The sequence below is a fragment of the Scardinius erythrophthalmus genome (assembly GCF_964197995.2).
Source record: "Scardinius erythrophthalmus genome assembly, chromosome: 1".
Lineage (NCBI taxonomy): Eukaryota > Metazoa > Chordata > Actinopteri > Cypriniformes > Leuciscidae > Scardinius > Scardinius erythrophthalmus.
The window spans coordinates 19,509,777-19,581,865 of record NC_138221.1 but is presented as its reverse complement, the minus strand read 5'-3'; the positions used below and the strand labels follow the sequence as shown (position 1 = coordinate 19,581,865).

The 72,089-nt window shown below is 40.4% G+C and overlaps 1 protein-coding gene across 1 annotated transcript; it reads right to left on the bottom strand.

Annotated features, from left to right (window-relative positions):
- Window positions 1–44,127: 44,127 nt before the first annotated feature.
- On the bottom strand, window positions 44,128–71,217 carry LOC308690107 (galactose-specific lectin nattectin-like). Its single transcript, XM_081364389.1, has 6 exons — window positions 71,046–71,217; window positions 69,341–69,376; window positions 45,399–45,478; window positions 44,994–45,128; window positions 44,398–44,527; window positions 44,128–44,287 (listed from the first exon to the last, which is right to left on the bottom strand). The coding sequence occupies exons 1-6, from the start codon at window positions 71,101–71,103 to the stop codon at window positions 44,229–44,231; spliced, it is 498 nt and encodes a 165-aa protein (XP_081220515.1). The 5' UTR covers window positions 71,104–71,217; the 3' UTR covers window positions 44,128–44,228.
- Window positions 71,218–72,089: the final 872 nt, after the last annotated feature.

Genomic DNA, 72,089 nt, shown 5'->3' with positions numbered 1-72,089 from the left:
ACCATGCTCTGTCTTCCTAAAGCCACCGAGTGTTGATGGCACGGGTGCGAGGGCCCTTTCATCGCTGCTTGCAGCTTTAATTATTATTATTATTCTTCTTCTCCGCATTTAATTGCATTTTTGAGGGCCTAAACATGCTCGAAAACTCACGAAACTTTGCACACGCGTCAGAACTGGCGAAAATTTACATCTGATATAGGTTTCAGAATTGGACGGGGCAAAATGGCTCGATAGCGCCACCTATAAAAGTTCAACGGAGTGCGCCTCCCGCAACGTTCCACGTACGTGCACGAAATTCGGTACATACATGTAATGACCTAATACCTACAAAAAAGTCTCTTGGAGCATAGCCCTAAACACAACAGGAAGTCAGCCATTTTGAACTTCCTCTCAGATTTTTGTGCAGTTTTTGCCATTTTCAGGCCTCGTACTTTAACGAACTCCTCCTACAGTTTTAATCTGATCATCTTCAAATTTGGTGAGTGTAATCTTAAGGCCTTTGCGACGTTAAATTGCGAAGATCTTGAGTTTTCGTCAAAGGGCGGGTCCTCGGCGGCCTGACAAATTTCGATGTTTCGCCATGAAACAGGAAGTTGCTGTAACTCAGGCATGGAATGTCCAATCTGCCCCAAACTTCACACTTTTGATAAGCGTTCTGTCCTGAACACATGACCATGCTCATATTCAGTTACAGTCATAGCGCCACCTGCTGGCAACAGGAAGTGACATGTTTAACACTGATATGGACTCCTAATAACATATAAAAAAGTGCCAGCAAGTGCTAAACATGCTAACAACATAATAGAAGCATGCTAAAACATGCTAGCAAACTCTTAGCTAAGTGCTAAAGCATGCTATTATTGCAATTAAATAGGAATTTGCTGTAACTCAGGCATGGAATGTCCAATCTGCCCCAAACTTCACACTTTTGATAAGCGTTCTGTCCTGAACACATCTACATGAGAAAATTCAGTTATAGTAATAGCGCCACCTACTGGTAACAGGAAGTGACATGTTTAACACTCTTGTGGTCTCCTAATAACATATAAAAAAGAGCCAACAAGTGCTAAACAGGTTAGCAACATACTAGAAACATGCTAGCAAACACTTAGCTAAGTGCTAAAGCATGCTATTACTGCAATTAAATAGGAATTTGCTGTAACTCAGGCATGTAATGTCCAATCTGCCCCAAACTTCACACATTTGATAAGAATCATGGCCTGAACACATGTCTATGCTCAAATTCAGTTATAGTAATAGCACCACCTACTGGCAACAGGAAGTGACATGTTTAACACTTTGATGCCGTTCTAGCAACATGTTAAAAATGCCATTGAGTTCTATACATGCTAGAAACATGTTAAAACATGCTAGCAGTACTTAGCTAAGTGCTAAACCATGCTAATTCAATGAAACAGGACTTTGTTGTTACTCAAGAAGGCAATGTACAATCTACCCCAAACTTCACACGTTTGATAAGAGTTATCTCTTGAACACATGTCCATGCTCATATTTAGTTATAGTCATAGCGCCACCTGCTGGCAACAGGAAGTGACGTTTAACACTGTTCTTGACTCCTAATAACATATAAAAAAATGCAAGTAGGTGCTAAACATCCTACCAACATACTAGAGACTTGCTAAAACATACTAGCAAACACTTAGCTAAGTGCTAAAGAATGATATTACTGCAATTAAATATGAATTTGCTGTAACTCAGGCAAGGAATGTCCAATCTGCCCCAAACTTCACACTTTTGATAAGCGTTCTGTCCTGAACACATGATCATGCTTACAGTCATAGCGCCACCTGCTGGCAGCAGGAAGTGACATGTTTAACACTGTTATGGACTCCTAATAACATATAAAAAAGTGCCAGCAAGTGCTAAACATGCTAACAACATACTAGAAACATGCTAAAACATGCTAGCAAACTCTTAGCTAAGTGCTAAAGCATACTATTATTGCAATTAAATAGGAATTTGCTGTAATTCAGGCATGGAATGTCCAATCTGCCCCAAACTTCACACATTTGATAAGAATCATGGCCTGAACACATGTCTATGCTCAAATTCAGTTATAGTAATAGCGCCACCTACTGGCAACAGGAAGTGACATGTTTAACACTTTTATGCCGTTCTAGCAACATGTTAAAAATGCCATTGAGTTCTAAACATGCTAGAAACATGTTAAAACATGCTAACAATGCTTAGCTAAGTGCTAAAGAATGTTAATTCAATGAAACATGACTTTGTTGTTACTCAAGAAGGCAATGTCCAATTTGCACCAAACTTCACACGTTTGATAAGAGTTCTGTCCTGAACACACATCCATGCTCATATTCAGCTATAGTCATAACGCCACCTACTGGCAACAGAAACTGACATGGTTAACACAGTAATGCAGTACTAACCACATAATTATTGTGTACTAAGCATGCTAGAAACAGACTAAACATGCTAGCAACACTTAGCTGAGTCATGAAGCATGCTATTATCACCATTATACAAAACATTTTGTTACTAACTTTGACATACTCTTACTATATATACCTCCTTAAATGTACATTTCCCAACCATGCTCTGTCTTCCTAAAGCCACCGAGTGTTGATGGCACGGGTGCGAGGGCCCTTTCATCGCTGCTTGCAGCTTTAATTAGGGCCCGAGCACCGATGGTGTGAGGACCCTCTTGGAATTGCTCTGTTTATTATTATTATTATTATTCTTCTCCGCATTGAATTGCATTTTTGAGGGCCTAAACATGCTCGAAAACTCACGAAACTTTGCACACGCGTCAGAACTGGCGAAAATTTACATCTGATATAGGTTTCAGAATTGGGCGGGGCAAAATGGCTCGATAGCGCCACCTATAAAAGTTCAACGGAGTGCGCCTCCCGCAACGTTCCACGTACGTGCACGAAATTCGGTACATACATGTAATGACCTAATACCTACAAAAAAGTCTCTTGGAGCATAGCCCTAAACACAACAGGAAGTCAGCCATTTTGAACTTCCTCTCAGATTTTTGTGCAGTTTTTGCCATTTTCAGGCCTCGTACTTTAACGAACTCCTCCTACAGTTTTAATCTGATCATCTTCAAATTTGGTGAGTGTAATCTTAAGGCCTTTGTGACGTTAAATTGCGAAGATCTTGAGTTTTCGTCAAAGGGCGGGTCCTCGGCGGCCTGACAAATTTCGATGTTTCGCCATGAAACAGGAAGTTGCTGTAACTCAGGCATGGAATGTCCAATCTGCCCCAAACTTCACACGTTTGATAAGAGTTCTGTCCTGAACACATGACCATGCTCATATTCAGTTACAGTCATAGCGCCACCTGCTGGCAACAGGAAGTGACGTTTAACACTGTTCTTGACTCCTAATAACATATAAAAAAATGCCAGTAGGTGCTAAACATCCTACCAACATACTAGAGACATGCTAAAACATGCTAGCAAACTCTAAGCTAAGTGCTAAAGCATGCTATTATTGCAATTAAATAGGAATTTGCTGTAACCCAGGCATGGAATGTCCAATCTGCCCCAAACTTCACACTTTTGATAAGAGTCATGGCCTGAATACATCTACATGAGAATGTTCATTTATAGTAATAGCGCCACCTACTGGCAACAGGAAGTGACATGTTTAACACGTTGATGCCGTTTTAGCAACATGTTAAAAATGCCATTGAGTTCTAAACATGCTAGAAACATGTTAAAACATGCTAACAATGCTTAGCTAAGTGCTAAAGAATGCTAATTCACTGAAACAGGATGTTGTTGTTACTCAAGAAGGCAATGTCCAATCTGCGCCAAACTTCACACTTTTGATAAGCGTTCTGTCCTGAACACATGACCATGCTCATATTCAGTTACAGTCATAGTGCCACCTGCTGGCAACAGGAAGTGACATGTTAAAAACTGTTGTGGACATATAAAAACATATAAAAAAAGTGCCAGCAAGTGCTAAACATGCTAACAACATACTAGAAACATGTTAAAACATGCTAGCAAACACTTAGCTAAGTGCTAAAGCATGCTATTGCTGCAATTAAATTGGAATTTGCTGTAACACAGGCATGGAATGTCCAATCTGCCCCAAACTTCACACGTTTGATAAGAGTCATGGCCTGAACACATCTACATGAGAATATTCAGTTATAGTAATAGCGCCACCTGCTGGCAACAGGAAGTGACATGTTTAACACGTTGATGCCGTTCTAGACGTTCAATGGTTAAAAATGCCATTGAGTTCTAAACATGCTAGAAACATGTTAAAACATGCTAACAATGCTTAGCTAAGTGCTAAAGAATGCTAATTCAATGAAACATGACTTTGTTGTTACTCAAGAAGGCAATTTCCAATTTGCACCAAACTTCACACGTTTGATAAGAGTTCTGTCCTGAACACACATCCATGCTCATATTCAGTTATAGTCATAACGCCACCTACTGGCAACAGAAACTGACATGGTTAACACAGTAATGAAGTACTAACCACATAATTATTGTGTACTAAGCATGCTAGAAACAGACTAAACATGCTAGCAACACTTAGCTGAGTCATGAAGCATGCTATTATCACCATTATACAAAACATTTTGTAACTGACTTTGACATACTCTTACTATATATACCTCCTTAAATGTACATTTCCCAACCATGCTCTGTCTTCCTAAAGCCACCGAGTGTTGATGGCACGGGTGCGAGGGCCCTTTCATCGCTGCTTGCAGCTTTAATTAGGGCCCGAGCACCGATGGTGTGAGGACCCTCTTGGAATTGCTCTGTTTATTAGGGCCCGAGCACCGATGGTGTGAGGACCCTCTTGGAATTGCTCTGTTTATTATTATTATTATTATTCTTCTTCTTCTTCTTCTTCTCCGCATTTAATTGCATTTTTGAGGGCCTAAACATGCTCGAAAACTCACGAAACTTTGCACACGCGTCAGAACTGGCGAAAATTTACATCTGATATAGGTTTCAGAATTGGACGGGGCAAAATGGCTCGATAGCGCCACCTATAAAAGTTCAACGGAGTGCGCCTCCCGCAACGTTCCACGTACGTGCACGAAATTCGGTACATAGATGTAATGACCTAATACCTACAAAAAAGTCTCTTGGAGCATAGCCCTAAACACAACAGGAAGTCAGCCATTTTGAACTTCCTCTCAGATTTTTGTGCAGTTTTTGCCATTTTCAGGCCTCGTACTTTAACGAACTCCTCCTACAGTTTTAATCTGATCATCTTCAAATTTGGTGAGTGTAATCTTAAGGCCTTTGCGACGTTAAATTGCGAAGATCTTGAGTTTTCGTCAAAGGGCGGGTCCTCGGCGGCCTGACAAATTTCGATGTTTCGCCATGAAACAGGAAGTTGCTGTAACTCAGGCATGGAATGTCCAATCTGCCCCAAACTTCACACTTTTGATAAGCGTTCTGTCCTGAACACATGACCATGCTCATATTCAGTTACAGTCATAGCGCCACCTGCTGGCAACAGGAAGTGACATGTTTAACACTGATATGGACTCCTAATAACATATAAAAAAGTGCCAGCAAGTGCTAAACATGCTAACAACATAATAGAAGCATGCTAAAACATGCTAGCAAACTCTTAGCTAAGTGCTAAAGCATGCTATTATTGCAATTAAATAGGAATTTGCTGTAACTCAGGCATGGAATGTCAAATCTGCCCCAAACTTCACACTTTTGATAAGCGTTCTGTCCTGAACACATTTACATGAGAAAATTCAGTTATAGTAATAGCGCCACCTACTGGTAACAGGAAGTGACATGTTTAACACTCTTGTGGTCTCCTAATAACATATAAAAAAGAGCCAGCAAGTGCTAAACAGGTAAGCAACATACTAGAAACATGTTAGCAAACACTTAGCTAAGTGCTAAAGCATGCTATTACTGCAATTAAATAGGAATTTGCTGTAACTCAGGCATGTAATGTCCAATCTGCCCCAAACTTCACACATTTGATAAGAATCATGGCCTGAACACATGTCTATGCTCAAATTCAGTTATAGTAATAGCGCCACCTACTGGCAACAGGAATTGACATGTTTAACACTTTGATGCCGTTCTAGCAACATGTTAAAAATGCCATTGAGTTCTATACATGCTAGAAACATGTTAAAACATGCTAGCAGTACTTAGCTAAGTGCTAAACCATGCTAATTCAATGAAACAGGACTTTGTTGTTACTCAAGAAGGCAATGTACAATCTACCCCAAACTTCACACGTTTGATAAGAGTTATCTCTTGAACACATGTCCATGCTCATATTTAGTTATAGTCATAGCGCCACCTGCTGGCAACAGGAAGTGACGTTTAACACTGTTCTTGACTCCTAATAACATATAAAAAAATGCCAGTAGGTGCTAAACATCCTACCAACATACTAGAGACTTGCTAAAACATACTAGCAAACACTTAGCTAAGTGCTAAAGAATGATATTACTGCAATTAAATATGAATTTGCTGTAACTCAGGCAAGGAATGTCCAATCTGCCCCAAACTTCACACTTTTGATAAGCGTTCTGTCCTGAACACATGATCATGCTTACAGTCATAGCGCCACCTGCTGGCAGCAGGAAGTGACATGTTTAACACTGTTATGGACTCCTAATAACATATAAAAAAGTGCCAGCAAGTGCTAAACATGCTAACAACATACTAGAAACATGCTAAAACATGCTAGCAAACTCTTAGCTAAGTGCTAAAGCATGCTATTATTGCAATTAAATAGGAATTTGCTGTAATTCAGGCATGGAATGTCCAATCTGCCCCAAACTTCACACATTTGATAAGAATCATGGCCTGAACACATGTCTATGCTCAAATTCAGTTATAGTAATAGCGCCACCTACTGGCAAAAGGAAGTGACATGTTTAACACTTTGATGCCGTTCTAGCAACATGTTAAAAATGCCATTGAGTTCTAAACATGCTAGAAACATGTTAAAACATGCTAACAATGCTTAGCTAAGTGCTAAAGAATGTTAATTCAATGAAACATGACTTTGTTGTTACTCAAGAAGGCAATGTCCAATTTGCACCAAACTTCACACGTTTGATAAGAGTTCTGTCCTGAACACACATCCATGCTCATATTCAGTTATAGCCATAACGCCACCTACTGGCAACAGAAACTGACATGGTTAACACCGTAATGCAGTACTAACCACATAATTATTGTGTACTAAGCATGCTAGAAACAGACTAAACATGCTAGCAACACTTAGCTGAGTCATGAAGCATGCTATTATCACCATTATACAAAACATTTTGTAACTGACTTTGACATACTCTTACTATATATACCTCCTTAAATGTACATTTCCCAACCATGCTCTGTCTTCCTAAAGCCACCGAGTGTTGATGGCACGGGTGCGAGGGCCCTTTCATCGCTGCTTGCAGCTTTAATTAGGGCCCGAGCACCGATGGTGTGAGGACCCTCTTGGAATTGCTCTGTTTATTATTATTATTATTATTATTATTCTTCTTCTTCTCCGCATTGAATTGCATTTTTGAGGGCCTAAACATGCGCGAAAACTCACGAAACTTTGCACACGCGTCAGAACTGGCGAAAATTTACATCTGATATAGGTTTCAGAATTGGACGGGGCAAAACGGCTCGATAGCGCCACCTATAAAAGTTCAACGGAGTGCGCCTCCCGCAACGTTCCACGTACGTGCACGAAATTCGGTACATACATGTAATGACCTAATACCTACAAAAAAGTCTCTTGGAGCATAGCCCTAAACCCAACAGGAAGTCAGCCATTTTGAACTTCCTCCCAGATTTTTGTGCAGTTTTTGACATTTTCAGGCCTCATACTTTAACGAACTCCTCCTACAGTTTTAATCTGATCATCTTCAAATTTGGTGAGTGTAATCTTAAGGCCTTTGCGACGTTAAATTGCGAAGATCTTGAGTTTTCGTCGAAGGGCGGGTCCTCGGCGGCCTGACAAATTTCGATGTTTCGCCATGAACCGGGAAGTTGCTGTAACTCAGGCATGGAATGTCCAATCTGCCCCAAACTTCACACGTTTGATAAGAGTTCTGTCCTGAACACATGACCATGCTCATATTCAGTTATAGTCATAGCGCCACCTGCTGGCAACAGGAAGTGACATGTTTAACACTGTTATGGACTCCTAATAACATATAAAAAAGTGCCAGCAAGTGCTAAACATGCTAACAACATACTAGAAGCATGCTAAAACATGCTAGCAAACTCTTAGCTAAGTGCTAAAGCATGCTATTATTGCAATTAAATAGGAATTTGCTGTAACTCAGGCATGGAATGTCCAATCTGCCCCAAACTTCACACTTTTGATAAGCGTTCTGTCCTGAACACATCTACATGAGAATATTCAGTTATAGAAATAGCGCCACCTACTGGTAACAGGAAGTGTCATGTTTAACACGTTGATGCCATTCTAGCAACATGTTAAAAATGCCATTGACTTCTAAACATGCTAGAAACATGTTAAAACATGCTAGCAATACTTAGCTAAGTGCTAAAGCATGCTAATTCAATGAAACAGGATGTTGTTGTTACGCAAGAAGGCAATGTCCATTCTGCACCAAACTTCACACTTTTAATAAACGTTCTGTCCTGAACACATGACCATGCTCATATTCAGTTACAGTCATAGTGCCACCTGCTGGCAACAGGAAGTGACATGTTAAACACTGTTGTGGACATATAAAAACATATAAAAAAAGTGCCATCAAGTGTTAAACATGCTAACAACATACTAGAACCATGCTAAAACATGCTAGCAAACACTTAGCTAAGTGCTAAAGCATGCTATTGCTGCAATTAAATAGGAATTTGCTGTAACACAGGCATGGAATGTCCAATCTGCCCCAAACTTCACACGTTTGATAAGAGTCATGGCCTGAACACATCTACATGAGAATATTCAGTTATAGTAATAGCGCCACCTGCTGTCAACAGGAAGTGACATGTTTAACACTGTTGTGGTCTCCTAATAACATATAAAAAAGAGCCAGCAAGTGCTAAACAGGTTAGCAACATACTAGAAACATGCTAGCAAACACTCAGCTAAGTGCTAAAGCATGCTATTACTGCAATTAAATATGAATTTGCTGTAACTCAGGCATGGAATGTCCAATCTGCCCCAAACTTCACACGTTTGATAAGAATCATGGCCTGAACACACGTCTATGCTCAAATTCAGTTATAGTAATAGCGCCACCTACTGGCAACAGGAAGTGACATGTTTAACACGTTGATGCCGTTCTAGCAACATGTTAAAAATGCCATTGAGTTCTAAACATGCTAGAAACATATTAAAACATGCTAGCAATACTTAGCTAAGTGTTAAAGCATGCTAATTCAATGAAACAGGACTTTGTTGTTACTCAAGAAGGCAATGTACAATCTACCCCAAACTTCACACGTTTGATAAGAGTTATCTCTTGAACACATGTCCATGCTCATATTTAGTTATAGTCATAGCGCCACCTGCTGGCAACAGGAAGTGACGTTTAACACTGTTCTTGACTCCTAATAACATATAAAAAAATGCCAGTAGGTGCTAAACATCCTACCAACATACTAGAGACATGTTAAAACATACTAGCAAACACTTAGCTAAGTGCTAAAGAATGATGTTACTGCAATTAAATATGAATTTGCTGTAACTCAGGCATGGAATGTCCAATCTGCGTCAAACTTCACACTTTTGATAAGCGTTCTGTCCTGAACACATGACCATGCTTATATTCAGTTACAGTCATAGCGCCACCTGCTGGCAACAGGAAGTGACATGTTAACACTGTTATGGACTCCTAATAACATATAAAAAAGTGCCAGCAAGTGTTAAACATGCTAACAACACACTAGAAACATGCTAAAACATGCTAGCAAACTCTTAGCTAAGTGCTAAAGCATGCTATTATTGCAATTAAATAGGAATTTGCTGTAACTCAGGCATGGAATGTCCAATCTGCCCCAAACTTCACACTTTTGATAAGAGTCATGGCCTGAACACATCTGCATGAGAATGTTCAGTTCTAGTAATAGCGCCACCTACTGGCAACAGGAAGTGACATGTTTAACACGTTGATGCCGTTCTAGCAACATGTTAAAAATGCCATTGAGTTCTAAACATGCTAGAAACATGTTAAAACATGCTAACAATGCTTAGCTAAGTGCTAAAGAATGCTAATTCAATGAAACATGACTTTGTTGTTACTCAAGAAGGCAATGTCCAATTTGCACCAAACTTCACACGTTTGATAAGAGTTCTGTCCTGAACACACATCCATGCTCATATTCAGTTATAGTCATAACGCCACCTACTGGCAACAGAAACTGACATGGTTAACACAGTAATGCAGTACTAACCACATAATTATTGTGTACTGAGCATGCTAGAAACAGACTAAACATGCTAGCAACACTTAGCTGAGTCATGAAGCATGCTATTATCACCATTATACAAAACATTTTGTAACTGACTTTGACATACTCTTACTATATATACCTCCTTAAATGTACATTTCCCAACCATGCTCTGTCTTCCTAAAACCACCGAGTGTTGATGGCACGAGTGCGAGGGCCCTTTCATCGCTGCTTGCAGCTTTAATTAGGGCCCGAGCACCGATGGTGTGAGGACCCTCTTGGAATTGCTCTGTTTATTATTATTATTATTAGGGCCCGAGCACCGATGGTGTGAGGACCCTCTTGGAATTGCTCTGTTTATTATTATTATTATTAGGGCCCGAGCACCGATGGTGTGAGGACCCTCTTGGAATTGCTCTGTTTATTATTATTATTATTATTATTCTTCTTCTTCTTCTTCTCCGCATTGAATTGCATTTTTGAGGGCCTAAACATGCTCGAAAACTCACGAAACTTTGCACACGCGTCAGAACTGGCGAAAATTTACATCTGATATAGGTTTCAGAATTGGACGGGGCAAAACGGCTCGATAGCGCCACCTATAAAAGTTCAACGGAGTGCGCCTCCCGCAACGTTCCACGTACGTGCACGAAATTCGGTACATACATGTAATGACCTAATACCTACAAAAAAGTCTCTTGGAGCATAGCCCTAAACACAACAGGAAGTCAGCCATTTTGAACTTCCTCTCAGATTTTTGTGCAGTTTTTGCCATTTTCAGGCCTCGTACTTTAACGAACTCCTCCTACAGTTTTAATCTGATCATCTTCAAATTTGGTGAGTGTAATCTTAAGGCCTTTGCGACGTTAAATTGCGAAGATCTTGAGTTTTCGTCAAAGGGCGGGTCCTCGGCGGCCTGACAAATTTCGATGTTTCGCCATGAAACAGGAAGTTGCTGTAACTCAGGCATGGAATGTCCAATCTGCCCCAAACTTCACACTTTTGATAAGCGTTCTGTCCTGAACACATGACCATGCTCATATTCAGTTACAGTCATAGCGCCACCTGCTGGCAACAGGAAGTGACATGTTTAACACTGATATGGACTCCTAATAACATATAAAAAAGTGCCAGCAAGTGCTAAACATGCTAACAACATAATAGAAGCATGCTAAAACATGCTAGCAAACTCTTAGCTAAGTGCTAAAGCATGCTATTATTGCAATTAAATAGGAATTTGCTGTAACTCAGGCATGGAATGTCCAATCTGCCCCAAACTTCACACTTTTGATAAGCGTTCTGTCCTGAACACATCTACATGAGAAAATTCAGTTATAGTAATAGCGCCACCTACTGGTAACAGGAAGTGACATGTTTAACACTCTTGTGGTCTCCTAATAACATATAAAAAAGAGCCAGCAAGTGCTAAACAGGTTAGCAACATACTAGAAACATGCTAGCAAACACTTAGCTAAGTGCTAAAGCATGCTATTACTGCAATTAAATAGGAATTTGCTGTAACTCAGGCATGTAATGTCCAATCTGCCCCAAACTTCACACATTTGATAAGAATCATGGCCTGAACACATGTCTATGCTCAAATTCAGTTATAGTAATAGCGCCACCTACTGGCAACAGGAAGTGACATGTTTAATACTTTGATGCCGTTCTAGCAACATGTTAAAAATGCCATTGAGTTCTATACATGCTAGAAACATGTTAAAACATGCTAGCAGTACTTAGCTAAGTGCTAAACCATGCTAATTCAATGAAACATGACTTTGTTGTTACTCAAGAAGGCAATGTACAATCTACCCCAAACTTCACACGTTTGATAAGAGTTATCTCTTGAACACATGTCCATGCTCATATTTAGTTATAGTCATAGCGCCACCTGCTGGCAACAGGAAGTGACGTTTAACACTGTTCTTGACTCCTAATAACATATAAAAAAATGCCAGTAGGTGCTAAACATCCTACCAACATACTAGAGACTTGCTAAAACATACTAGCAAACACTTAGCTAAGTGCTAAAGAATGATATTACTGCAATTAAATATGAATTTGCTGTAACTCAGGCAAGGAATGTCCAATCTGCCCCAAACTTCACACTTTTGATAAGCGTTCTGTCCTGAACACATGATCATGCTTACAGTCATAGCGCCACCTGCTGGCAGCAGGAAGTGACATGTTTAACACTGTTATGGACTCCTAATAACATATAAAAAAGTGCCAGCAAGTGCTAAACATGCTAACAACATACTAGAAACATGCTAAAACATGCTAGCAAACTCTTAGCTAAGTGCTAAAGCATGCTATTATTGCAATTAAATAGGAATTTGCTGTAATTCAGGCATGGAATGTCCAATCTGCCCCAAACTTCACACATTTGATAAGAATCATGGCCTGAACACATGTCTATGCTCAAATTCAGTTATAGTAATAGCGCCACCTACTGGCAACAGGAAGTGACATGTTTAACACGTTGATGCCGTTCTAGCAACATGTTAAAAATACCATTGAGTTCTAAACATGCTAGAAACATGTTAAAACATGCTAACAATGCTTAGCTAAGTGCTAAAGAATGCTAATTCAATGAAACATGACTTTTTTGTTACTCAAGAAGGCAATTTCCAATTTGCACCAAACTTCACACGTTTGATAAGAGTTCTGTCCTGAACACACATCCATGCTCATATTCAGCTATAGTCATAACGCCACCTACTGGCAACAGAAACTGACATGGTTAACACAGTAATGCAGTACTAACCACATAATTATTGTGTACCAAGCATGCTAGAAACAGACTAAACATGCTAGCAACACTTAGCTGAGTCATGAAGCATGCTATTATCACCATTATACAAAACATTTTGTAACTGACTTTGACATACTCTTACTATATATACCTCCTTAAATGTACATTTCCCAACCATGCTCTGTCTTCCTAAAGCCACCGAGTGTTGATGGCACGGGTGCGAGGGCCCTTTCATCGCTGCTTGCAGCTTTAATTATTATTATTATTCTTCTTCTCCGCATTGAATTGCATTTTTGAGGGCCTAAACATGCGCGAAAACTCACGAAACTTTGCACATGCGTCAGAACTGGCGAAAATTTACATCTGATATAGGTTTCAGAATTGGACGGGGCAAAACGGCTCGATAGCGCCACCTATAAAAGTTCAACGGAGTGCGCCTCCCGCAACGTTCCACGTACGTGCACGAAATTCGGTACATACGTGTAATGACCTAATACCTACAAAAAAGTCTCTTGGAGCATAGCCCTAAACCCAACAGGAAGTCAGCCATTTTGAACTTCCTCTCAGATTTTTGTGCAGTTTTTGCCATTTTCAGGCCTCGTACTTTAACGAACTCCTCCTACAGTTTTAATCTGATCATCTTCAAATTTGGTGAGTGTAATCTTAAGGCCTTTGCGACGTTAAATTGCGAAGATCTTGAGTTTTCGTCAAAGGGCGGGTCCTCGGCGGCCTGACAAATTTCGATGTTTCGCCATGAAACAGGAAGTTGCTGTAACTCAGGCATGGAATGTCCAATCTGCCCCAAACTTCACACTTTTGATAAGCATTCTGTCCTGAACACATGACCATGCTCATATTCAGTTACAGTCATAGCGCCACCTGCTGGCAACAGGAAGTGACATGTTTAACACTGTTATGGACTCCTAATAACATATAAAAAAGTGCCAGCAAGTGCTAAACATGCTAACAACATACTAGAAGCATGCTAAAACATGCTAGCAAACTCTTAGCTAAGTGCTAAAGCATGCTATTATTGCAATTAAATAGGAATTTGCTGTAACCCAGGCATGGAATGTCCAATCTGCCCCAAACTTCACACGTTTGATAAGAATCATGGCCTGAACACATGTCTATGCTCAAATTCAGTTATAGTAATAGCGCCACCTACTGGTAACAGGAAGTGTCATGTTTAACACGTTGATGCCATTCTAGCAACATGTTAAAAATGCCATTGAGTTCTAAACATGTTAGAAACATATTAAAACATGCTAGCAATACTTAGCTAAGTGCTAAAGCATGCTAATTCAATGAAACAGGACTTTGTTGTTACTCAAGAAGGCAATGTACAATCTACCCCAAACTTCACACGTTTGATAAGAGTTATCTCTTGAACACATGTCCATGCTCATATTTAGTTATAGTCATAGCGCCACCTGCTGGCAACAGGAAGGGATGTTTAACACTGTTCTTGACTCCTAATAACATATAAAAAAATGCCAGTAGGTGCTAAACATCCTACCAACATACTAGAGACATGCTAAAACATACTAGCAAACACTTAGCTAAGTGCTAAAGAATGATATTACTGCAATTAAATATGAATTTGCTGTAACTCAGGCATGGAATGTCCAATCTTCCCCAAACTTCACACTTTTGATAAGCGTTCTGTCCTGAACACATGACCATGCTTATATTCAGTTACAGACATAGCGCCACCTGCTGGCAACAGGAAGTGACATGTTTAACACTGTTATGGACTCCTAATAACATATAAAAAAGTGCCAGCAAGTTTTAAACATGCTAACAACATATTATAAACATGCTAAAACATGCTAGCAAACTCTTAGCTAAGTGCTAAAGCATGCTATTATTGCAATTAAATAGGAATTTGCTGTAACTCAGGCATGGAATGTCCAATCTGCCCCAAACTTCACACTTTTGATAAGAGTCATGGCCTGAATACATCTACATGAGAATGTTCATTTATAGTAATAGCGCCACCTACTGGCAACAGGAAGTGACATGTTTAACACGTTGATGCCGTTCTAGCAACATGTTAAAAATGCCATTGAGTTCTAAACATGCTAGAAACATGTTAAAACATGCTAACAATGCTTAGCTAAGTGCTAAAGAATGCTAATTCAATGAAACATGACTTTTTTGTTACTCAAGAAGGCAATTTCCAATTTGCACCAAACTTCACACGTTTGATAAGAGTTCTGTCCTGAACACACATCCATGCTCATATTCAGCAATAGTCATAACGCCACCTACTGGCAACAGAAACTGACATGGTTAACACAGTAATGAAGTACTAACCACATAATTATTGTGTACTAAGCATGCTAGAAACAGACTAAACATGCTAGCAACACTTAGCTGAGTCATGAAGCATGCTATTATCACCATTATACAAAACATTTTGTTACTAACTTTGACATACTCTTACTATATATACCTCCTTAAATGTACATTTCCCAACCATGCTCTGTCTTCCTAAAGCCACCGAGTGTTGATGGCACGGGTGCGAGGGCCCTTTCATCGCTGCTTGCAGCTTTAATTATTATTATTATTCTTCTTCTCCGCATTGAATTGCATTTTTGAGGGCCTAAACATGCGCGAAAACTCACAAAACTTTGCACACGCGTCAGAACTGGCGAAAATTTACATCTGATATAGGTTTCAGAATTGGACGGGGCAAAACGGCTCGATAGCGCCACCTATAAAAGTTCAACGGAGTGCGCCTCCCGCAACGTTCCACGTACGTGCACGAAATTCGGTACATACATGTAATGACCTAATACCTACAAAAAAGTCTCTTGGAGCATAGCCCTAAACCCAACAGGAAGTCAGCCATTTTGAACTTCCTCCCAGATTTTTGTGCAGTTTTTGACATTTTCAGGCCTCATACTTTAACGAACTCCTCCTACAGTTTTAATCTGATCATCTTCAAATTTGGTGAGTGTAATCTTAAGGCCTTTGCGACGTTAAATTGTGAAGATCTTGAGTTTTCGTCGAAGGGCGGGTCCTCGGCGGCCTGACAAATTTTGATGTTTCGCCATGAAACAGGAAGTTGCTGTAACTCAGGCATGGAATGTCCAATCTGCCCCAAACTTCATACGTTTGATAAGAGTTCTGTCCTGAACACATGACCATGCTCATATTCAGTTATAGTCATAGCGCCACCTGCTGGCAACAGGAAGTGACATGTTTAACACTGTTATGGACTCCTAATAACATATAAAAAAGTGCCAGCAAGTGCTAAACATGCTAACAACATACTAGAAGCATGCTAAAACATGCTAGCAAACTCTTAGCTAAGTGCTAAAGCATGCTATTATTGCAATTAAATAGGAATTTGCTGTAACTCAGGCATGGAATGTCCAATCTGCCCCAAACTTCACACTTTTGATAAGCGTTCTGTCCTGAACATATCTACATGAGAATATTCAGTTATAGTAATAGCGCCACCTACTGGTAACAGGAAGTGTCATGTTTAACACGTTGATGCCATTCTAGCAACATGTTAAAAATGCCATTGACTTCTAAACATGCTAGAAACATGTTAAAACATACTAGCAATACTTAGCTAAGTGCTAAAGCATGCTAATTCAATGAAACAGGATGTTGTTGTTACTCAAGAAGGCAATGTCCAATCTGCGCCAAACTTCACACTTTTAATAAACGTTCTGTCCTGAACACATGACCATGCTCATATTCAGTTATAGTCATAGCGCCACCTGCTGGCAACAGGAAGTGACATGTTTAACACTGTTATGGACTCCTAATAACATATAAAAAAGTGCCAGCAAATGCTAAACATGCTAACAACATACTAGAAGCATGCTAAAACATGCTAGCAAACTCTTAGCTAAGTGCTAAAGCATGCTATTATTGCAATTAAATAGGAATTTGCTGTAACTCAGGCATGGAATGTCCAATCTGCCCCAAACTTCACACTTTTGATAAGCGTTCTGTCCTGAACATATCTACATGAGAATATTCAGTTATAGTAATAGCGCCACCTACTGGTAACAGGAAGTGTCATGTTTAACACGTTGATGCCATTCTAGCAACATGTTAAAAATGCCATTGACTTCTAAACATGCTAGAAACATGTTAAAACATACTAGCAATACTTAGCTAAGTGCTAAAGCATGCTAATTCAATGAAACAGGACTTTGTTGTTACTCAAGAAGGCAATGTACAATCTACCCCAAACGTCACACGTTTGATAAGAGTTATCTCTTGAACACATGTCCATGCTCATATTTAGTTATAGTCATAGCGCCACCTGCTGGCAACAGGAAGTGACGTTTAACAATGTTCTTGACTCCTAATAACATATAAAAAAATGCCAGTAGGTGCTAAACATCCTACCAACATACTATAGACATGCTAAAACATACTAGCAAACACTTAGCTAAGTGCTAAAGAATGATATTTGTAACGGGGTTTAGATGTTATGGGAAGAAGGAGGCGGGAACCGGCGAACATTTAAAGATTTTAATAAATAAATAATCAAATACAAAAATGAAAGTAAAAGCCAGCAGCCCCTCACGGACGACTGCTGGCAACACAAACAGAAACAAAACATGAACTAAAACACAGGCCTGTCCTCTCTCGCTCTTCACTGTTGTCGCTCCTCCTTTATGCCTCCGCTCCTCCGTGAGAGATGCGAGACCGGTGCGTCTCACAGGTGTAGCTCATCACAATTACGCCACCGATCTCGCGCCGTCCTCCCACGGCCCTCGACCTCGTCCTGCTCGCCACATACCCCCATCGCCCCTCGCAGGCCGGGGGGTACCACCGAGGCTGCGCCTACTCCCCCTCCCCCCCTCCCCGGGGGGACCGATCACGGCGGCTGCGGTACCTGGGGGTATGGACAGACGAGGCGAGAGTACAGGAGACGGAAGCATGAGGAGCGACAGAGACGAGAGAGGGGAGAGAGGAAAAAAAAAAAAAAAATTCTTGATCCGGTTCCCGGACACACTGCCGCTCGGTCCTCAACCAGCTGAGAGTCACTCGCGGTGCCATGCGATGGTACTGGACATCCGTTGGGGGACGGCTCGACGCTCCTCCGCCTCCTGGCGGACGGCGATGGCTCCTCCGGTCGAGGGCAGCCGGCAGCGAGCCTCCCGTTCCCTGCTCCGCCCCCATCATGGCCGACGGCAACAGGCTCCGGCCCACGGCGAACGGGAGCGACTCCTCCGCTCCCTCTCGGACGGCAGCCACCCCTCCTCGACCCAGGAGCACGGCAGCGAGCTCTCCGTCCCACCTGATCTTCTTTCGATCCAGCACCATCGCCTCGGGCAGCAATCGGCGGCCGACGCTCCCTCGTGCTGCCCGACCTCCTCAGCACCGCGATTCCTCCCAGCAGCGAGGGCTCTCCGACAGCGTGTCCCTCCCTCTTCCCGGGTTTCGGCACCAATGTAACGGGGTTTAGATGTTATGGGAAGAAGGAGGCGGGAACCGGCGAACATTTAAAGATTTTAATAAATAAATAATCAAATACAAAAATGAAAGTAAAAGCCAGCAGCCCCTCACGGACGACTGCTGGCAACACAAACAGAAACAAAACATGAACTAAAACACAGGCCTGTCCTCTCTCGCTCTTCACTGTCGTCGCTCCTCCTTTATGCCTCCGCTCCTCCGTGAGAGATGCGAGACCGGTGCGTCTCACAGGTGTAGCTCATCACAATTACGCCACCGATCTCGCGCCGTCCTCCCACGGCCCTCGACCTCGTCCTGCTCGCCACAATATTACTGCAATTAAATATGAATTTGCTGTAACTCAGGCATGGAATGTCCAATCTGCCCCAAACTTCACACTTTTGATAAGCGTTCTGTCCTGAACACATGACCATGCTTATATTCAGTTACAGTCATAGCGCCACCTGCTGGCAACAGGAAGTGACATGTTTAACACTGTTATGGACTCCTAATAACATATAAAAAAGTGCCAGCAAGTGTTAAACATGCTAACAACATACTAGAAACATGCTAAAACATGCTAGCAAACTCTTAGCCAAGTGCTAAAGCATGCTATTATTGCAATTAAATAGGAATTTGCTGTAACTCAGGCATGGAATGTCCAATCTGCCCCAAACTTCACACTTTTGATAAGAGTCATGGCCTGAACACATCTACATGAGAATGTTCAATTATAGTAATAGCGCCACCAACTGGCAACAGGAAGTGACATGTTTAACACGTTGATGCCGTTCTAGCAACATGTTAAAAATGCCATTGAGTTCTAAACATGCTAGAAACATGTTAAAACATGCTAACAATGCTTAGCTAAGTGCTAAAGCATGCTAATTCAATGAAACATGACTTTGTTGTTACTCAAGAAGGCAATGTCCAATTTGCACCAAACTTCACACGTTTGATAAGAGTTCTGTCCTGAACACACATCCAAGCTCATATTCAGTTATAGTCATAACGCCACCTACTGGCAACAGAAACTGACATGGTTAACACAGTAATGCAGTACTAACCACATAATTATTGTGTACTAAGCATGCTAGAAACACACTAAACATGCTAGCAACACTTAGCTGAGTCATGAAGCATGCTATTATCACCATTATACAAAACATTTTGTAACTGACTTTGACATACTCTTACTATATATACCTCCTTAAATGTACATTTCCCAACCATGCTCTGTCTTCCTAAAGCCACCGAGTGTTGATGGCACGGGTGCGAGGGCCCTTTCATCGCTGCTTGCAGCTTTAATTATTATTATTATTATTCTTCTCCGCATTGAATTGCATTTTTGAGGGCCTAAACATGCGCGAAAACTCACGAAACTTTGCACACGCGTCAGAACTGGCGAAAATTTACATCTGATATAGGTTTCAGAATTGGACGGGGCAAAATGGCTCGATAGCGCCACCTATAAAAGTTCAACGGAGTGCGCCTCCCGCAACGTTCAACGTACGTGCACGAAATTCGGTACATACGTGTAATGACCTAATACCTACAAAAAAGTCTCTTGGAGCATAGCCCTAAACACAACAGGAAGTCAGCCATTTTGAACTTCCTCTCAGATTTTTGTGCAGTTTTTGCCATTTTCAGGCCTCGTACTTTAACGAACTCCTCCTACAGTTTTAATCTGATCATCTTCAAATTTGGTGAGTGTAATCTTAAGGCCTTTGCGACGTTAAATTGCGAAGATCTTGAGTTTTCGTCGAAGGGCGGGTCCTCGGCGGCCTTACAAATTTCGATGTTTCGCCATGAAACAGGAAGTTGCTGTAACTCAGGCATGGAATGTCCAATCTGCCCCAAACTTCACACGTTTGATAAGAGTTCTGTCCTGAACACATGGCCATGCTCATATTCAGTTATAGTCATAGCGCCACCTGCTGGCAACAGGAAGTGACATGTTTAACACTGTTATGGACTCCTAATAACATATAAAAAAGTGCCAGCAAGTGCTAAACATGCTAACAACATACTAGAAGCATGCTAAAACATGCTAGCAAACTCTTAGCTAAGTGCTAAAGCATGCTATTATTGCAATTAAATAGGAATTTGCTGTAACTCAGGCATGGAATGTCCAATCTGCCCCAAACTTCACACTTTTGATAAGCGTTCTGTCCTGAACACATCTACATGAGAATATTCAGTTATAGTAATAGCGCCACCTACTGGCAACAGGAAGTGTCATGTTTAACACGTTGATGCCATTCTAGCAACATGTTAAAAATGCCATTGAGGTCTAAACATGCTAGAAACATGTTAAAACATGCTAGCTAATGTTAAAACATGCTAGCAATACTTAGCTAAGTGGTAAAGCATGCTAATTCAATGAAACAGGATGTTGTTGTTACGCAAGAAGGCAATGTCCAATATGCGCCAAACTTCACACTTTTAATAAACGTTCTGTCCTGAACACATGACCATGCTCATATTCAGTTACAGTCATAGTGCCACCTGCTGGCAACAGGAAGTGACATGTTAAACACTGTTGTGGACATATAAAAACATATAAAAAAGTGCCAGCAAGTGCTAAACATGCTAACAACATAGTAGAAACATGCTAAAACATGCTAGCAAACACTTAGCTAAGTGCTAAAGCATGCTATTGCTGCAATTAAATAGGAATTTGCTGTAACACAGGCATGGAATGTCCAATCTGCCCCAAACTTCACACGTTTGATAAGAGTCATGGCCTGAACACATCTACATGAGAATATTCAGTTATAGTAATAGCGCCACCTGCTGTCAACAGGAAGTGACATGTTTAACACTGTTGTGGTCTCCTAATAACATATATAAAAGAGCCAGCAAGTGCTAAACAGGTTAGCAACATACTAGAAACATGCTAGCAAACACTTAGCTAAGTGATAAAGCATGCTATTACTGCAATTAAATAGGAATTTGCTGTAACTCAGGCATGGAACGTCCAATCTGCCCCAAACTTCACATGTTTGATAAGAATCATGGCCTGAACGCATGCCTATGCTCAAATTCAGTTATAGTAATAGCGCCACCTACTGGCAACAGGAAGTGACATGTTTAACACGTTGATGCCGTTCTAGCAACATGTTAAAAATGCCATTGAGTTCTAAACATGCTAGAAACATATTAAAACATGCTAGCAATACTTAGCTAAGTGCTAAAGCATGCTAATTCAATGAAACAGGACTTTGTTGTTACTCAAGAAGGCAATGTACAATCTACCCCAAACGTCACACGTTTGATAAGAGTTATCTCTTGAACACATGTCCATGCTCATATTTAGTTATAGTCATAGCGCCACCTGCTGGCAACAGGAAGTGACGTTTAACACTGTTCTTGACTCCTAATAACATATAAAAAAATGCCAGTAGGTGCTAAACATCCTACCAACATACTAGAGACATGCTAAAACATAATAGCAAACACTTAGCTAAGTGCTAAAGAATGATATTACTGCAATTAAATATGAATTTGCTGTAACTCAGGCATGGAATGTCCAATCTGCCCCAAACTTCACACTTTTGATAAGCGTTCTGTCCTGAACACATGACCATGCTTATATTCAGTTATAGTCATAGCGCCACCTGCTGGCAACAGGAAGTGACATGTTTAACACTGTTGTGGACTCCTAATAACATATAAAAAAGTGCCAGCAAGTGTTAAACATGCTAACAACATACTAGAAACATGCTAAAACATGCTAGCAAACTCTTAGCCAAGTGCTAAAGCATGCTATTATTGCAATTAAATAGGAATTTGCTGTAACTCAGGCATGGAATGTCCAATCTGCCCCAAATTTCACACTTTTGATAAGAGTCATGGCCTGAACACATCTACATGAGAATGTTCAGTTATAGTAATAGCGCCACCAACTGGCAACAGGAAGTGACATGTTTAACACGTTGATGCCGTTCTAGCAACATGTTAAAACATGCTAACAATGCTTAGCTAAGTTCTAAAGAATGCTAATTCAATGAAACATGACTTTGTTGTTACTCAAGAAGGCAATGTCCAATTTGCACCAAACTTCACATGTTTGATAAGAGTTCTGTCCTGAACACACATCCATGCTCATATTCAGTTATAGTCATAACGCCACCTACTGGCAACAGAAACTGACATGGTTAAAACCGTGCAGTACTAACCACATAATTATTGTGTACTAAGCATGCTAGAAACAGACTGAACATGCTAGCAACACTTAGCTGAGTCATGAAGCATGCTATTATCACCATTATACAAAACATTTTGTAACTGACTTTGACATACTCTTACTATATATACCTCCTTAAATGTACATTTCCCAACCATGCTCTGCCTTCCTAAAGCCACCGAGTGTTGATGGCACGGGTGCGAGGGCCCTTTCATCGCTGCTTGCAGCTTTAATTATTATTCTTCTCCGAATTTAATCGCATTTTTGAGGGACTAAACATGCTCGAAAATTCACGAAACTTTGCACACGCATCAGAACTGGCGAAAATTTACATCTGATATAGGTTTCAGAATTGGGCGGGGCAAAATGGCTCAATAGCGCCACCTATAAAAGTTCAACGGAGTGCGCCTCCCGCTATGTTCCACGTACGTGTACGAAATTCGGTACATACATGTAAGGACCTAATACCTACAAAAAAGTCTCTTGGAGCGTAGCCCTAAACACAACAGGAAGTCAGCCATTTTCAACTTCCTCTCAGATTTTTGTGCAGTTTTTGCCATTTTCATGCCTCGTACTTTAACGAACTCCTCCTACAGTTTTAATCTGATCATCTTCAAATTTGGTGAGTGTAATCTTAAGGCCTTTGCGATGTTAAATTGCGAAGATCTTGAGTTTTCGTCGAAGGGCGGGTCCTCGGCGGCCTGACAAATTTTGATGTTTCGCCATGAAACAGGAAGTTGCTGTAACTCAGGCATGGAATGTCCAATCTGCCCCAAACTTCACACTTTTGATAAGCGTTCTGTCCTGAACACATGACCATGCTCATATTCAGTTACAGTCATAGCGCCACCTGCTGGCAACAGGAAGTGACATGTTAAACACTGTTGTGAACTCCTGATAACATATAAAAAAGTGCCAGCAAGTGCTAAACATGCTAACAACATACTAGAAACATGTTAGCAAACACTTAGCTAAGTGCTAAAGCATGCTATTGCTGCAAATAAATAGGAAGTTGCTGTAACTAAGGCATGGAATGTCCAATCTGCCCCAAACTTCACACTTTTGATAAGCGTTCTGTCCTGAACACATGACTATGCTCATATTCAGTTATAGTCATAGCGCCACCTGCTGACAACAGGAAGTGACATGTTTAACACTCTTGTGGACTCCTGATAACATATAAAAAAGTGCCAGCAAGTGCTAAACATGCTAACAACATACTAGAAACATGCTAAAACATGCTAGCAAACACTTAGCTAAGTGCTAAAGCATGCTATTACTGCAATTAAATAGAAATTTGTTGTAACTCAGGCACAGAATGTCCAATCTGCCCCAGACTTCACACGTTTGATAAGAGTCATGGCCTGAACACATCTACATGAGAATATTCAGTTATAGTAATAGCGCCACCTACTGGTAGCAGGAAGTGTCATGTTTAACACGTTGATGCCTTTCTAGCAACATGTTAAAAATGCCATTGACTTCTAAAAATGCTAGAAACATGTTAAAACATGCTAGCAATACTTAGCTAATTCAATGAAACAGGATGTTGTTGTTACTCAAGAAGGCAATGTCCAATCTGCGCCAAACTTCACACTTTTGATAAGCGTTCTGTCCTGAACACATGACCATGCTCATTCAGTTACAGTCATAGCACCGCCTGCTGGCAACAGGAAGTGATATGTTAAACACTGTTGTGGACTCCTGATAACATATAAAAAAGTGCCAGCAAGTGCTAAACATGCTAACAACATACTAGAAACATATTAGCAAACACTTAGCTAAGTGCTAAAGCATGCTATTGCTGCAATTAAATATGAATTTGCTGTAACACAGGCATGGAATGTCCAATCTGCCCCAAACTTAATATGTCACATGCAAGAAACATGCTAGCAACACATAGCTAAGTTCTAAAGCATGCTAGAAATGCTAAAGGAAGTTGTTGTAACTTAGGCATACAATGTCCAATCTACCCCAAACTTCACACGTTTGATAATAGTTATCTCCTGAACACAAGTCCATGCTCATATTCAGATATAGTCATAGCGCCGCCTGCTGGCAACAGGAAGTGACGTTTAACACTATTCTGGACTCCTAATAACATATAAAAAAGTGTCACCAACTGTTAAACATGTTAGCAACATACTAGAAACATGCAATCAAATACTTAGCTAAGTGTTAAAGCATCCTATTACTGCAATTAAATATGAATTTGCTGTAACTCAGGCATTCAATGTCCAATCTACCCCAAAATTAATATGTAATATGCTAGAAACATCATAAAACATGCTAGAAATGCTAAAGGAAGTTGTTGTAACTCAAGCATACAATGTCCAATCTGCCCCAAACTCCACATGTTTGATAAAAGTCCTGCACTGAACACATCTACATAGCGATATTCAGATATAGACATAGCCCCACCTACTGGCAACAGAAACTGACATGGTTAACACAGTAATGCAGTACTAACCACATAACTATTGTGTTCTAAGCATGCTAAAAACATACTAAACATGCTAGCAACTACTATATATACCTCCTTAAATGCACATTGTCCAACCATGCTCTGTCTTCCTAAAGCCACCGGGTGGCGGCGGCACGGGTGCGAGGGCCCTTTCATCGCTGCTTGCAGCTTTAATTATTATTATTATTATTATTCTTCTCCGCATTGAATTGCATTTTTGAGGGCCTAAACATGCGCGAAAACTCACGAAACTTTGCACACGCGTCAGAACTGGCGAAAATTTACATCTGATATAGGTTTCAGAATTGGACGGGGCAAAACGGCTCGATAGCGCCACCTATAAAAGTTCAACGGAGTGCGCCTCCCGCAACGTTCCACGTACGTGCACGAAATTCGGTACATACATGTAATGACCTAATACCTACAAAAAAGTCTCTTGGAGCATAGCCCTAAACCCAACAGGAAGTCAGCCATTTTGAACTTCCTCCCAGATTTTTGTGCAGTTTTTGACATTTTCAGGCCTCATACTTTAACGAACTCCTCCTACAGTTTTAATCTGATCATCTTTCATTTTTCGTTTCGAGTTTTCGTCGAAGGGCGGGTCCTCGGCGGCCTGACAAATTTTGATGTTTCGCCATGAAACAGGAAGTTGCTGTAACTCAGGCATGGAATGTCCAATCTGCCCCAAACTTCATACGTTTGATAAGAGTTCTGTCCTGAACACATGACCATGCTCATATTCAGTTATAGTCATAGCGCCACCTGCTGGCAACAGGAAGTGACATGTTTAACACTGTTATGGACTCCTAATAACATATAAAAAAGTGCCAGCAAGTGCTAAACATGCTAACAACATACTAGAAGCATGCTAAAACATGCTAGCAAACTCTTAGCTAAGTGCTAAAGCATGCTATTATTGCAATTAAATAGGAATTTGCTGTAACTCAGGCATGGAATGTCCAATCTGCCCCAAACTTCACACTTTTGATAAGCGTTCTGTCCTGAACATATCTACATGAGAATATTCAGTTATAGTAATAGCGCCACCTACTGGTAACAGGAAGTGTCATGTTTAACACGTTGATGCCATTCTAGCAACATGTTAAAAATGCCATTGACTTCTAAACATGCTAGAAACATGTTAAAACATACTAGCAATACTTAGCTAAGTGCTAAAGCATGCTAGTTCAATGAAACAGGATGTTGTTGTTACTCAAGAAGGCAATGTCCAATCTGCGCCAAACTTCACACTTTTAATAAACGTTCTGTCCTGAACACATGACCATGCTCATATTCAGTTATAGTCATAGCGCCACCTGCTGGCAACAGGAAGTGACATGTTTAACACTGTTATGGACTCCTAATAACATATAAAAAAGTGCCAGCAAGTGCTACACATGCTAACAACATACTAGAAGCATGCTAAAACATGCTAGCAAACTCTTAGCTAAGTGCTAAAGCATGCTATTATTGCAATTAAATAGGAATTTGCTGTAACTCAGGCATGGAATGTCCAATCTGCCCCAAACTTCACACTTTTGATAAGCGTTCTGTCCTGAACATATCTACATGAGAATATTCAGTTATAGTAATAGCGCCACCTACTGGTAACAGGAAGTGTCATGTTTAACACGTTGATGCCATTCTAGCAACATGTTAAAAATGCCATTGACTTCTAAACATGCTAGAAACATGTTAAAACATACTAGCAATACTTAGCTAAGTGCTAAAGCATGCTAATTCAATGAAACAGGACTTTGTTGTTACTCAAGAAGGCAATGTACAATCTACCCCAAACGTCACACGTTTGATAAGAGTTATCTCTTGAACACATGTCCATGCTCATATTTAGTTATAGTCATAGCGCCACCTGCTGGCAACAGGAAGTGACGTTTAACACTGTTCTTGACTCCTAATAACATATAAAAAAATGCAAGTAGGTGCTAAACATCCTACCAACATACTAGAGACTTGCTAAAACATACTAGCAAACACTTAGCTAAGTGCTAAAGAATGATATTACTGCAATTAAATATGAATTTGCTGTAACTCAGGCAAGGAATGTCCAATCTGCCCCAAACTTCACACTTTTGATAAGCGTTCTGTCCTGAACACATGATCATGCTTACAGTCATAGCGCCACCTGCTGGCAGCAGGAAGTGACATGTTTAACACTGTTATGGACTCCTAATAACATATAAAAAAGTGCCAGCAAGTGCTAAACATGCTAACAACATACTAGAAACATGCTAAAACATGCTAGCAAACTCTTAGCTAAGTGCTAAAGCATGCTATTATTGCAATTAAATAGGAATTTGCTGTAATTCAGGCATGGAATGTCCAATCTGCCCCAAACTTCACACATTTGATAAGAATCATGGCCTGAACACATGTCTATGCTCAAATTCAGTTATAGTAATAGCGCCACCTACTGGCAACAGGAAGTGACATGTTTAACACTTTTATGCCGTTCTAGCAACATGTTAAAAATGCCATTGAGTTCTAAACATGCTAGAAACATGTTAAAACATGCTAACAATGCTTAGCTAAGTGCTAAAGAATGTTAATTCAATGAAACATGACTTTGTTGTTACTCAAGAAGGCAATGTCCAATTTGCACCAAACTTCACACGTTTGATAAGAGTTCTGTCCTGAACACACATCCATGCTCATATTCAGTTATAGCCATAACGCCACCTACTGGCAACAGAAACTGACATGGTTAACACCGTAATGCAGTACTAACCACATAATTATTGTGTACTAAGCATGCTAGAAACAGACTAAACATGCTAGCAACACTTAGCTGAGTCATGAAGCATGCTATTATCACCATTATACAAAACATTTTGTAACTGACTTTGACATACTCTTACTATATATACCTCCTTAAATGTACATTTCCCAACCATGCTCTGTCTTCCTAAAGCCACCGAGTGTTGATGGCACGGGTGCGAGGGCCCTTTCATCGCTGCTTGCAGCTTTAATTATTATTATTATTCTTCTCCGCATTGAATTGCATTTTTGAGGGCCTAAACATGCGCGAAAACTCACGAAACTTTGCACACGCGTCAGAACTGGCGAAAATTTACATCTGATATAGGTTTCAGAATTGGACGGGGCAAAACGGCTCGATAGCGCCACCTATAAAAGTTCAACGGAGTGTGCCTCCCGCAACGTTCCACGTACGTGCACGAAATTCGGTACATACATGTAATGACCTAATACCTACAAAAAAGTCTCTTGGAGCGTAGCCCTAAACCCAACAGGAAGTCAGCCATTTTGAACTTCCTCCCAGATTTTTGTGCAGTTTTTGACATTTTCAGGCCTCATACTTTAACGAACTCCTCGTACAGTTTTAATCTGATCATCTTCAAATTTGGTGAGTGTAATCTTAAGGCCTTTGCGACGTTAAATTGCGAAGATCTTGAGTTTTCGTCGAAGGGCGGGTCCTCGGCGGCCTGACAAATTTTGATGTTTCGCCATGAAACAGGAAGTTGCTGTAACTCAGGCATGGAATGTCCAATCTGCCCCAAACTTCATACGTTTGATAAGAGTTCTGTCCTGAACACATGACCATGCTCATATTCAGTTATAGTCATAGCGCCACCTGCTGGCAACAGGAAGTGACATGTTTAACACTGTTATGGACTCCTAATAACATATAAAAAAGTGCCAGCAAGTGCTAAACATGCTAACAACATACTAGAAGCATGCTAAAACATGCTAGCAAACTCTTAGCTAAGTGCTAAAGCATGCTATTATTGCAATTAAATAGGAATTTGCTGTAACTCAGGCATGGAATGTCCAATCTGCCCCAAACTTCACACTTTTGATAAGCATTCTGTCCTGAACATATCTACATGAGAATATTCAGTTATAGTAATAGCGCCACCTACTGGTAACAGGAAGTGTCATGTTTAACACGTTGATGCCATTCTAGCAACATGTTAAAAATGCCATTGACTTCTAAACATGCTAGAAACATGTTAAAACATACTAGCAATACTTAGCTAAGTGCTAAAGCATGCTAATTCAATTAAACAGGATGTTGTTGTTACTCAAGAAGGCAATGTCCAATCTGCGCCAAACTTCACACTTTTAATAAACGTTCTGTCCTGAACACATGACCATGCTCATATTCAGTTATAGTCATAGCGCCACCTGCTGGCAACAGGAAGTGACATGTTTAACACTGTTATGGACTCCTAATAACATATAAAAAAGTGCCAGCAAGTGCTAAACATGCTAACAACATACTAGAAGCATGCTAAAACATGCTAGCAAACTCTTAGCTAAGTGCTAAAGCATGCTATTATTGCAATTAAATAGGAATTTGCTGTAACTCAGGCATGGAATGTCCAATCTGCCCCAAACTTCACACTTTTGATAAGCGTTCTGTCCTGAACATATCTACATGAGAATATTCAGTTATAGTAATAGCGCCACCTACTGGTAACAGGAAGTGTCATGTTTAACACGTTGATGCCATTCTAGCAACATGTTAAAAATGCCATTGACTTCTAAACATGCTAGAAACATGTTAAAACATACTAGCAATACTTAGCTAAGTGCTAAAGCATGCTAATTCAATGAAACAGGACTTTGTTGTTACTCAAGAAGGCAATGTACAATCTACCCCAAACGTCACACGTTTGATAAGAGTTATCTCTTGAACACATGTCCATGCTCATATTTAGTTATAGTCATAGCGCCACCTGCTGGCAACAGGAAGTGACGTTTAACACTGTTCTTGACTCCTAATAACATATAAAAAAATGCCAGTAGGTGCTAAACATCCTACCAACATACTATAGACATGCTAAAACATACTAGCAAACACTTAGCTAAGTGCTAAAGAATGATATTACTGCAATTAAATATGAATTTGCTGTAACTCAGGCATGGAATGTCCAATCTGCCCCAAACTTCACACTTTTGATAAGCGTTCTGTCCGGAACACATGACCATGCTTATATTCAGTTACAGTCATAGCGCCACCTGCTGGCAACAGGAAGTGACATGTTTAACACTGTTATGGACTCCTAATAACATATAAAAAAGTGCCAGCAAGTGTTAAACATGCTAACAACATACTAGAAACATGCTAAAACATGCTAGCAAACTCTTAGCCAAGTGCTAAAGCATGCTATTATTGCAATTAAATAGGAATTTGCTGTAACTCAGGCATGGAATGTCCAATCTGCCCCAAACTTCACACATTTGATAAGAGTCATGGCCTGAACACATCTACATGAGAATGTTCAATTATAGTAATAGCGCCACCAACTGGCAACAGGAAGTGACATGTTTAACACGTTGATGCCGTTCTAGCAACATGTTAAAAATGCCATTGAGTTCTAAACATGCTAGAAACATGTTAAAACATGCTAACAATGCTTAGCTAAGTGCTAAAGCATGCTAATTCAATGAAACATGACTTTGTTGTTACTCAAGAAGGCAATGTCCAATTTGCACCAAACTTCACACGTTTGATAAGAGTTCTGTCCTGAACACACATCCAAGCTCATATTCAGTTATAGTCATAACGCCACCTACTGGCAACAGAAACTGACATGGTTAACACAGTAATGCAGTACTACCCACATAATTATTGTGTACTAAGCATGCTAGAAACACACTAAACATGCTAGCAACACTTAGCTGAGTCATGAAGCATGCTATTATCACCATTATACAAAACATTTTGTAACTGACTTTGACATACTCTTACTATATATACCTCCTTAAATGTACATTTCCCAACCATGCTCTGTCTTCCTAAAGCCACCGAGTGTTGATGGCACGGGTGCGAGGGCCCTTTCATCGCTGCTTGCAGCTTTAATTATTATTATTCTTCTTCTTCTCCGCATTTAATTGCATTTTTGAGGGCCTAAACATGCTCGAAAACTCACGAAACTTTGCGCACGCGTCAGAACTGGCGAAAATTTACATCTGATATAGGTTTCAGAATTGGACGGGGCAAAACGGCTCGATAGCGCCACCTATAAAAGTTCAACGGAGTGCGCCTCCCGCAACGTTCCACGTACGTGCACGAAATTCGGTACATACATGTAATGACCTAATACCTACAAAAAAGTCTCTTGGAGCATAGCCCTAAACACAACAGGAAGTCAGCCATTTTGAACTTCCTCTCAGATTTTTGTGCAGTTTTTGCCATTTTCAGGCCTCGTACTTTAACGAACTCCTCCTACAGTTTTAATCTGATCATCTTCAAATTTGGTGAGTGTAATCTTAAGGCCTTTGCGACGTTAAATTGCGAAGATCTTGAGTTTTCGTCAAAGGGCGGGTCCTCGGCGGCCTGACAAATTTCGATGTTTCGCCATGAAACAGGAAGTTGCTGTAACTCAGGCATGGAATGTCCAATCTGCCCCAAACTTAACACTTTTGATAAGCGTTCTGTCCTGAACACATGACCATGCTCATATTCAGTTACAGTCATAGCGCCACCTGCTGGCAACAGGAAGTGACATGTTTAACCTGTTAACCTTTGCCAGTGCGCCCGCGCACTGAAGCGTTTTTTTTTATTTAGTTCAAATTTACTATCAGATTTAATGTTATGCCTTGACAAACTATACATCATTAAAAAGATATAATACTCAAGTTTCAGTATTTGACCACTATTGTATTCTGAGAAACTTATAGCGACAGTTATTTCTAAATTTCTGTCAGGAGTTATGAAATGAAAAAATTAGTCGATACCTTTAATATGAATTATGCGCGTCAGCCGCTTTCATTCATAAAAAACTCCCGTGCTGTCGTCATGACAGCGATACACAAAACAACGTCCCTCAGGGCTTTTAGCTCAAAAATGTGCAGATTTGGAGAAATATTGATAGATTCTCATAGGTTTACATCAGATTTCTATTGACAGGAATAATATTTATTGAATTTATACCCAAATGCGTCGATGTAATCTTTATGAGCGTTTGGCACTCTCATTTACTGGGTTTTCAATTCATACCAGAAGCCTGAGGGCGCTATAAGCACAATAATAACCCATATATGGGACATGAAGAAGAGCCATAATCATGTGACATTCCAGGACGTCACTGATACCAGAGATACACACAAAGCTAACAAGAGATAGCGCTGTATCATGCAGATACAGATATTTTGAAGACAATAAACATGATTGCAATGATATTCGAGTTACCTGTGTTTTTCAAGCCACGCCAGGTATTTTAATAATAATAGATTATATGTATAATGTAATGCTAATCTATAGACCATCATTGTGCAGAATATGATCAAATAGTATATTTTCTGTCAGATTTTTTTTATCTGATGTCAAATTAGATCACAGAAGATTATTTAAAACACTTCACTTGCGTTTTAAAGTAAGTTTGAAGCACAAACATGGTTTTAATCTCATAAATTGTCATGTATTGATGGTGTGCTAAGCTAACATGCTAGCTAGCTCTAGGTGCTTCTATCTTGAAAAAAATGAACTAAATACAGAGTTTTAGACTTATCATCTTCAGATTTTAAACATAAAATGTTTAGACATGTGGCTTTAGCTGTAGTGCATTTCTAGATTGCTACAGGGTCGACTTCAATTTTATTTTCATGAAGATGTTTCATAAAAATAAATTTCTAATAACTTTACAAAACTTTAAAGCTATTTATAAAAAAAAAATTCATTATGACAATAATTAATTCTACATTTACAATAAACTGCCAGGTGTCAGCTTTCAAATGAGATCATACTTGTGCTTTTAGTGCAAAGGGTTCATGAACTGTATCTGTTTCAGTGTGGGTATGTCATTTCTGGGGATTTTTCAAAAGTGGGCTTGCAGCTTAACAGGTTAACACTGTTATGGACTCCTAATAACATATAAAAAAGTGCCAGCAAGTGCTAAACATGCCAACAACATACTAGAAGCATGCTAAAACATGCTAGCAAACTCTTAGCTAAGTGCTAAAGCATGCTATTATTGCAATTAAATAGGAATTTGCTGTAACTCAGGCATGGAATGTCCAATCTGCCCCAAACTTCACACTTTTGATAAGCGTTCTGTCCTGAACACATCTACATGAGAACATTCAGTTATAGTAATAGCGCCACCTACTGGTAACAGGAAGTGACATGTTTAACACTCTTGTGGTCTCCTAATAACATATAAAAAAAGAGCCAGCAAGTGCTAAACAGGTTAGCAACATACTAGAAACATGCTAGCAAACACTTAGCTAAGTGCTAAAGCATGCTATTACTGCAATTAAATAGGAATTTGCTGTAACTCAGGCATGTAATGTCCAATCTGCCCCAAACTTCACACATTTGATAAAAATCATGGCCTGAACACATGTCTATGCTCAAATTCAGTTATAGTAATAGCGCCACCTACTGGCAACAGGAAGTGACATGTTTAACACTTTGATGCCGTTCTAGCAACATGTTAAAAATGCCATTGAGTTCTATACATGCTAGAAACATGTTAAAACATGCTAGCAGTACGTAGCTAAGTGCTAAACCATGCTAATTCAATGAAACAGGACTTTGTTGTTACTCAAGAAGGCAATGTACAATCTACCCCAAACTTCACACGTTTGATAAGAGTTATCTCTTGAACACATATCCATGCTCATATTTAGTTATAGTCATAGCGCCACCTGCTGGCAACAGGAAGTGACGTTTAACACTGTTCTTGACTCCTAATAACATATAAAAAAATGCCAGTAGGTGCTAAACATCCTACCAACATACTAGAGACTTGCTAAAACATACTAGCAAACACTTAGCTAAGTGCTAAAGAATGATATTACTGCAATTAAATATGAATTTGCTGTAACTCAGGCAAGGAATGTCCAATCTGCCCCAAACTTCACACTTTTGATAAGCGTTCTGTCCTGAACACATGATCATGCTTACAGTCATAGCGCCACCTGCTGGCAACAGGAAGTGACATGTTTAACACTGTTATGGACTCCTAATAACATATAAAAAAGTGCCAGCAAGTGTTAAACATGCTAACAACATATTATAAACATGCTAAAACATGCTAGCAAACTCTTAGCTAAGTGCTAAAGCATGCTATTATTGCAATTAAATAGGAATTTGCTGTAATTCAGGCATGGAATGTCCAATCTGCCCCAAACTTCACACATTTGATAAGAATCATGGCCTGAACACATGTCTATGCTCAAATTCAGTTATAGTAATAGCGCCACCTACTGGCAACAGGAAGTGACATGTTTAACACTTTGATGCCGTTCTAGCAACATGTTAAAAATGCCATTGAGTTATAAACATGCTAGAAACATGTTAAAACATGCTAACAATGCTTAGCTAAGTGCTAAAGAATGCTAATTCAATGAAACATGACTTTTTTGTTACTCAAGAAGGCAATTTCCAATTTGCACCAAACTTCACACGTTTGATAAGAGTTCTGTCCTGAACACACATCCATGCTCATATTCAGCAATAGTCATAACGCCACCTACTGGCAACAGAAACTGACATGGTTAACACAGTAATGCAGTACTAACCACATAATTATTGTGTACTAAGCATGCTAGAAACAGACTAAACATGCTAGCAACACTTAGCTGAGTCATGAAGCATGCTATTATCACCATTATACAAAACATTTTGTTACTAACTTTGACATACTCTTACTATATATACCTCCTTAAATGTACATTTCCCAACCATGCTCTGTCTTCCTAAAGCCACCGAGTGTTGATGGCACGGGTGCGAGGGCCCTTTCATCGCTGCTTGCAGCTTTAATTATTATTATTATTCTTCTCCGCATTGAATTGCATTTTTGAGGGCCTAAACATGCTCGAAAACTCACGAAACTTTGCACACGCGTCAGAACTGGCGAAAATTTACATCTGATATAGGTTTCAGAATTGGACGGGGCAAAATGGCTCGATAGCGCCACCTATAAAAGTTCAACGGAGTGCGCCTCCCGCAACGTTCAACGTACGTGCACGAAATTCGGTACATACGTGTAATGACCTAATACCTACAAAAAAGTCTCTTGGAGCATAGCCCTAAACACAACAGGAAGTCAGCCATTTTGAACTTCCTCTCATATTTTTGTGCAGTTTTTGCCATTTTCAGGCCTCGTACTTTAACGAACTCCTCCTACAGTTTTAATCTGATCATCTTCAAATTTGGTGAGTGTAATCTTAAGGCCTTTGCGACGTTAAATTGCGAAGATCTTGAGTTTTCGTCGAAGGGCGGGTCCTCGGCGGCCTTACAAATTTCGATGTTTCGCCATGAAACAGGAAGTTGCTGTAACTCAGGCATGGAATGTCCAATCTGCCCCAAACTTCACACGTTTGATAAGAGTTCTGTCCTGAACACATGGCCATGCTCATATTCAGTTATAGTCATAGCGCCACCTGCTGGCAACAGGAAGTGACATGTTTAACACTGTTATGGACTCCTAATAACATATAAAAAAGTGCCAGCAAGTGCTAAACATGCTAACAACATACTAGAAGCATGCTAAAACATGCTAGCAAACTCTTAGCTAAGTGCTAAAGCATGCTATTATTGCAATTAAATAGGAATTTGCTGTAACTCAGGCATGGAATGTCCAATCTGCCCCAAACTTCACACTTTTGATAAGCGTTCTGTCCTGAACACATCTACATGAGAATATTCAGTTATAGTAATAGCGCCACCTACTGGCAACAGGAAGTGTCATGTTTAACACGTTGATGCCATTCTAGCAACATGTTAAAAATGCCATTGAGGTCTAAACATGCTAGAAACATGTTAAAACATGCTAGCTAATGTTAAAACATGCCAGCAATACTTAGCTAAGTGGTAAAGCATGCTAATTCAATGAAACAGGATGTTGTTGTTACTCAAGAAGGCAATGTCCAATATGCGCCAAACTTCACACTTTTAATAAACGTTCTGTCCTGAACACATGACCATGCTCATATTCAGTTACAGTCATAGTGCCACCTGCTGGCAACAGGAAGTGACATGTTAAACACTGTTGTGGACATATAAAAACATATAAAAAAAGTGCCAGCAAGTGCTAAACATGCTAACAACATACTAGAAACATGCTAAAACATGCTAGCAAACACTTAGCTAAGTGCTAAAGCATGCTATTGCTGCAATTAAATAGGAATTTGCTGTAACACAGGCATGGAATGTCCAATCTGCCCCAAACTTCACACGTTTGATAAGAGTCATGGCCTGAACACATCTACATGAGAATATTCAGTTATAGTAATAGCGCCACCTGCTGTCAACAGGAAGTGACATGTTTAACACTGTTGTGGTCTCCTAATAACATATATAAAGAGCCAGCAAGTGCTAAACAGGTTAGCAACATACTAGAAACATGCTAGCAAACACTTAGCTAAGTGATAAAGCATGCTATTACTGCAATTAAATAGGAATTTGCTGTAACTCAGGCATGGAACGTCCAATCTGCCCCAAACTTCACATGTTTGATAAGAATCATGGCCTGAACGCATGCCTATGCTCAAATTCAGTTATAGTAATAGCGCCACCTACTGGCAACAGGAAGTGACATGTTTAACATGTTGATGCCGTTCTAGCAACATGTTAAAAATGCCATTGAGTTCTAAACATGCTAGAAACATATTAAAACATGCTAGCAATACTTAGCTAAGTGCTAAAGCATGCTAATTCAATGAAACAGGACTTTGTTGTTACTCAAGAAGGCAATGTACAATCTACCCCAAACGTCACACGTTTGATAAGAGTTATCTCTTGAACACATGTCCATGCTCATATTTAGTTATAGTCATAGCGCCACCTGCTGGCAACAGGAAGTGACGTTTAACACTGTTCTTGACTCCTAATAACATATAAAAAATGCCAGTAGGTGCTAAACATCCTACCAACATACTAGAGACATGCTAAAACATAATAGCAAACACTTAGCTAAGTGCTAAAGAATGATATTACTGCAATTAAATATGAATTTGCTGTAACTCAGGCATGGAATGTCCAATCTGCCCCAAACTTCACACTTTTGATAAGCGTTCTGTCCTGAACACATGACCATGCTCATATTCAGTTACAGTCATAGCGCCACCTGCTGGCAACAGGAAGTGACATGTTTAACACTGTTGTGGACTCCTAATAACATATAAAAAAGTGCCAGCAAGTGTTAAACATGCTAACAACATAAACATAAAGAATGCTAATTCAATGAAACATGACTTTGTTGTTACTCAAGAAGGCAATGTCCAATTTGCACCAAACTTCACACGTTTGATAAGAGTTCTGTCCTGAACACACATCCATGCTCATATTCAGTTATAGTCATAACGCCACCTACTGGCAACAGAAACTGACATGGTTAACACAGTAATGCAGTACTAACCACATAATTATTGTGTACTAAGCATGCTAGAAACAGACTGAACATGCTAGCAACACTTAGCTGAGTCATGAAGCATGCTATTATTACCATTATACAAAACATTTTGTAACTGACTTTGACATACTCTTACTATATATACCTCCTTAAATGTACATTTCCCAACCATGCTCTGCCTTCCTAAAGCCACCGAGTGTTGATGGCACGGGTGCGAGGGCCCTTTCATCGCTGCTTGCAGCTTTAATTTACTATTGTCTTTTCTTTGTAGAGTTTGATTTGTCCTGTGTTTCCCTGCCTTTATTTTGTTTTGTTTGTGTTTTATGGTTTTGTGATTTATTATTTTCTTTGTTTGTTTGTTGGCCCAGACATTAATCGGTTGTGTATATATTTTTCATAAGGTTTATTTTGTGAATTACAGCTAGGCCATTATCTACGTTGTTTCATAATTATAACTAAGAGGGAGAAGCTATTCACTTTGATTTATCAAGTATGGTGTGGAAAGTTTTTTGTGTGTAATTGTGCATTAAGTTTGTTGTGTAGAAAATCTGATTTCTTTTGGGGTTATTGTATTTATTTATTGGTTGTGTATATTTTCTTTTTGAAGTGTTGTTACCCCTCCCATAGTTACTCGTATTGCCATCCTGTACCAAGTAAGTTTGGCCAGCTTTTGAGTGGAATCAAATGAGTCCAGAATTCATGTATTTAATAAAAAATGTTTTGATTTGATCGTCACTTTTGCCTTAAGTTTTTTCATTTAATTGCATAGCCGAGCGGGAAACCCCATAGTGATTTGGGATCTCCTACCCAACCAAAATTGGAGTGGCATAGTCAAGAGCAGTTACAAGCACCCCTATTGCCCCATTACACATGCTTGCTAAATAAAACTTAACTTTTGATGCTTTTGTGCTTAAAGGCCTTAACTGCTTGAACCCTGATAAATGCTGCCTGCAGCTTTAATTATTATTATTATTTTTTTTTTTTTTTTGGAAATCCCATAAAAACTATAACATAATTGTTCAACTAGCTTTCACTAGTTAGTCTGTGGATTTGCCGTGGTCACCGTCTTTCATGGGTTACAGATTTGGGGAAAGTTGCAGCATAAAAAAAAAAATATGTAGACTACTTGGTTTTGGAGAAAGTGGAGTAAATACTTGACATTTATTGAAGGTACAGGATAATAACCTGGAGGGGAAGTGACGATGGCGCCTGTGTTTGGCTTTGCCGCGTCCCAGATACTTATTTTACTATGCCTTTTAATGCCACTATTCCTGTCCACAAAAGTATCAGCAACCTTGGTTTACGATCGGCAATTGCTAATGCGAATTAGAGTTGAAATGACCGGTTTTATGGGTATCGATGATCCACCTCCATTACCATCCTGTGTTCGTTTGTACATACCTGGTCACAATCTCACGCTGCACTGCGACGGGAGAAGAAAGTCAGCGTACCTGCCCAAGAAGCGTGGGAAACGGAGGAGGCGAGGGACCAGAGCAGGTTTCCAGGTCAAGAATGCTTGCTTGCTCGCTGCTTATGGAAATACTCCCTTGCTGTCAACCGGACGGACTGCCTGCTTGTGGATTGTAATCCTTTACTCTTCTACCAACCGGGCTTTGCCTGGCCTTGGATCCCCGAAAGAGCATCCTATTTGCGGCCAGTGTTTCCAGATACGTCCGGTGGATTGCTGAAGAGTCACCCACCTCCCCCCCACCTTGGCCGGGCCTGTCGTGGACTGTCTGCGCTTAGGAATATCGAGTGCACATCATCTGCCATTTCTGAAGACTCAGTCATTTCTTCTGTGAATGTGTGCTTGTTAAATGCCCGTTCTGTCACGAATAAGGCGCATATTTTGAATGATCTGATTGTAAGGCAAAATCTGGACTTTCTATTACTTACAGAAACTTGGCAACGCAACGCGGAATTTATTCATTTATATGAGCTGTGTCCTGTTGGCTGCTCGTATATTGGATCCCCTCGTCTTTCTGGCCGCGGTGGAGGTCTTGCCATGGTATGGAGAGATAGCTACCACTGTCAACTGGTGAGCGTGGAAACTTTTTCCTCTTTTGAACTTCAAATCACGAGAGTTGGTCGGATAAAGCCGTTCTACTGTATCCTCATTTATCGTCCGCCTGGTCCTGCTGGGCAGTTCTTAACAGAGTTTACGGACTTCATGTCATCCGTTATTAATTTTGAAAAATTATTAATGGTTGGGGATTTTAATTTTCACACTGAAGTTGCTGATAATCATGCTGCAAAAGAGTTTCTTAGTATTACGGATTCACATAATCTAAAGCAGCATGTTCATGGACCCACATATACTGGTGGTCATACATTAGACCTGGTTTTTACTTTAGGTTTTGATGTCGATGCATTATGTTGTGAAGATATGTCGATTAGTGACCATAAGTGCATCTTTTTTAATCTTTCTACTATTGCAGACCCGCCTTGTCAGAATCGTCTGATAAAATCTCGCATTATTACGCAAACAACTGTTGAGCAATTTAGCTCTCGATTTGACTGTGATTTTAATTTGATGGGTTGTAAAAATGATGTTGAGCTCTTAATGCAATCTTTTAATAATGTCTGCTCTTCCGTCTTGGACGAAGTGGCCCCTTTAAAGATAAAAACTAAACCCATCTGTAACACCACGCCTTGGATGACGGAAGATGTGCGTTGTTTCAGGAGGAGGTGCCGTACCATCGAACGCCTGTGGAAATCAACCGGGCTTGAAGTGCACCGCCTGTATCTTAAGGAACTTATGCAGGATTTTAACGATTTAGTTGCGAAATGCAGGGCTGCCTATTTTTCTAATCTAATTTCCTCCTCTAAGCGTAACCCTAAGATATTATTTGATACCATACATAGTATTGTATCACCCCCAGCAGCTGTGACAATAATTGATCCTCAAAATGATTGTGATAGACTGATGTCCTTTTTTATTGATAAGGTGCAGTCTATTAGATCAAATATTCTGCATGGACCACACATTATTGTCGATGATATTCGTTCAGCTAGGCCGATTACCATTGAGTCTTTTAAACCAATCACTCTTCCAGATTTGCTACACAGCAAAATCCCCAGAGTAAAATTAACTCTGTTCAGAGAACATTTGGTCCCTCTCTACAGAGAGTTAAACTAACTCTGAATCAGAGTTAAAGTTAATGAGATACTTAAGTGATTAATTAAGTGATGATTGGGCATCAATGATGAACATCTGCTGTTAACAAGTTCTCAGCAGAGGAGGATTCAACAACTCCACAAACAGCATTACCAGCTTCACTTATTACTAACCAGGGGTGCGTTTCCCGAAAGCATCGTTGGCCAACTATGGTCGCAAGTTCATCGCAATGTCCATTGAACTCTATTGGTAACGACGGAACTTGTGACCATAGTTGGCCAACGATGCTTTCGGGAAACGCACCCCAGACTGACTTTATTTCTGTCAGACATCTACAGAAGGTCTTATTGAGAATTAACAGAGGTTTAGATGTTGATGATTTATTGAAAATGTATGATTACCATTATAGTGATGAGTGTTTCCTTTAGTTGGGCAGTTTGACTCTTCTTGCGAGTTTGTGGTTTTTGTAACAGCTTTTACCAAAACATGTAATTTGTTACAAAGAAAACCAAAAACAAAGATGATCAGGTGATATAGTGTTTAACAGCAGAGAGTAAAAAAAAATGAGCTTATATCGTCACTGTCCAAAAGTGGTCATTTGATGTTAATAGATTATATTCACTAACAATACTCTCTTGCTACAGATTGGACATTTTGAATTTTTAAAATACATAATAGGGGATTTTTTTTTAAACAAAGACATCAATAATCAGCTTATGAATCTCAACAATGGTGACATGCTTCATGCTGCAATGCATGCTGGGAGCCACAATAGTATAAAACTCATGGCTCCCAGGATGCATTGCGGCATGAAACATGTTACCATTGTTGAGATTCATAAGCTGATTCTTGATGTCTGTGTCTTAGAAAAAAAAAATCCCCTATCATGTATTTAAAAAAATTCAAAATGTCCAATTTGTGGCAAGAGATTATTGTTAGTGAACATAATCTATTAACATCAAATGACCACTTTTGGACAGTGATGATATAAGCGCATCATTCTACTTTTTGTTGTTGAAAACTAGATCACCTGAACATCTTTGCATCTGGCATTCTTTGCAACAAATTACATGTTTTGGTAAAAGCTGTTACAAAAACCAGAAACACTCAAAAATATAAGCTAGAGTCAAACTGCCCAACTAAAGGAAACATTCATCACGATAATGGTGATCATACATTTTCAATAAATCGTCAACATCTAAACCTCAATTCTCAATACGAACTTCTGTAAACGTATGACAGAAATAAAGTTAGTCTGGTTAGTAATAAGTGAAGCTGGTAATGCTGTTTATGGAGTTGTTGAATCCTCCTCTGCTGAGAACTTGTTAACAGCAGGTGTTCATCATTAATGCTCAATCATCACTTAATTAATCACTTAAGTATCTCATTAACTTTTACTCTGTTTCAGAGTTATTTTAACTCTCTGTAGAGAGGGACCAAATGTTCTCTGAACAGAGTTAATTTTACTCTGGGGATTTTGCTGTGTAAATTTGATTAATAAAATGAATATATCCTCCTGTCCACAAGATATTATACCATCTTCATTATTCTTAAAAGCACTCCCTGCAATTGGTACTAGTATAGTAGATATTATCAATTGTTCACTGGCCTCAGGCTGTGTTCCGTCTTATTTTAAACATGCCACTATTCATCCTATAATAAAAAAGCCTAATTTAGATCCAGCAGTTTTGAAGAACTATCGGCCAATTTCAAAGTTGCCATTGCTGTCTAAAATTCTAGAGAAAGTTGTTGCTAATCAACTTATTGCTGTATTAGAGAACTTGGAATTGTATGATAAATTTCAGTCAGGATTTAGGAAGAGACACTCGACTGAGACCGCTTTAGTGAGAGTTAATAACGACCTTCAAGTGGCATCGGATGCAGGCCTATGTTCAGTATTGGTACTTTTGGATCTGAGTTCTGCCTTTGATACTGTGGATCACAATATTATGATTATGAGATTGCGCGAGTGGGTCGGCGTGTCAGGAGTGGCCCTAGATTGGTTTAGCTCATATCTCACAGATAGAAGTTTTGACGTATCTATTGGTGATTTTAAATCTGCCTCGTCACCCCTGCTTTGTGGTGTTCCACAGGGTTCTGTGTTGGGCCCAATATTGTTTATTTTATACTTGTTGCCTCTGGGTCAGATCATACTAGATTTTAATATTTCCTATCATTTTTACGCAGATGACATTCAGCTTCACTTTACCTTCCGGCGAAATGAGTCATCCAAACTTTCGAGGCTTTTAGATTGTATAGATGTCATAAACAGCTGGATGGCCGAAAGTTTTTTGCAGCTGAATCCAGATAAGACTGAGGTTTTAATTGTAGCACCAGACAACGCTATACCTCTGATTATACAGGACATTGGACCTTTGGCATCTGCTGTGCGGCCTAGTTTAAGGAACCTTGGGATTATATTTGATAAATCCTTATCTTTTGAAACCCACATTAAATCTTTGACCAAATCTTGTTTTTTTCATTTACGTAATATTAGTAAATTGAGGTCTGTGGTCTCTCAGTTGGAACTGGAGATGCTTATTCATGCTTTTATTTCATCCCGTATTGATTACTGTAACTCACTTTTTTCTTCACTCAACAAATCTGTTCTTCATCGACTACAATCCATTCAAAATTCAGCTGCTAGGTTACTTACCCGATCAAATAGGCGCACCCACATCACCCCAATACTCTGTTCCCTTCATTGGCTTCCTGTAACTTACAGGATCCAATTCAAAATTCTCACCATAACATATCGAGCCTTATATGGCCAGGCCCCTTCTTATCTTGCGGATTTAATTCATTTTCATACACCTCTCCGGTCCCTCAGATCTAATAATCAAAATCTGCTAGCTACACCACGAACTCGCCTAAAGACAGGTGGGGATAGAGCTTTTGCCGCTATCGCACCTCGTCTATGGAATGCTTTACCGATCAGTATTAGGTTTGCTGAGAATGTGGAAAATTTTAAGAGATAAGTGAAGACTCACTTGTTTAAGTTAGCTTTTGGGTGATCTATGTTGTAGATGTTGTTAATTTTATCTGTTTCAATTGATTTTAAAGTGTTTTATTATGTTTTATTGTCTATTGTAAAGCGCCTTGTGACCCATTGTGTCTGTGAAAGGCGCTGTATAAATAAATTTTTACTTTTTTACTTTACTTTTAGTGAGACACAAAATAAGAGTGGCTTTAATATATTTGGTGAGTGTGACTAACTTTTTCAAATTATAATTTCACTTGTTTATTTATTATCTCCATGTGTTTTGGGGTTTTGTTTTACTGTTGGTAGACATTTTTGGATGCCAAATTACTTATTCTAATATGTGTTAGTGTGAAAAGAGAGAGAGAGTGTGGAGTGATACCCAAATGATAAAATGGTGTTTAACAGGTGTCACTGAGTCATTAACTTATCATTCACAAAACACAATCAAACAAACACAATTAAACTTCTTTAAAACACATTTATTACCTCCATTGAACATTTCTAAAGGGAAGTAAATGAGTCGAAGCTTGTTTCTTCTGCATTGATTTTTCTCATGCTGGTTCAGTACGCACAAACAAATGGCTTTTTTTGTTGACACATGTCATCATTCCAGAAGCCATCTGTTGCAAGATAGAACGAAATATTTGTTTTTATAATGTGTGTATTATGAAAAAAAAAAGTTTATTTGGTTTATTTAGATAGTTTATGAGCATTAACAGCAGTAACTTACAGTAGTTCATCTCAAGGCAGTCCTCATATATAAAAAAGAATATCATTTTTTTTTTAGCATTATTGGGCTCTCCAGACGCCCACCATTGAAAGTTAATTCGGGATCCATCACTCCAGAGCCATTGTCCCTCCTGTGGACAGATTTGTGTTTATGGTCACAGCTTACAAAGCTTAATTTAATCTTTATTCATCTAAAAGATGATTCCTCATGAACCCTAACCCCATCTCCACTTTAAAAATGTCAGAAATCTAAACAGAAATGAATAGAAATTATTTCACAGAAAGGGTATCAGTAAAGAACATGTAAAAAATATTTAAAGCAGGGCTAAATTACTCAATTATCATATCAGCCATCGATTTCACATCAAGTTTCACAATACAAACACTCCAGTATGACATGATCATGGTGAGCGATGCCCATCTCATGGTTGCCAAAGCCCTAAACTAACTATTCGGAGGACAAGAATTTTTTTATAAAAACACATCTATCTTCATGCATTTTGAAAAAAAAAAAAATTATGTAAAATTTGTTTTAATGTAAATGTAACTGTTATTGCCCAGTATCACAAAATGCATTATCAAAAAATAATTGCATACCTGAACAGCATCATGGCCGCCGATCCAGGCACGAGTTGAGGTGTAAGTTTCGGATCTAACCAGGCGCTGTATAAAAGTGTACTCCCCATAGCTGTGCACAGAAGCAAGGTTCCCATCATAGTCCAAACAGCTTTTCTGTAGAGGCGGAGACATGAACAAACACCACTATTTATAAAATATCTCCAAAATCTGTGACATGCTTTCAAATGTATTATTTTACCCATGAAGTCTAAAATCTGCCTTTTGAGGCGGGACTACTTTTATAGAAAATAAAGGTTCTGCTTCTATATTTTGAAATTATTTTCCTGTGATAATTGACAGTTGTCAGATGTTTACAGAGTGGTATTTAACCAAGAATATACTTACATGATTGTTATGTCATATTAGAAGATGAATGTATCATACCTCAGCATCATTCCACGTGTGATCGTTATTGAAAAACCTGAAGCATCTGCATCCATAGGCAGACCATCCTGCCCGACAGACTGTCAAAGGGAAGTTTTGTGTGTTATTCTTTTTTATTTTATTTTTACCATTAATGACCTTTCATGTAATTAAATTAATAATTTTAAGGTACAGTATGTAACTTTTGTCCCTTTACCGGTTAAAACACACAAAGGCATGCGACATTGTTGTGGTCGTGCTTCGGCTTTGCATGACAGTGCAGATGAAGGCGACACTTCACAATAGATGCTTTACAGTGAACTCTGTTAGACAGGCTACTGTCTGTACCATGTAAAATGAACAACAACAAGGATAGCCTATAGCTATTAATAAAATAAAGTAAGAATGAATAGGTAAATACAAACAAGAGCAATGTGCCAAATCATACCCAGGCCACCGGGATTTCACTTTTCCCGGCTGCTCCCGATTGCCTGTCCGAGACTGCATTATAATTTAGCACAGACTATTAATAATAAAAAAGATGGCACTTCGGGTGAAAAATGTTGTCCTGTGTTCCTCTTTTAAACTTCTCCTCAAACGTGCACGCAGTGTAAACAAAGCAGTTACATCAATGAAATGATAGTAAAGTTAGTCCACGGCCACACCCCCGTGCTAATGGTACTGCCCACGGCACAAATTACAAGACAAAAAATGGAAAAATAGAAAATCGGTTTAGATTTAATTTATTCAAATGTTTGTTACTGAAGTCACAATTTAGCAAAAGTAAATTGAAAAAGGGGAGAAAAAGGCAAATATCCATTGATAATGTAACAGGAAAAACAAGAAAAATGAATGTCTGGTTTAAATTTTTCATTTTTGCATTTGCATTGTACACAGTAAATTCCCCAGTGTTAAATCAACACTGCTCAGAGCACATATGGTCCCACTCTACATGGTGTTAAAATAACACTGAACCAGTGTTAAAGTTAATGAGACAATTAAGTGATTAATTGAGTGATGATTGAGCATTAGTGATGAACACCTGATGATAACAAGCAGAATCACTGAAGGAGAAAATCTCAAATTGTAAGCCACCGTTATGGTGATGGGTGTTTGCTTTAGTTGGGCTCTTGACCCTTACTGTATATTATTAACTTTTTTTCTGCTGTTATTGATTTATAACAGTCAAATGAACAAAGTAAAATGTGATCTGATAGTGTTGGTTATGTTTTGACATAATCATGCTGTGATCTGAAAAATGAAACTTATTGAGATAGTTTGGTGTAACTTGTTAGCAGCATCTCTGTGATTCTACATATGATTATCAGCCTATGATTATCAGCATTTTTCTTATAATCCAATATATTTAATAAACATTGTTCTGATCAAAACACTGTCAAATGTATTTATTTAGAAACACAGACATCAATAATCAGCCTGTGAATCTCAACAATGGTGACAATAATAAAGCATGTTGCAGTGGCTGCCACCAATCACAACTCATTAATGGCTCCCATCATGCATTGCGGTATGAATAAATTATGATCTGAATTGTCTATGTAATTTTCTTTTCCTAATTGAATATTCTGCTCGTCACCATTGTTGAGATGCATAGACTGAATCTTTATGTCTGTGTGTGCCTAAAAGAAAGATTTGAGCATGGCCCCTGCGAAAGGATGACACGCAAATCCGTGAAGCGCTCCATATTTTTAATGAATCAAGTGGGAGACATCTTTTTAACTTACAGTCTAAAGTAGGCCTAAATAAGAATGCAGTGTCAGGTAGAACTAGACATGAAGAAGTGGTGTTGTCCAGGCTGAGGATTGGGCACACCAGACTTAACAGTACATTATTTTTAATGAAAAAGCATGCTGATGGTATCTGTGAGTATTGTCTCGGAAATAACCCAGAAACTGTAGAGCATGTATTGTTTTATTGTCAGAAATATAAGAATGAGAGGGAAAGGTTTATTGAGCAAGTAGAAGCCAATGAAATTATATTTAATTATAGAAATATTTTACATAGAAGTTCTGATAAGATGTGTCAAATATTGTTTTCTTTTTTAAAGAATACAGGGCTTTTAAAAAGAATTTAAAAGTATAGAGAAAATATAAGTTGTGGGTATACTCCAGTCCAGAGGTGGCGGTAATACAACAACAAGTTGTCAACCGCCAGATAAAAATAAAAGAAGAAGAAGAAGAAGAAGAAAGATTTGAAAAAAAAAAAAAATTAAGAAATCGTTTACACTATATCTAAAATTCTGGATATTTATGCAGAATCACAGTTATGCTGTAACCCAGTGGTTCCCAAACCTGTCCTGCCGGCACCCCAACACTGCACATTTTCTTTGTCTCCCTAATCAAACACACCTGATTCAACTCATCAGCTCATTAACCCATGTGATAATGAGCTGATGAGTTGAATCAGGTGTGTTTGATTAGGGAGACAAAGAAAATGTGCAGTGTTGGGGTGCCGGCAGGACAGGTTTGAGAACCACTGCTGTAACCAACAACATAAATCAATGACATAAAGTTCAAATGATGATTGTCATAACATAACCAACACCATGTAACAACAATGACTTATGTTAGGGAATTAATTAGCTCAAATTAGCATTAATGTGAATATGCATATGTTGCTTACATGAATTAAAGAATTCCCAAATAGGGAATTGGTCAAAACCTCGGCTTATATCAGAGGTTACACAATTACTTGTAGTACTCACTGATATAGACGGGTAGAATATGTTCAATTTGGGGAAATTTTGGGTATAAGTTGAAGAATGTTCATTTATTGTACGAACTGTACGTCCACACAGCAAAAACTCCAGTGTTAAATTAACACTCCTGGGAGTGTATATGAGTCCACACTCAAAAGTGTAAAGTGTTAAAATATGAGTGTTAAATTAACACTCAAGAGTGTTAAAGTTAATGAGATAATTAAGTGATTAGTTTAGTGATGATTGAGCATTATTGAAGACACCTGATGTTAACAAGCAGAATCACTGAAGGAGGAAATCACTAATTGTAAGTTACCATTAAGGTGATGGGTGTTTGCTTTAGTTGGGCTCTTGACACTTAAATGTTTATTTTAAATTTTGCTTGTCTGCTGTTATTGATTTATAACAGTCAGATGAACAAAGAGACAATGTGATCTAATGATGTTGGTTATGTTTTGACATAATCATGTTGTGATCCGTAAAACAAAACTTACTGAGATGGCTTAACTTGTTAATTACAGCAGCTCTGTGATTCTACAGCACATGATTTTCAGTATTTTTCAAATAATCCAAAAATATTTCATAACCATTGTTCTGATCAAAAGACTTTCAAATGAATTTATTTAGAAACACAGACATCAATAATCAGCCTGTGAATCTCAACAATGGTGACAATAATAAAGCGTGTTGCAGTGGCTGTCACCAATCACAACTCATTTATGGCTCCCATCATGCATTGCGGTATGAATAAATTATGATCTGAATTGTCTATGTAATTTACTTTTCCTAATTGAATATTCTGCTCGTCACCATTGTTGAGATGCATAGACTGAATCTTGACGTCTGTGTGTGCCTAAAAGAAAGATTTTTTTTTTTTTTTTTCAAAACAACTTTTAAGAAATCCTTTGTATTATATCTAAAATTCTGGATATTTATGCAGATTCACAGTTATGCTGTAATCAACAACTAGGGATGGGCGATATATCGCATGCGATTGTTATGCGCATCTCATCAGTAAAGCCGGTTCCTTGATTAGTAGTAAATCACCATCACCTGCTTTCAGATGGAGCGGCATTTACTACAAAGAGCCGTAGTTAACTGACAAGCTGAGCCAAATCACATCAATATCGCGGACGTATCGGCAGCAATAATTAATGCGATATGGCTCAGCTTGTCAGTTAACTACGGCTCTTTGTACACAGCAAAAACTCCAGTAAATTAACACTGCTGGGAGTGTATGAGTCCACACTCAAGAGTGTTAAAGTTAATGAGATAATTAAGTGATTAATTTAGTGTTGATTGAGCATTATTGAAGACACCTGATGTTAACAAGTAGAATCGCTGAAGGAGAAAATCTCAAATTGTAAGATACCATTGTGGTGATTGGTGTTTGCTTTAGTTGGGCTCTAGACCATTATGTGTGTACTTTAGATTTTGTTTGGCTGTTGTATCTGAATTTTAACTGCCAGTTGAACAAAGAAAAAAGTGATTTGTTGCTGTTGGTTACATTATAACATTCATCATTTGACCTTGATCACTGAACTCATTAAGATCCTTCATTCTGACTTCGATTTATGTTGTTGGTTAGAGAATCTGCATAAATGGCCAGAATTTTTTATATAATTTAAAGGATTTCTTAAAAGTTGTTTTTTTTTTTTTTAAAAATCGTTCGTTTACTTTAGACACACACAGATGTCAAGATTCAGTCTATGCATCTCAACAATGGTGACGAGCAGAATATTCAATTAGGAAAAGTAAATTACTTAGACAATTCAGATCATAATTTATTCATACCGCAATGCATGATGGGAGCCATTAATGAGTTGTGATTGGTGGCAGCCACTGCAACATGCTTTATTATTGTCACCATTGTTGAGATTCACAGGCTGATTATTGATGTCTGTGTTTTAAATGAATTTATCTAAATGTCTTTTGATCAGAACAATGTTTATTAAATATTTTGAATTATAAGTAAAGTACTGATAATCATAGGCTGAAAAATCACTAAACTGCTGCTAAAAAGTTAAACCAAACTATCTCAATAAGTTTGCTTTTTCAGATCACAGCATGATTATGTCAACACATAACCAACACTATAAGATAACATTTTACTTTGTTCATTTAACTGTTATAAATCAATAACAGCAGACAAACAACAGTAAATATTAAAGTAAACATATAATGGTCTAGAGCCCAACTAAAGCAAACACCCATCACCTTAATGGTAACTTACAATTTGTGATTTTCTCCTTCAGTGATTCTGCTTGTTAACATCAGGTGTCTTCAATAATGCTCAATAGTCACTTAATTAATCACTTAATTATCTCATTAACTTTAACATTCTTGAGTGTGGACTCATATACACTCCCAGCCCCAGGAGTGTTAATTTAACACCGCTCCATCTGAAAGCAGGTGATGGCGATTTACTACTAATCAAGGAACCGGCTTTACTGATGAGATGCGCATAACAATCGCATGCGATATATCGCCCATCCCTATCAACAACATAAATCTAAGTCAGAAATAAGGATCTTAATGAGTTCAGTGATCAATTTCAAATGATGATTGTCATAATATAACCAACACCATCAGATCACTTTTTCTCTTTGTTCATCTGGCAGTTATAAGATACAACAGCCAAACAAAATCTAAAGTAAATGTATAAGGGTCAAGAGCCCGACTAAATCAAACACCCATCACCATAACGGTGGCTTACAATTTGTGATTTTCTCCTTCAGTGATTCGGCTTGTTAACATCAGGTGTCTTCAATAATGCTCAATCATCACTAAATTAATCACTTAATTAGCTCATTAACTTTAAGACTCTTGAGTGTTAATTTAACACTCATATTTTAACACTTTACACTCTTGAGTGTGGACTCATATACACTCCCAGGAGTGTTAATTTAACACTGGAGTTTTTGCTGTGCAGCACACAAAATGCACAATATCTGAACGGAAATCTCACGTCTTTAACACTGATAGACAATTCCTTTTTCTGTGGCCACAAAGAAAATAATTATCTTAGTGTTTTAGACCATTTGAGATTTCTTTCAATAGTAAAATTTATCGTAGAGCTTTAAGAGGTAAAAATCTGCACTACTCAGGGACTCAGTATTGAAACAAACAGGCAAACTTAATTCAAATGATTTAACAAAGTTTATTCAAACGAGCTACTGGATACATATACTATTTTAAATCACACAGGAGTAAATATGCATAAACAAAAACAAGATACGATCGCAAATAAGGAATACAACAAAATAAACGTAAGATCAAAGGTTAGAGTAGGGGAAGGAAAAGGGAGAATATAAGAGAGAGAGAGAGATTGCTTTTTAAGAATGGGTTTTGTGTGTGTACAATGAGAGCGTGATAAGGAGAGGGGTGTGTGTGTGTGTGTGGGTAGGAGCACGCCTTTAGCAGCACGTGGTTGTGTGTTTCTGTCTAGGAACACGTGGGTATGTGGGCGTGTATATGTGTGTGTATGTGCAGATGTGTGCGTAAAAGAGTGTGTAAGTGCGAGTGAAAGAATTTAGAGATAGGTAGAACAGTTCAGTCATTCACAACGAAACCCCAATAGACACAGTAATGTTAGACACTTTAAACAGCACTTCAGATTGTAAATTTAAAGTCTACGTTACTCTGGGTGAAGCTCGGCCTTTGTGTGTCCGTGCGTCGAGTCGGAGTAGACAAAGCGTCTGGTCACGTGGTCACGTGGTCACCGAAACAGATGTCACAGCGTCTAGTTGCTATGGCGACTGGAAACGAGCGAAAACTTAGCAAGATGATTTTAGCTTTAAGTTGATTTCGTTGGTTGGTTGAAGGAGACTATCAACTGAAGTAAAAGTAGTTTTAAGAAAATAAAACTTGGAAGAAAGGTGAAAATAAAAGCGAACGAGGCTTCCAAGGATGGAAGAAGGCGTGTCGTCTTTCTCTCTCTGGCGGAGTGCGTCTTAGAGGAGTAAAACATGATATTTTAAAGGGGCCCAACTCACGCCCTCTCACGTATGTGAGCCAATGGTCCTTAAAGGCGGGTCGGGTCCACCTCCTGACGTTTCGAGGGTCGATACGCACCTTCCAACTAAGTATTGAAAGATAACTTCGTTCCTAACATTAATAACACTGGTATTAATAAGAGAACGCATTTTCTGATATTCTGTGTTAAAGATTCCACACCGTTGGGATTTATGGAGCACAACGATACCACGAATGGTAACTTTATGACCCAGTCACCCGTAGATACACGATTTTTCGCGATTATAGTCACATCAAATGGATTACAAATCAATAAAGCTATACAGGCATAATATTTGGGATAAAGGATCATGCATACATCAAGAGAATACATTTTAAACATTTCACAAGATGATTTTGATCCACACGTGGTAGGATCTGTGTGTGCTTTCTCTGTGTGTGTTTGTGACTACAGTTCGAAAGTTCAGGCTTGGCGCGATGAACTTTTGTCCTTGAGCACGGGTTGATGGTTTATGTGTGTGTGCTGGCTTGTCTTGATGAGATTATCAGCCAGCGCATCTGGCCAGACAGAGCTCTTTGTTTTCTGAACGTGTTAAATGAGTGTCTAAATGTAAATAAATGTCAGAGAGAGAATCCCTGGGGTTCTCTCGAGATTGCTCTTATTGGTCAGCGGATGTTCGCCAAGCCATAAATCCGAGGTCAGCAGTAAGGAATCTCTGCTTTCAGATAGGCAGTTAATGATTTGCGCCATTTGTTGGCGCCGTTGGGTCTGGTGTCCAGGAAGGCAGAATCTTGAGGCAATAGAGGTGTTTGTGGATTAGGATGCCAGTGATTTGATTAGGTCTCAGACCAAAAGGGGGTTTGATTACAGGGTAATTTCAGTAATTTAACATATAGAGAGAGAGACGGTGATCTGACCATGTCCGTTGCGTTACATTCCCCCCTTGATGAGTTGACGGGCGTGTATAGGCTTAGGCGACTCATCACGGTAGCAATGGTCAGATGGCAGGTCAGGGAGATGAGGCGGCTAGAAAGGGGTTGTTAAGATTGCAGGTTGAGTTCGATGAGGTCCTCAGCATTCTCTGGTGAGACGTCGTCCTTCCGAGGGTTTCTCCTGAAGCCTACGGAGACTGCCTCTGTGAGCTTGGTTGTAGAGGTTCGGATTGCGTTGACTCTTCAGTACAGGACATAGGCCAAGCCCAAGGTGAGGGTGTGTCCGATGATGGTGGAAACACACAGTGCAGTATCAGCTGCGGTCCAGGCTTGAATGACAGGTGAAGTATTCAGGATGGGCAATCGAGACAAGGCTTGAAGGGCTGAGTCCAAGGGAGCTATGTCGACGATTTGTGACCCCCCTTTTGCAATTAGCTTTTCAAGTTCTGGGTCCAGAGTGAAGTTCTGATTCCTAAAGAAGGAGGGAATTTCTAGCTCGGCTTGGTACTCTTCGGTTGGCAGGTGGTACAAGGCCAGGTCATCCAGGTGGAGGATGGCTCCTCGTGGGACTTGAATCCACATGCTTTGGTTGAGTAGATTGACGCGGGTCGCAGTGTCGTGCTGGTCGTAGGTCAGTGTTGCTGACCGCACTGGAGTGTTCACGAGCCATCGATTTCCTACGATCTCGGCTTGTGTCTCGGTGACTTGGCCACGAGGCTTAGCATCAGCTGGACAGCGTGCGTCGTTAGCTAGTTGTTGCAGGCCGCAGATTCCATCTGTGTTGTCCCTGAGGAAAGGCTTGCTCGGGCAGAGGTAGTGGATATCTTTGGTGAGGGTGCACATGTGCAAATTAGGGGCGAGATACAGTTGTGGGTCGCTGTCGTGGTAAGCTACCACTTCTGGAGTCCGTACCCTAAATTGAGTATTTTGCTGCCAGAATCCCAGGTTGACCACGTCTTTAAGTCTGTAGATTCGGCTTGATTCTATGATGGGCAGATTGAGGAGGAAACCGATCTCTAGCTGTGTCGGGTCAATGTACAGTGGATTGACGCTACCCAAGGAGTAGGCAAGGTGGATTTGTATCTGATCAGTGGGAGTCGTGACGGCGGAAGCCAGCACGTCTTGTACCAGGCTTAGGGGTATCAGATACGGCGGAATTCTACCCATGGCTAAGCTGTCCAGGGATGAGCTCACTTCTCTGAGCATGTCAGTCATTAAGGCGGTGACTAACTGTGTTTGGGCAAAGTCATTTTGGAAAACTGTGAACATCTGTTTGATGGAGGTTACAGTACGGTTCAACATGACACTGTGGGGGTTGAGGACGGTTATCGTTCCTCTCAGTGTCTTACCTATGGTGGTCAGGGATGCGCTCTGTATGGTGAGTTGATCTTTCAACAGTGGAAGTTCCGTCTGGATTTCTGCCACATGCCTTCGTACCGTGGCTATGTTCACGGCGTTGACACTGGACATGCCAAGGTTGAACAGCGTGCCTACAGCAGCAGCGGCTCCGAGCAGCGATCCTAGAAACCTCTTGGAACGTTTGTTATGGCCACTAAGTTCCGCTTGAGTGACAGTCATCTTTTCGAGTTGGCTCATCATGTAACTGATGTCGGCTTCAGCGTGGTTGAGGGCGGCTTCGGTCCATCTGGCACCCGCCCAGCTGTACTGGGCGATTGCCTTCGGGTAATGTGCTCGGTAGACATTTCGAGGGTCGAGTCGCACGTACACCTTCTGTGTGTGGGTTCGGCAATTCGTGACAAGCAGTCCGGGCTGCTCTCTCAACACAATTCCTGAGGCTGGCCCTGGTGAGATGAGGTCGGATGGTGGCTGGCCTCTGGTCGTCTGAAGGCACATGATGACAATCCACAGCAGCATCCTATTACAGGCAAGAGAGAGAGAGATGCGGAAGAGCAAAGGGAAAGAGAAAAGGCACAGGTCAGCGAGAGTTGTCCCGTTGGAGGGTCCAGTCTTCTTTCCCTGTAACGACGGCGGTTGAGGTTAGCTTGCATTGGGCCCTTCCTGTCTGTTCCTGCTAGTGGCCACATATCTCTTAATCTGATTGCGGTGGACCCATTTGAGAACGGGTTCTCTTGGTCCCCGTTTTAGCTGGATTTGGTACGCTACGGGGGAGAGTTTGTTCACAATTTCATGAGGGCCAGTCCAGTGAGGCAGAAACTTTTTTGACAGTTGCTTGGGTGGCAAGGCGAAACTGTAGTACAGGACTTTGTCGCCCACGCTGAGTTCTTGGTGTGATGCCTTTCGGTCGTAATATGCTTTCTGGCCGTCAGCGCTGGTTTTCAGGTGTTGCTGGGCGAAAGCGAAAGTTGTTTTCAAGTGTTTATGGAGCTCGTCCAGGTATTGGGACGTGGTATAGGCGGTGACGAGGTTGTGGTCTCCTGGTTGGTACAACAGGTGCAATGGCAGGGTCATCTGCCTCCCGGTCATGAGTTCAAATGGGGAGACTCGTGTTGATTCCTGCGGGGTGGCTCTGAGGGCCATCAGCACCAGGGGAAGTTTCACATCCCAGTCTTTCTGGTTAGTTGCCACATATTTTCTCAACATGGCGACCACCGTTCGGTTAGACCTTTCTACCTGTCCGGATGAGATCGGATGGTGACTGATGTGAAGTTTGGCTTGTACCCCTAGGATTCTCCAGATCTTTTGCATGATCTCTGCGGTGAAATGAGTTCCTCGATCTGAGTTGACTCTGAGCGGTAGGCTGAATCGGGAGAAGATGTGGTTCATCAGGAGATATGCCGTTGTTTGAGCAGTGTCGTTGGGTGCTGGCAGACACTCTACCCATTTGGTAAACTGGCACACTACCGTGAGAAAGTACTTATTGCCTCTTGATGACCGGGGGAGGGGTCCTACCCAGTCAATTTGAAGGTCTGACCAGGGGAACGTGATTCCTCTGCGTTGCAAAGGGGCTCTGTGAGTTAGGTTTGTTGGGTGAAACTGACAGCAGACCAGGCATTCTCTCACATATTCTGCCACATCCTGTTGCATACATGGCCAGTATGCCACCTGTCTAAGTGTCTCATACGTGGCTCTGGTACCGTGGTGCCCAGCATATGGTGCGTTGTGGGCGTGATTCATCATTTCCCCCCTTTGGCAACGGGGCACCACAAGTTTGGGCGAAGTGGTGTCATCGGTGACAAACCAAAGAATGTCGTCCCGCACACGTAACATGTGTCTGGAGTTGTGTAGATGTCTGAGATCGGAGTCATCAGTGAGATTTGAAGGTGTGAGAGGGGAGGTGGAGGGGTCGAGGAGGTGCGTTTTAATTGCCTGTATGGCAGTGTCTGAGGCTTGCATATCTGCAAGGTCGTTGTTGGAAATTTGTGGTGTAAGTGACAGAAGCTCTGACGCAGGTGCTGTCGCAGGTGTGGTTTGCTTGCTGCGGGTGAGCACTGCGACGTCTGGGGTGGGCGGGGCTTTTGGGGAAACCCACGGTTCGCCGTGTAGGGCGGCCGCTTTTCCGAGGGCGTCAGTGTGGTCATTCAAGTCTTTGTCTTGGCCAGGGAGTTTCGAATGTCCTTTTACCTTCTTCCAGTACACGGTAATGTCGTGTGTTGTTGTGATGTTGACACATTCTTGAAACAGGTGTTGATGCTTGACAGGCTTGTTGTTAGCAGTTGTGAAACCATTTTGTTTCCAGGTTGGAAGATGGCACACAAAACTGAGTCTGGCATAGTTCGAGTCTGTGCAGATGAGCAGTTCTTTGAGGTTATGGGCTGCTGCGATTTGCAGGGTAATGAGAATTGCTGCTATTTCTGCGTATTGTGATGACTGGGGGCCCAGCTTGAAGTGTTGGGGTGGGCATGGGTGGTTGTTTACCCACAGTACCCCTGCGCCAGCTTTTAGGATGCCCTCACTGTTGTAGGAACATCCATCGACATAAGCTGTGGGCATGCCTTCGCACGCATTCTTGTCAAAGTACCTGTGGCAGGTCAGTTGTGGCTGCTGGGGCTCAGGTGTATTTAGCGTTGCAGCAGGTGAGTTGTCAGAGCAGTCTTGACATGTTGCCAAGCCGTTGCCTAGGGCGGATTTGTGGTTTTGTGCATATCTGGCCTCGACGTTTCGTCCTTGGAGAGCCATTAGCCATGTAGCTATGCGTGAGTTGGTGACAACACCGTCTCTTATCCGTTGGCTGTTAAGGAACATTACGGGCTGGTGGCAAGTCTCTATGATGACCTTCTGTGCACCAATGTAGTTGGAGAAGCGCTGAATTGCCCATACCGTACAGAGCAAAGCTTTTTCACAGTCCGAGAATTTGCATTCTGGCGGGAGAAGTGTCTTGCTGGCATATGCGACCACCTTTTTGTCTTGGTCATGCCGTTGGTATAGGCCAGCACTGAGACATTGGTCTGAAAACCCAGCGTCGAGGTGGAATTCTTTTTGCGGATCAGGGTACGCAAGGCAAGGGGCTGAGCATAAATGTCTTTTAAGTTCTTTCATGGCGTGTTCTTGAGCGTCTGACCAGACGAAAGGGCAGTCCTTCTTCAACAGAGCTGTGAGAGGCCTGGCGATGTCTGAATAGTGTTCGATGAATTGCCGGGAGTAATTGCATACTCCCAGAAAGCTTCGAAGTTCAGAGACGTTGGTGGGGGGCTTGATGTTTTGGATGGCATGAATGCGGTTTGATTGTGGTTCAATGCCATGGCGTCCAATGAGCAGGCCCACGTAATTTACCTTTTTGCGACACCACTGCCCCTTGTGTAGGGCTATTTTGGCGCCGGCAGCAGATAACTGGTTCAAAACATAGTCCATTTCTTTTAGGTGGTCGGCCACCGTTGTGCTTTTCATGAGCACATCGTCGACGTAAATCAGGTTGCCTCTTGTCCTGGCGTCAGGGCAGGCTTTGTTTAAGAAGATGTTGAACTCAGCTGGTGAGTTTGCATACCCAAAGGGGCATCGGTTGAAGGTGTACTGGCGGTTGCCGAAGGTGAAGGCCAACTTGTGTTGGTCGTCTGGGTGCACTGGAATAGTCCAGAATCCAGAGGCCACATCGAGTGTAGAGAAGATGGTGGCTCCCCTGATTCTGGGAATTTCTTGCTCCAGTTGTGTCATGGGCCATCGTGACAACGGCACCTGCTGATTTAGTTTGCGATAGTCGATCGTGGGCCGCCATTTACCGTTTGGTTTGAGGACGGGCCAGATGGGGGCGGAGTAGGTGCTGTTACAATTTCTGATTACACCTTTTTCAAGCATGGATTTGATGATTTCCTGCACTGGTTCATGTGAGGCGATGGGAATCTTGTATTGCTTGACAAACGTGGGAGGAGCCTCGGGGTGCGTGGGGATGCGTACTGTGTGGAGGTTGGTGAGACCACAGTCTAAAGAATCTTTAGCAAAGTATTCTTTGAATTTATACAGGACTTGTCGCAGCTTTTGGCGGTCTGCGTCGTCCTGAAGTGCGTCAGCATCTTGTAGGATTTGTTGCACTTGCGATTCAAAACCTGGATATGGTTCTTCTGTTGGCTTGTCATCGGTCGGGTTGGTTGTGACAGGCATGGCAGGTGTATCAGTCTCAGTGACAGGCTGTTGGGAGACTGTGTACACTGTGAGTTGTTGGTCCTCTGTCAGCTCCGTTCTGCATACATGGTCTTTGGCCACGGACATGACGGAGGTGATGGCAATGAACTGAAAGGGGGCTGTGAACAGTGTGTTGTCCGTTGCCCTTCCGGTATTAGTGCAGGTGGAATGGGCCCTATGACGGGTAATGTCAGGTCAAAGTCATGAAAGGCGTGGCTGACTAGCCATCCCAGCCGGTAGGCTTTGGGGATGCTGATGTCAGTTGCTGTGCAATTGTTGAATAGAATGTAGACTACCCGAGATGACACTTCAGTGAGGGGTGTGGCTTCGAGGGTGAGTCTGAGTTCCACACACTCGGGTGACGGTTGGAAGAAAGCCAGTGTGTGGTTTAGGGTTTGGCCCTGTCGCAGGTTGAGCCGCACAGCGACCCCTTTGGTGTAAGCAGGTATCACCGTTCCCTGTTCGTTGATGAGAGTGCAGACCTCTGGGATGGTCTGTCCTGACAGTAGGTTGTCCTGAATGATGGGAACAGGTGGCTGTGAAGTTAACGGAGCCCATACAACCTCATTAAACATGTCCACATGAGCCTTGAGGCGGATCAAGATGTCTGCTCCAATGAAGACGTCGTGGGCTGGGTCCTCCAGGATCAGAAAGTAATGGGTCAAGTGCCGGTGATTCCATGTCAAGTTCAAGGCACAGATCCCTTTGGCAGATGTCATTGAGGATGGCTCTGGACTCAATGGGAAACGAGTGCGTTTGCAGGCGTAGGGCAGGTCTGGAGTTTTTTCAATGATTGCATTGAATAGTGAGAGGCTTATGGCTGAGTTATCTGCCCATATTGCCAGGGTAATGTCTGTTGTGGTCACATCCTGCAACTGCAGGGGAGTGTTCACCTGGGGGCGGTAATTATCAGAGTCTGGCGTTGTTCTGAATGTGCAGAGTAGCGAACTTGAACCCTGATCAGCTGTGAGGACCTTGTCCTCGTGTCTGGCTGATGGAACTTCCGTGAACCCTGTGGCTTGACAGTCTGGTTCGATGGAGTCGTGTGGCTGGAGGGGGTGCGGTTCGCGCACCTGCGCCCAAACTTGTAGGTGCTTGAGGTCTAATAATGGTTCAAAGCGGTCCAGCAGGTCCTTGCCTACGAGAAATTGATAAGTGTTCATAGGAGAAATATAGACAGGGTGGACTATGCTCATTGGACCGATTGTCAGGTGAATGGGAGCTACGTTCTTTAACTGGATGTCATTCTGGCTGTATGACTGCACGTTCAGCTCACACGTGTGGAATTTAAGAGTTCTGTTTTGTCTTTGAGCTTCAAACTTGAGTTTTTCAAACAGTTGAACAGAAATAAGCGTTAGATCGGAGCCGGTGTCCACCAGTGCTTCGATCTGCATTTCCTTTTCCAAGGTAATTGTTAAGTACAGTTTTCGTGCCACTCCTCTCTCAATTAGGTTACCCAGCAGTTGTGGTGTAGGATCTTGTGTATTGATTGACAAGCAGTGAGGGTAAGTCTTGGGTGGCTCGTTGTGGGTGCAGATCAACAAGACCGCACTGTCTGGTACGTTATCATGAGAGCTGCTGCAGTCCTGTTCAGGAAGTGGTGTTGTCAGCTGGCTGTAGTGTGTGGCGCTGTCATTTGGTGGTGTAACAGCAGGTTTAACAGTCTGTGGTCTGACAGCAGTGTTATGTAGGGCTGTCAGCTGAATGGCGTGAGTGGAGCTGTCATTAGGTAATGTAACAGCAAGTTCAGCAGTGTGGGGTTTAACAACAGTGGCAGGTGGGCTGTCAGTGCGGGGAGCGTTGGTTTCAGGCCTGTGGGTTAGTCATGCGGTGTCTGGTTTATCTTTGTCTTCCTTGTGGGGTTTCTTTTGGAGAAACTCTTTCAGGATGCTCAGAAGTTCTGCTGCTTCGGATGTGGCTGCACTGTTTCTGTTGGATTTGGGCTCTGCCTTGGGCTTACCAGTGTCTTGTCGGGAGGGGTCCCGTGGCCGGTTCTCTGGGCTTGTGTTTCGGGGAGATCGGGGTCGGTCTCTCCTGGGGTGTCGGTCGGCATCCCAGCTGCCTCCCCCCTTTTGGTTGTGGGAGAAGTGCTGCCGGTCCCAGGATCCCCCGAAACGGTCATTTTGCAGTTTTGGGCGGGCTCCTCCCCGCCCACGCTGTCCTCTGCCAGCTTGGAACGGTCGTGGCTGTCTGTTGCCGGGTCCGTAGTTGGTAGGCTGTGCACCTTCTAAGTTCAGTTCTGGAAAGGGTGCAGCAACAGGGCAAACTGTGGGGTATTTCCCAGGTTTTTCAGACATAGTCTTTTGTTTTACGTACGCTTTGTGAGCCAGGTCACGTAATTGTTGGATTGACATGGTCCGTGGACAGACGAGAACCCCCAATTGCGAACTTTGGGTTGGATGGAGATTCCGCAGGAAGAGGGTTTTGAAATTAATATCATCTTCCATCCCTGCAATATTCTGCGGGCCAAAATATGCTTGTCGCAGGTGGTCATAATAGGCCTGGGGGGTCTCTAGTCGTGCTTGCTTGAGATCCATTGCCGCTATTATGCCTTGGTCGGATTCGGGGTCGGAGTATTCACGAATCAGAGCTTGTCGTAATTGTGTGTAATTAGTTTTAACAGATTCTGGCTGACGATCCAGGAAACTTACAATGCGCCCAGAGGTGATCCGAAGAAGATATAACTTGTCCCAAGTAGTGACGTTGTCCACAGTTTGTAAGTGAAATTCAATATCGGTTAAATAGGAGTGCACATCGTTACCCCCAGATGGCTTTGGGTTGAATGTGGGGATGTTTCTTGCCAGCTTGTCCAGTTCTTTAGAGGCTGTGCGATGGCTGGTGGTTCGCTTCTCCGAGACTCTTTCTAGCTGAGCCTCTCCACGTATTAGATCGTCACTGAGGGCTGCTGTGTTCTGTTTCTCCGCCTCCACTGTCCTGTCTGTGTCCAGACGCAGGTCTTCCAGGGCCTGTTGTAGTCTTTCCACTTCCTGTTGTAGTTCCGGACGTGTGTCCTCCTCATCTTCCAGAAGTAGCTCCTCCAGACGCTGCTGTGTTTGTTCCTTTTGTTTGCAGGCCTCCTCCAGCTGAGTCTTTAGTCCAGCGGTGTCCTTTTCCAGCTTGGCTTTGTCCTCCTCCAGTAGTCGTGCCTGTGAAACAAGATAGTGAGAGAGACTCCCGATGATGCGGCTCCAGTCTTTTGAACTGTAGGCCTGCGTGGGGTCCTGGGACATGATCTGGTCCACCTTGTCGTCCAGTTCCTGTTGGGTCAGGAGTTTTGGGTCACCGAAGTCTTTGGATAGACAACCCGTAGTCATGGCGGACAACCACGCCTCCAGGCTATTCCAGTGTTCCGCAGGACTGGATGCACGTGACATTTTGACTCACTGTAGGCGAGAGAAACACAACACACAAGACACACAAGAAGGGCCAATGCAACCGGGTCGTGAAGCTAATAAACTATAGGACGGTGTGCCGTCTATAGAAATTTTGGGCTAACTGACTTTAGACAGTTAGGCGGGTCCGTACAGGGCCCGAAATAGAGACTGTTCGGTTGTCCCTCTTATTACTTAGCCTTTTGGGGTCTCGTTGATACTCTGCAAAACAATTTACACAGAACGTGCAAGGCACAAGTAGGCGAGGATTGAAAAGGAAGGAAGAAACAAAATTAAACAACAATGTCAGTGATTTGGTCTGGGCTGCAATTTGGACACCAATGGCACGAAGGATGTGCCTTGGGGGAAATATTTAAAATTATGTGGTCTATAAGAAAGACAGGGGTTTGTTTTTCTTTCTTTTGATTATCAAAGTTCAGTTTAACTGAAATGGACGGAGGTCAACCCAGCCGGCCCCCGCGGAGCGCGGTCAACCTTCCTGGCGCCCCAAACACCTGGCCGCCGTGACCTTGGATTCTCCGTTACTCTGCTCACGGCCACGACCACTCAAACAGAGTGACTGTAGGCACAACCCTAGTAGTCCCGGAGGTACCAACCAACCAAACGCAATGTAAAGGAGGGTGCTGCAGAGAACCCACCAGGACGAATCCTGGAGTGACAGGGGCTGTCGGTGGTTTGTGCAACGGTCCCAACAATTAACTTTTGCGTCGGCGTGGAGGCTGGCACTCAGAGGCACCGGATTGCTGATGTCACTACTGCGTGCCGCCGCTCGTGGCAGAGATAAGAGAAACTCAAGTATCACCGCTCGGTCAGTGTCGGTAACGTCAGTCGGCCAACTTGCCCACAGAGGTCCAATCGGGCTTCCCCAGTCCACTGCAGGTGCTGAGAGTCTTGCCTATATGACACACAAAATGGAGTGAGCAGAGTAGCTTAAAGTGAGTTAAGATCTCTGGCTTACACCAAAGTGAGTTATGTGGAAAAATAGGGCAAAAGTCACGGTGGGCCTGTGACAGGTAAATGAAAACAATGATAATAAAATAAAAACTTTAAAGAGGGAAAGGAAATTAACTAACCCGAAAAAGGAAGAAACCAAATAAAGGTGTGGATGGCTGTTGCCAATAGAAAGTTGTGTCTAATGTTTACAATAGAAAGAAGTTTGGATAGGATGAGAGTTATTGGTAAATAACCTAACCCAATGGAAGTTCAGCAGTAACCTCAATGCAGGTGGAAACCGGAAGAGGGGGTGGTAGGCTGCTGCAGTGGATTATTACGGCCTCAAGGGGGGGCGTCTCTCTGTGGTGCAGCCTAATTGTTTGACACAATTCAAAATCTTAATTCAACATTGGTTCAAGATCACATCCCACTAAGCCTGAGGAAGAGTTCACAAGTGAATTAGAATTGATTTCTTTATAATAATCACAATAACTGAAGTTATTAAATTTAATAAATCTATAAATTTGTAGCAGGCAGATAGCTGACTTGAGAAAGGATCGGCCACCAGAGGGCGGTGTCCTTCTCAGGGCTAAGATGACTGGAATGTGAAAATGGGAGTAACCAAAATTAAATTAAGTTTAAATTTCACCTCAAATCTAAATAGCCTTGGAGAGAAAAAGTTTTGTTGTTTTAGGGAAATAGGAAGATTTCTAAAAACAAAAATAGAATAATCACTATAACATTGAGTTTGTTATTAAAGGATTATTAAATTGAAATAAAACCAGACAGAATCATTAAAGCAGATTTAGAAATGAAAACACAGCAGAGTAGAGAATTTGAAAAGAAGAGGGATAGTTGACCTGGAGGGCTGCGGCCACGAGGGGGCACTGTCCTCTTCCGGGTGAACTTATCAGTGCTTTTGGATCGAGACACTCTATAATTTCCGGTTCCCTTTCTGGGAATTTGAAATTCACAATAAAATGTCTTAGTCCAAAATACAAGGGTTGTTTTAACGAACTTAGCGCGCTGTAAATACAAATATGTATTTAAAACAACTTCTTAAATACTTACGAACGCAGCTCTTGAAACACCAAATCAAGGCGGACGGATATGGCCAACGGGTATTTTACCCGTGATTGACCACGCGGTGGCAGTGTTACGCTAACGCGGAACGCGAGTCACCGGAGCGGTGCTTTGAGAACGTTTCTGAAATCACAATTTTCAAGCGTGCGGCCCCTTGTGCAAATACAAAACACACTGCACTTTCCTAAAGATCACGGCGGATCTTTGCACATACAAAACACACTGCAAATCGATTTAGTACGATCGCGGCGGATCTTCTGGTCTTTACAGACGCTGAAACGGGGTTTTCAATTCTGGTTAGCTAGGCCAGTGTTTATAACCCGTATTTTATCGTTTCTTAACGACATACAATCAAATATATATTTGTTTCTGACCGGAGTAGCCTATTTTGCTCTCGGGGTTTACAGAAATACCGGTAACAATGCCTGATGGACTCCTCTGTTCCAAAACAGGTCTCAAACAGATTTACATGTATGGTCACAAAAAAAGAGATTTTTCCTAATTCTGGACTCGCAACAACACTGTAAACTTAACTGCAGTTTTTCTCCACGACCAGATTTACTGGCGGGTTATGGCTTTTCGCCCTTTGATCAGTATTTTCGAGTCGACTTAGTACTTATTCAATAACGTTACAAGATTCAAGCGCGCACAAAATCGTTAAACTTTCAAAATCACACATGAATATAAACTTGCACAATCTGTATCAAACTGAGTATGAGAGTGCCCGCGTTCTAGACACCAATATATTACTGTAACAACAATGACTTATGTTAGGGAATTAATTAGCTCAAATTAGCATTAATGTGAATATGCATATGTTGCTTACATGAATTAAAGAATTCCCAAATAAGGAATTGGTCAAAACCTCGGCTTATATCAGAGGTTACACAATTACTTGTAGTACTCACTGATATAGACGGGTAGAATATGTTCAATTTGGGGAAATTTTGGGTATAAGTTGAAGAATGTTCATTTATTGTACGAACTGTACGTCCAGCACACAAAATGCACAATATCTGAACGGAAATCTCACGTCTTTAACACTGATAGACAATTCCTTTTTCTGTGGCCACAAAGAAAATAATTATCTTAGTGTTTTAGACCATTTGAGATTTCTTTCAATAGTAAAATTTATCGTAGAGCTTTAAGAGGTAAAAATCTGCACTACTCAGGGACTTAGTATTGAAACAAACAGGCAAACTTAATTCAAATGATTTAACAAAGTTTATTCAAACGAGCTACTGGTTACATATACTATTTTAAATCACACAGGAGTAAATATGCATAAACAAAAACAAGATACGATCGCAAATAAGGAATACAACAAAATAAACGTAAGATCAAAGGTTAGAGTAGGGGAAGGAAAAGGGAGAATATAAGAGAGAGAGAGAGAGATTGCTTTTTAAGAATGGGTTTTGTGTGTGTACAATGAGAGCGTGATAAGGAGAGGGGTGTGTGTGTGTGTGGGTAGGAGCACGCCTTTAGCAGCACATGGTTGTGTGTTTCTGTCTAGGAACACGTGGGTATGTGGGCGTGTATGTGTGTGTGTATGTGCAGATGTGTGTGTAAAAGAGTGTGTAAGTGCGAGTGAAAGAATTTAGAGATAGGTAGAACAGTTCAGTCATTCACAACGAAACCCCAATAGACACAGTAATGTTAGACACTTTAAACAGCACTTCAGATTGTAAATTTAAAGTCTACGTTACTCTGGGTGAAGCTCGGCCTTTGTGTGTCCGTGCGTCGAGTCGGAGTAGACAAAGCGTCTGGTCACGTGGTCACGTGGTCACCGAAACAGATGTCACAGCGCCTAGTTGCTATGGCGACTGGAAACGAGCGAAAACTTAGCAAGATGATTTTAGCTTTAAGTTGATTTCGTTGGTTGGTTGAAGGAGACTATCAACTGAAGTAAAAGTAGTTTTAAGAAAATAAAACTTGGAAGAAAGGTGAAAATAAAAGCGAACGAGGCTTCCAAGGATGGAAGAAGGCGTGTCGTCTTTCTCTCTCTGGCGGAGTGCGTTTTAGAGGAGTAAAACATGATATTTTAAAGGGGCCCAACTCACGCCCTAGGGATGGGCGATATATCGCACGATATTGTTATGCGCATCTCATCAGTAAAGCCGGTTCCCTTGATTAGTAGTAAATCACCTTCACCTGCTTTCAGATGGAGCGGTGTTAAATTAACTATCCTGGGGCTGGGAGTGTATATGAGTCCACACTCAAGAGTGTTAAAGTTAATGAGATAATTAAGTGATTAATTTAGTGATGATTGAGCATTATTGAAGACACCTGATGTTAACAAGCAGAATCACTGAAGGAGAAAATCACAAATTGTAAGTTACCATTAAGGTGATGGGTGTTTGCTTTAGTTGGGCTCTAGACCATTATATGTTCACTGTAATATTTACTGTTGTTTGTCTGCTGTTATTGATTTATAACAGTTAAGTGAACAAAGTATAGTGTGATCTGATAGTGTTGGTTATGTGTTGACATAGTCATGCTGTGATCTGAAAAAGGAAACTTATTGAGATAGTTTGGTTTAACTTGTTAGCTGCAGTTTAGTGATTCTTCAGCCTATGATTATCAGTACTTTACTTATAATCCATAAATATTTAATAAACATTATTCTGATCAAAAGACATTCAGATAAATTCATTTAAAACACAGACATCAATAATCAGCCTGTGAATCTCAACAATGGTGACAATAATAAAGCATGTTGCAGTGGCTGCCACCAATCACAACTCATTAATGGCTCCCATCATGCATTGCGGTATGAATAAATTATGATCTGAATTGTCTATGTAATTTACTTTTCCTAATTGAATATTCTGCTCCTCACCATTTTTGAGATGCATAGACTGAATCTTGACATCTGTGTGTGCCTAAAAGAAAGATTTTTAAAAAAAACAACAACTTTTAAGCAATCCTTTATATTATATCAAAAATTCTGGGCATTTATGCAGATTCACTAACCAACAACATAAATCGAAGTCAGAATGAAGGATCTTAATGAGTTCAGTGATCAAGTTCAAATGATGAATGTTATAATATAACCAACACCATCAGAGCACTTTTTTCTTTGTTCAACTGGCAGTTACAATTCAGATACAACAACCAAACATAATTTAAAGTAAACATATAATGGCCTAGAGCCCAACTAAAGCAAACACCCATCACCTTAATGGTAACTTACAATTAGTGATTTTCTCCTTCAGTGATTCTGCTTGTTAACATCAGGTGTCTTCAATAATGTTCAATCATCACTAAATTAATCACTTAATTATCTCATTAACTTTAACACTCTTGAGTGTGGACTTATACACTCCCAGCAGTGTTAATTTACTGGAGTTTTTGCTGTGTACAAAGAGCCGTAGTTAACTGACAAGCTGAGCCATATCGCATTAATTATTGCTGCCGATACGTCCGCGATATTGATGTGATTTGGCTCAGCTTGTCAGTTAACTACGGCTCTTTGTAGTAAATGCCGCTCCATCTGAAAGCAGGTGAAGGCGATTTACTACTAATCAAGGAACCGGCTTTACTGATGAGATGCGCATAACGATCGCATGCGATATATCGCCCATCCCTATCACGCCCTCTCACGTATGTGAGCCAATGGTCCTTAAAGGCGGGTCGGGTCCACCTCCTGACGTTTCGAGGGTCGATACGCCCCTTCCAACTAAGTATTGAAAGATAACTTCGTTCCTAACATTAATAACACTGATATTAATAAGAGAACGCATTTTCTGATATTCTGTGTTAAAGATTCCACACCGTTGGGATTTATGGAGCACAACGATACCACGAATGGTAACTTTATGACCCAGTCACCCGTAGATACACGATTTTTCGCGATTATAGTCACATCAAATGGATTACAAATCAATAAAGCTATACAGGCATAATATTTGGGATAAAGGATCATGCATACATCAAGAGAATACATTTTAAACATTTCACAAGATGATTTTGATCCACACGTGGTAGGATCTGTGTGTGCTTTCTCTGTGTGTGTGTGTGACTACAGTTCGAAAGTTCAGGCTTGGCGCGATGAACTTTTGTCCTTGAGCACGGGTTGATGGTTTATGTGTGTGTGCTGGCTTGTCTTGATGAGATTATCAGCCAGCGCATCTGGCCAGACAGAGCTCTTTGTTTTCTGAACGTGTTAAATGAGTGTCTAAATGTAAATAAATGTCAGAGAGAGAATCCTTGGGGTTCTCTCGAGATTGCTCTTATTGGTCAGCGGATGTTCGCCAAGCCATAAATCCGAGGTCAGCAGTAAGGAATCTCTGTTTTCAGATAGGCAGTTAATGATTTGCGCCATTTGTTGGCGCCGTTGGGTCTGGTGTCCAGGAAGGCAGAATCTTGAGGCAATAGAGGTGTTTGTGGATTAGGATGCCAGTGATTTGATTAGGTCTCAGACCAAAAGGGGGTTTGATTACAGGGTAATTTCAGTAATTTAACATATAGAGAGAGAGACGGTGATCTGACCGTGTCCTTTGCGTTACAACCATCAGATCACTTTTTTTCTTTGTTCATCTGGCAGTTGTAAGTCAGATACAGCAGCCAAACAAAAATTAAAGTTAATAATATAAGGATCAAGAGCCCAACTAAAGCAAACACCCATCACCATAACGGTGTCTTACAATTTGAGATTTTCTCCTTCAGTGATTCTGCTTGTTATCATCAGGTGTCTTCAATAATGCTCAATCATCACTCAATTAATCACTTAATTATCTCATTAACGTCAACAATCTTGAGTGTAGTTCTACTGTTTCTCTTTCCTTCAGTGATTCTGCTTGTTAACAACAACAGGTGTCTTCAATAATGCTCAATCATCACTCAATTGATCACTTAATTGTCTCATTAACTTTAACACCGCTTCAGTGTTACTTTAACACCATGTAGAGTGGGACCATATGTGCTCTGAGCAGTGTTAATTTAACACTGGGGAATTTACTGTGTATGGTCTGAAAAGTGAATTGTGAAGTGTTACATGGACCAAAACCATTCTGACAGGTCTAAAATATAAACATTTATAACAGGCTTACCATAGTGAATCACTGATTCATGTCTTAAGAAGGATTGATGATGTATTGACTCATTACTTAAAATTGTATATTTTGAACAAAAAAAGCCACATAGTGTACCTTAAATAAACAAAGGATTAAGCTTTTTTTAAAGAGAAACATCATGATGTGAAAAGACATTTAAGATTTTGCACTAATCAAATAAGTATTTTTTAGTTTTTGTTTACACTAATCATGCAAACCTGTTTTTCAGATGATCATCAGGTATCACACACACTTGTTAAGATAGAGAAATGCAAAGGTTTTGGACTTTTGGACTGTATACACACTGACAAGAGAAGTAGAAGACAAGAGAAGCCTTACCGCCACAATCTTTACTTCTAACAGGCCTCGCTTCCACTTAAAAAGAAAGAAATATTACATTTTAAAAACAGAACTGTTAATAGCAGCAGCAGTACACAGCAAAAACTCCAGTGTTAAATTAACACTCCTGGGAGTGTATATGAGTCCACACTCAAGAGTGTAAAGTGTAAAAATATGAGTGTTAAATTAACACTCAAGAGTGTTAAAGTTAATGCGCTAATTAAGTGATTAATTTAGTGATGATTGATCATTATTGAAGACACCTGATGTTAACAAGCAGAATCACTGAAGGAGAAAATCACAAATTGTAAGCCACCGTGATGGTGATGGGTGTTTGCTTTAGTTGGGCTCTTGACCATTATATTATTTACTTTAGATTTTGTTTGGCTGCTGTATCTGAGTTATAACTGCCAGATGAACAAAGAGAAAAAATGATATGATGATGCCGGTTATATTATGGCAATCATCATTTGAACTTGATTACTGAACTCTTATTTCTGACTTAGATTTATGTTGTTGGTTACAGCATAACTGTGATTCTGCATAAATATCCAGAATTTTAGATGTAATACAAAGGATTTCTTAAAAGTTGTTTTGAAAAAAAATCGTTCTTTTAGGCACACACAGATGTCAAGATTCAGTCTATGCATCTCAACAATGGTGACGAGCAGAATATTCAATTAGGAAAGGTAAATTCAGATCATAATTTATTCATACCGCAATGCATTATGGGAGCCTTTAATGAGTTGTGATTGGTGGCAGCCACTGCAACATGCTTTATTATTGTCACCATTGTTGAGATTCACAGGCTGATTATTGATGTCTGTGTTTCTAAATAAATTCATTTGAAAGTCTTTTGATCAGATCAATGAAATATTTTTGGATTATATGAAAAATACTGAAAATCATATGCTGTAGAATCACAGAGCTGCTGTAATTGACAACTTAAAACAAACTATCTCAATAAGCTTCATTTTTCGGATCTCAACATGATTATGTCAAAACATAACCAACGTTATCAGATAACATTTTTTCTTTGTTCATCTGACTGTTATAAATCAATAACAGCAGACAAGCAAAATTTAAAGTAATCATATAAGGGTCAAGAGCCCAACTAAAGCAAACACCCATCACCTTAATGGTAACTTACAATTTGTGATTTTCTCCTTTAGTGATTCTGCTTGTTAACATCAGATGTATTCAATAATGCTCAATCATCACTAAATGAATCACTTAATTAGCTCATTGACTTTAACACTCTTGAGTGTTAATTTAACACTCATATTTTAACACTTTACACTCTTGAGTGTGGACTCATATACACTCCCAGGAGTGTTAATTTAACACTGGAGTTTTTGCTGTGTAGTAGTGGTACTGCTATTCTACTACTACTACTACTACTAATAATAATAATAATAATAATAATAAATTATACTACAGTTTTAACATGTATTTGTTTTTGTATTTTATTGTCAACAATAAAAATATAAACTACATTAATATGAATCAATAACTTTAGATGATATAATTGTTGTTGTTTTATTGTCTAAATGTTATCATAATAATTAAGAAACAAACTCAGGTTTACTTTAGTGCACATACTGTATTAGATCATTCTTCTGATTAGTCATTACAGAGTCCCAGGTGTGCTACAATTCATGTTAAAATAACAGTTATGATGTGAAACGTTGAATAATGCTCTTACCTGAAGCTCTCAAAGCTATGAGAAGACAGAGAGACAGGTAGACAGTCCAGACCGCCATTGTTCCTCAGAGACTAATTAAACAGAAATATTCAGAATTAATTATTACAAAGTTTTGTATTTTTGTGACACAAACCAGTTCAGTAGATCAATATCAACGTCTGGATATTGCGCTGTGGAGCGGAGCCCTGGTTTATCTTTATATACTGGAGGGGAGTGTGTTTATCAGCATCATCCATCACATGCTCATGTTCTCACTTCCTGTACAAACAATGTTTTTGTATAGTTTGTACTTGAGCCACTTCTGTTATAATACCATTATTGTTTTACGTGTGTTCTATGAATACAGAATAAATGTTTATTATTCATCTACTCAGTAGTGTAATTTTGTAATTGCATTAGTGTGCATGTTTTATGTACATGGTTTATACATTTCTCACACTCTTCATAAGATGCTCTTTGTTCACCTATAATGAATGGAGGATTGTTGCGGTCATCAGCAAATATGCACACTGTAAAACCCTGTAAAAAAACGACAAATTCTGACCGTAACATACCATTCTCTCTAGATACCCTAGAAAACAATGAATTCTGGGTAATATTTGTTGTTTTCGAGAAAGTAGCCTACACAGAAAAAATCCCCAGTGTTAAATTAACACTCCTCAGTGTTTATGTGTCCACACTACAGGGTGTTAAAAATTAACACTGAAGCAGTGTTGAAGTTAATGAGATAATTAAGTTAACACTGAAGCAGTGTTGAATTTAATGAGATAATTAAGTGATTAATTAAGTGATGATTGAGCATTAGTGGTGACACCTGATGATAGCAAGCAGACTCACAGAAGGAAAGAGAAACAAGAACAGAAAAGAGAAACACAAGAACTACTGACTTCGAGCCATTATTGCACGTATTATTTTACCAGTTTGACTTTATTTCTGTCATACATCTACACACGGTCTTATTTAGATTTAACAGAAGTTTAGATGGTAATGTTTTGTGGAATGTTTAGTTTCATGTCACCATTATGGTGACCAGTGGTTGCTTTA

Excerpts from the sequence above, each read along its gene's own strand:
- LOC308690107 (XM_081364389.1), bottom strand. The coding sequence starts at position 71,103 with ATGGCGGTCTGGACTGTCTACCTGTCTCTCTGTCTTCTCATAGCTTTG. Across the intron at positions 45,479-69,340 it reads TAGAAGTAAAGATTGTGGCG|TCTGTCGGGCAGGATGGTCT; the intron begins GTAAGGCTTCTC and ends TCCCTTTGACAG. Across the intron at positions 44,288-44,397 it reads CTGCCTTGAGATGAACTACT|ATGGCTTCTGGAATGATGAC; the intron begins GTAAGTTACTGC and ends ATCTTGCAACAG.